At 50.5% G+C, this 67,391-nt stretch overlaps 1 protein-coding gene across 1 annotated transcript; it reads left to right on the top strand.

Moving 5' to 3' along the window:
* The first annotated feature begins 7,466 nt into the window (after window positions 1-7,466).
* On the top strand, window positions 7,467-49,898 carry DAB2IP (DAB2 interacting protein). Its single transcript, XM_010570754.1, has 13 exons — window positions 7,467-7,620; window positions 14,616-14,714; window positions 16,938-17,492; window positions 27,928-28,072; window positions 30,416-30,560; window positions 34,574-34,810; window positions 36,435-36,636; window positions 37,294-37,472; window positions 39,115-39,988; window positions 42,887-43,039; window positions 46,786-46,979; window positions 48,007-48,094; window positions 49,731-49,898. Exons 1-13 carry the CDS (start codon window positions 7,477-7,479, stop codon window positions 49,896-49,898), a joined length of 3,183 nt encoding a protein of 1,060 aa, XP_010569056.1. The 5' UTR covers window positions 7,467-7,476.
* Window positions 49,899-67,391: the final 17,493 nt, after the last annotated feature.

Genomic DNA, 67,391 nt, shown 5'->3' with positions numbered 1-67,391 from the left:
GGGGTCGCGCAAAGGAACCCACTGCGGCTGTTGGCCGCCCCCCCCCCCGGCGCGGGGTGATGGCAGCCTGCCGCTCGGTTTCAGCCCGGTCCTCGGTTATAGGGTCGTTTATTTTTAGCAGCGTTCCGGCCGTGATCCTGGGCGTGAAGGATTTGTTTTCGGCGTTATTCGTTAAAACGTCGTCGCTGACCGAGGCAGGCGCCCGGGGCCGGGCTCAGGAGCCGGGGTGCGGGAGATGGGGCTTGCGAGTTGGCTTTTCTTGTGGTTAATCCAGGAGGAGAGATCCTGCCTTGCTTTTTCTTTCTTGTCCGGGTTCTGCCTCCGGGCTTAGGTGAAGCAAAATTTCAATGATAACAATCAAAACCTTCATCCCCACCCTCCCACCCTGGAAGCTTGTGAGTCCCAGACGCAGGTGGGCAGCTCCCCGTGGTTCTGTGGTGGGTGGTGGCAGGGAGCGGGGGGGGGCTCTGGGTCAGCCCTCGCAGCAGCCCTACCTCCTGGGTTTGCCTGTGCCTCCTTGGAGGTTCCCCAGGTGGTTTTGGGGGGCTCTACAATCCCTCCTCCCTCCAGAAACTGGTGCTGGGGGAACGACTAGTTCTCAGGGCTGCGCTGGGGTTGGAACTCCAAGTCGGAGGGGTGGATCTGTGGCTGCCGTTTGCATCAGATGTCCACAGATAGGGCGCTATTTATTTACGCCAGTTTAGGCTGATGTGATGAGAAAAGGTAATTTTTTTTCTATAAAGTGTCAATTTCTGTTGAAATTGAGATGGCGGTGCCATTCTGCTCTTGAGAAAGAGGGAGAGGTTACTTCCTTACAACATTTTTGATTATTGAAACTCAGGTATATTTCTGATCACCTCTTGCTTCTTGCTCTTGACACATTTTGCTTGCTTGTGCAGTTTCTCTCATCTTGCACGTTACAAATGCAGTCGGCGTCCTTGCTGGTTATACTGTGCTGGACTTTCAGGTTGTCACTGACAAACTTCGCAGTGGCACGTTGTTAAACGAACAAACACCCATGCTCAGGTGAATGTCGTGTTAAAATTCAGGTTTGTTCTGGCAAAAACAACATTTGGAATCTGGTATGAGCTGACAGAGTCCTTCTGAATGTAATTAATTCTGCTGCCAGTTAAAACTGAGAACAGTCTGAAAACAAGGGCAGGCATTAATAAGTTTAATTACATGTCCTTTGTGTTGCTCGGCGAAGGTGTTGCGTTAGTGCGGGTAACATGTGACACCAGCTTCCCATCGTGAGCGCGCTGAGGGGTTTTTCCCAGCACCTGCCGCCCAGAGAGCCCCAAATGCTGCAGAGCATCCACCTCCGCTTCAGCCTGCTGCGGCACTGCCGGGGCAGAGGTCCGCAGCTGGCGTGCAGAAAACAGTGGGAGAAAGTTCAGGTTAGCAGAACGTGGAGAAGGATATGCTGCATGCTGGGACTTCATCCAGGCGTCCTGTCCTACAGGAAAAAAATCATTCTCTCATCTTCTGGAAGCGTGCAAGTTCTCTTGTGCTGTTGTTCTTGGTTATTCCCATAACATCACTCTCATATTTATGTGTTAAATTGAAGCAGGATGAGGCATTGGGGAGGAACGGATGAGAACTCCCAGCAGTGGTCAGGGGGTTAGCGGGAAGTCAGCACCAGGCGGGGGGGTCACACAGACACTGCTAATGAGGCAAGGAGAGGGCTTGGGGGAGAGCTGCTGTGTAGGAGACCCTGGTTTACATCTACTGTGGGAAGAAACGCAGCCATCGGACCAGTCTGGGCTCTGCAGAGAGCGTAGTCCCAGTTTGTAACCAGCAGCAGCGAGGCTCCGAGCCTCAGGTGGGACAGCCTGCGTACAGCAGAGCTGCCCAGCGCCTGATTTTGCTGCCCCTGGTGAAGCTGGCAGAGGATGGTGTGTGATTTACTCCCCTCCGCGACTGCTAAAATCCTTCTCCCATCTGATGTGGCAAATCAATTTGGTGGAGTTGTCCACTTTGTTCTCAGTCATAACAAAACCTAATCCCCAGGCTGGAGACAGATTTAAATTCTGTCTATGCTGCACGTGAATCTCACGGTCTGTTCCGCTGCATTTGTGCATGTAGGACCTCCTGCAGCTGACGTGTGCTGGTAAGAGGGTAAGGACTGCCCTAAAGACCCTCTGCCCAGCTGGTCAGAGAAAAAAAACTGCCAGCCCTTGAAAAGCTGTATGCAGGGAATGTTTCCTGACCAGGAGACGTGTCACAGAGTCAAACGTGTAATTTAGGAGATCAGATCTCTCTGACAGTGGGGAGGCATTCACATTGCAAAGGCCGACTCTACAGCTGGTATTAATGGGACATCTTCAGCTCAGTGCCTGGACTTCTTTCAAAATTCCCCTATCTGCTTGTGTTCTCTGAGTGGAACAGCAGGAGATTTAAGAAAGGCTCTTTATTTTTTTCCCTGTGCTTCAGTGTTACATTTTGTGTCTGCTCCATCCCTCTGCAGCTACCCAGCCAGGTTCCCTGTTTGTTTCTGTCTCTCAAAAATATCAGGAAAATTTTCATCATAAAACCACAGAAGCAGCAGCTGGGTGGTTTCAGGCAGGTGAGTTTCTGAAATGAAAACCGATGGGGTTGCCCCTTTGAGGGCTTGTCTTCACAAGAAGGCGGTTCTGGAAAAAGAGTGTATGAGTTTAAACACACAAGGCCTATTCCAGAATAATTCTGTGTAGACAGGCCCTACATTTTTTCTTTCCTTGCACCCTCGGCAGAGTATCTTTGTTCTTGAAAGAACATCGAGCCTGGACTCCTGGGCAGTCCCTCCAGCCATTCTGCGGAGGTGCTGCCTGCGTGGTGCCGCTGCTGCCCACAGATGGTTGCTGCCTCCTTTGCTCAAAATCCAGCCCTGAAGTTTGATGAGGAGGGAATGGATTGTCCCTCCATGCTTGTTTCCCTTTGTCCACAAAGTCTTCGCTGCAGTCCACAAGGTCCTGGTTAGACGAGGTGTGCTGTCACAGCCTGGTAATACTTGACGTCCCTAATTCTGGCTGCCTGTGAAGGAAGCAGGCAGAGGGGGATGGCATCCCTTCGCATGGTAATGTTTTATGACTTTTATTATTTAGAACAACAACCCTCTGTGATTGCTCTTGGGCAGTAAACCTCTTTCTTTAATAACCAGAGACTGGCTGCCTCTCTGTAGGACTCTCCAGGTCAGTGCCAGTAGCAGTAATGTTATTTCTCTTTAGAACTAATGTGGTCTTTTATGAGATTTTTCACCCCCTTCATTTCAACTGAACTTTAGGCGAGTAGAAAGGGATTAAGATAAGGCCTATGGCAGAAAGAACTGAATGTGCTGTTTGGAAAGAGGGTTTCCTGCTGTGAGATATCTCTGGGCAGCTGGCGGTTCCCACCATATTAAAACAAAGGTGTAGGAACTGAATTTGATCAGCTCATGTAAGCCGGGACGGGACCTGAAATATACAGTGAGTTATTACAGCAAGAGATTGGATGGCCCCACAGGCAGTGTTTTGAAAAGTGATGGTAGAGAGATGAATTTGAACAAAGTGCCTCTGTCATCTTGGAAGCGTATGTATACAGTAAGCAAATGACGTTCCAGGTGAGTTTGCCCGTTAGGATGTTGGATGGCTAAGGAAGAGCACGAGTTTACAGGGACTCTGCTACCTCTGTCGCTGTGGATGCTGCTTGCTGCCCGCGCTGGGTGGAAGCAGGTGGAGCTGAGGAGTGCCCATCCATCTCCTGCTTCTGTCGCTGCTTCTGCCCCAGGGGCAGTGATGGACCGTTACGCTCTTTGGGGACATCAGGTTGTTGGGGTCTCCTGGTAGAAACGTGCCTGCCTTCTCGGGAGGAAATTCTGGCAGCGGGTGGTGAGTCTCGGGGCAGAGCTGGAGGGAACCGAGACGAGTCTTCCCCAGCAGCTGGGGCACACCAGCACGGCCGCACCGGTGCCCCATTTCAGGCTGAGTCCAGCCGTCGCATTGTGTGCTTAATACCGCCGCGCTTCTTCATCAGCGAGTGGATTTGTTGGGGTTTTTTTTAGCACTTGCCAGCCCTTGCCCTGTAAATTGTCTTTGGATGAAGTCCTCCGGGTCTGTTGTGGCCTGATGCAGTACAAGGCAGAGACGTCATCGCTCCGAAGGCTTCACTGTAAAACGCACGCTATGCCCAAACGGGGGGAACGCTGAGTGGTCCTTCCAGTAAGAAGAACGCCCTCACCCTCTGCGTCAGGGAAGAAGCTTTCGGCCTTAGCAGGACCTTTTTCTTACCGTTAATACAAAGGGAAGTCTGTGGGAGCTGTGACAGGGACTTGCAAACATCTTCCAGTAAATGGACTCCTGCTGCAAATGTCATGTTACTTACCAAAGGACATGAGAAACGCTCTCTCCTCTGGAACAGGGTATTAAAATGAAAGGACCATGTGTCCTTTGAAGACTGGCGGTGTAGAGCCCTTCTTGCACTCCGGGGCATTTGCAGGCCCCCCCGAACCGTGCCAGGCTGCCGCGGGTTAAGTGCCGCAGCATCAGGACCAGCTCTGGGGTGCTGGGGAGGGGATGGGGGCAGTTGCCCTGGGAGGAGGCTCTGCACAGGCAGCACTCATCCTGCTCTGCCAGGGCTGCCTCTGGCGGAAAGATCTCTCGTCCCTTCTGCCGAGGTTTCAGACGAAGTCTCTAATTAATGACATCTCCCCACTTGATACGCAGGCAGATGCTGAGCCTTTTAGGGCTGATTTGCAACCCGCAGCGCTGCCTCCGTACAGTGCAGCATCTGGTGAAAAATGTTTCTGTTACTGACCTGGGTTGGATGTGGTCAGCCGTTCAGGAGTAAAAGACATCATGGGAGTGGGTCCTGCCGAGGCAAGAACCTGGCAAATAACCTCCTGCCTAAGAAAAGTCATGTTAATTTTAGGATTCCCAGGAGCATACAGCAGAGTTTGGAGGGATATAAATACACATTTGCTGAATCTGGTGAGAACATAATATGTCCTGAGAAGCTCCCCCTTGGTAATTCTTCGTATTGCACATCTGCACTCCCACCCATGGCCTTGCAGCTGCAGTAGTTTTAAATGAAAAATAGACTTGTTTTGTTTTAATTTTAACAAAAATTCTTAGGCCAGCATGAAGCAGTCCAGCTCAGTGATGTACATGTGTGTGTTACAGTGTGTAGCTGCTGAGTTGTGGGTTTAGATTATCAATTTTTCTGTTTGTCCACACAAGAATGCAAGTCTCAGCTTGGTTACGTACCTTTTCTAATTTCATCTGTAAAATATGGAAGTAAGATTTGCCATAAATGCTTTGATTCTGGGCTTATCAGGGCTTGGTGAGCAGTCTGTATTGTCAGTTCTTGAGCTGCTGGATATTAGTTCTGCACTCAGCGTCCAGAGGTAACTCGATCTGTCTGCCTGTATTAAAGTTAATTTACAGTATCATTCAGAGGAAAAGGATATGGACCCTTTTCTGTGAAAATAGTGTAAAATTGCCACAAAGTACTGGGAAATGACTGTGCTCAGTTCCTAAAGATCAATTTATTCACCATAGAGATGTGGGGAGAGTGGGCAGTTTAGAGAATCGCTAATGGGATAGAGAGCCTTTTGCTTCAAAGCCACGGCTTCTGATCCAGCACAGGGCTGTGCTAAGCCAGGGCTTTTAACATTTGAGGGCTGGTGGTTGTCCTTTAAGAAAAGATTGTGGTGTCGTAGTCTGTTTTTCTGCAGATGCCTTAACAGGTACCACCACAGCCGGTCCTGGCTGTCAGCCTCAGTAGGTGCAGGGAAGTGTCTGGGGACGGTGCTGTTGCGGAACCCTTGGGCAGTGTGTCCCCAGGCTCGTTATCCCGCCGTGCTGCTGGGGAGAAAGGGTGGCCTGCAGCTTTCAGACTCTCCATTTAGCATGCTCAGCTGGAGAACCCAGCTGTGGGCTGATCCATTATCACCTGCGGGTTCATCCATGGCATGAATCTTAATGACAAATCTAGAGAAGCACCTGTTTATCTTCCGCTGCTGTTTATCCTAGAATCTCCTTTGGCTGTTTTCTAGCTTCAGCTTGGCATGTGATTCACTGGAAGCTGTGACTTTTGCGTGCACTGTTGACATTTCTCTGTGTTTCGGGTGGTCAGCTTTACCAGAGTTTCTAGAGAATGACAAAACTCAACATATGCAGACAAAGCAGTCTGAGAGTATACTGGGAGCATTGTTGTTTTGCTCATAAAAGACCGTCCTGAGAATATCTCAAACTCCCCCTATTTCTGTCCTTCCGTGCCTTTGAAGAAGGCGGCATACTGTCTTTGTAGGCAGAGGGATATGTGGTCTCTTTGGAAGACCCTAAAGTGCTTGCCAGAAGTTTTAAAGGTCAGAGTTACCTGGATCAGTGCTTTTGTGAGCTGGCTGGCGTAGGAACATTTTAAATGGTGCAGGCTATAGAGAAGGTAACTGCTCCCCTTGCTCTCAAGTTATTTTTTTCCCTTGCCACTTTATGGTTTTGTTGTGTTTTCCCTGGGACTACCTAGCTAGCTATCTTCCCCCCACCCCCCCCTTGAGCTCTCTGGTTTTGCTTTAAGAGTTACAGCACCATTGATTGTATTGGCTGTCTCAAAAATGGTGTGCTGCTTGCTGTCTGTGGGCTCCCTGCTGCTAAATGCTGCCAGTGGGACTCCAGAGCATTTAGATCAATCGATAGGGCTATCATGGCCTTATTTTCCACACTGTCCCCATCCCGGGGATGTGTGTAACAATTGGAGAGAGCACACGAGCCCTCGGGTTATTGGTTACGGAGTACGGATCCCAGACACCGGCTGCATCCGTGATATAGATGTGTGCATTTGGATGGGGAGAAGGGTACCTGGCAGTGCCAGCGGCTCCCAGGCACGCTCTGCGTGCAGTGAGCGAACGCAGCTGGGGTTTTAGAAGGATCTGCCATTAATTCCTCCCCATTCGCAGGTAACTTCCTTCTGTCAGTCGGGACTGGGTGCTGCGAAATAGCATGAAATGAAGTAGGATGCTAATGGAATGTCCCACACGCATGCAAACCCAGTCCTGGGCCGGCAGTTGGTGCTCGGTGCCGCCGGAGCTCAGCACCGGGTGCTGCGGACCCAGCTGCGGTACTGACGAGCGCAGTAGTTCGTGCTGGGGCCGGCCGGCCCTGATCCACTCGTACTGCAGCACACCTGGAAAGTCTCACGCAGCAGGTGCGATGGCCACTTAAAGACATACTTGGCCATGCAGAGACCTGCAGTCTACAAACCTCTAATAATGTAGTCCTGACTGCATCGGAGTTTGGAAAAAACGTTTTTACTGAACATACAGCCTGTAATAGAGCCTGTAATGCTCACCAAATTATAAATGGGACAACGTAGCAGTCCCTGCTATTCTGGGGCCTCAGTTATCTCATGAAAAAAAATTCCCAGGAATATTCTGCAGTTGTTGCTAACAGATGGACTAAATAATTTCTCTGGGAAGGAAAGCATCTACTGATATGGTTACGTTTTTCCTCTAGATCCCATCTAATGCCGAGGCTGAAAGAATCGCGCTCCCACGAGTCTTTGCTCAGTCCCAGTAGTGCTGTTGAGGCTCTGGATCTCAGTATGGAGGAAGAAGTGGTCATCAAGCCAGTCCACAGTAGCATCCTGGGACAAGACTATTGCTTTGAGGTAAGGAGCCTTTCTGTCCGTCCCGGGGGCCGTTCGTGCCATGTGCTGGGGCTGACTGGGGAGCCAGGTGCGGGCTTGCATGTTGGGCTTTCGCTGTTACAAAACATTTCTGCTCTGAATTGCTACGCAGAGACTATTTCCTAGGCAGAAAATTATTCCCATCTTTCCAAGGAGGATCATACCCACAAAATCAGAGCAATGAGCTCTTTGACTTGTAACTGTTGTCGCAGCAGAGCTTGCTGCTGGCACAGGTGCTGAACTACTTAAGGCCGTGTATTAGCAGAGCATAAATTTGTAGTTTATGTTCATACAGATAGTGGAAAGTGCTAATCCCTACTCAGTCTTCACAAAGACGTTATATGTGGTCACAAAGATAGCCTACTGCTGTCAGTGGGAGTGTTGAGGACTTTGTCTAGAAAACTGAAGCTTCACTTGTTTGGGTAAATAGAAAATCTGTGAGTATTTCAGGGTTTTTTAACATCTGTTATGGCATGTGGTTAGGTCTGTACTAGCAGGAGGTAGTAGGACACGTACAAACCAGTCTGTAGTTGGGTAATTCAATGCAGTATGTCTTGGGAATCATTTCACCTGCATCATGGATGGCAAAGTATTATTGCTTATGGCAGTGGCTGGATATAGAACTGGGAAATGGTTTTCTTACGGTAATAAGGTAGTCGATACTCGTGTTTCTGTGAAGAGGAGGTAACCTGTTTGTACTTGGATGTAGAAGAGCGGATAAACGGTATATCCATGGTTGGATTGTACTGTAGGGGGTGATGGGACTGCAGGCTTTCCTTCGACGGGCAGTGCTAGGTGAAAACAGCCTTGTCAGTGTCCAAGAGGAGTCAGATTGGAGAGATGAAGATTTTTTCTCTTTACTGAAATTAGCACACTTTGAAAGAAACGAGTTAAAAGATCCATTTCTTAAAATATAAGCAGGTAACACAAAAACAGTCTTACACAAAATGGCCCCAAACATAAACTCTGAAGTGGGCTGAGGTATAAATTTTCCAGTGCTGTTCATTCTCTGTAGAATTGAGCAAGTGCGGCAGGTCAGGAGGAGAACAGTTTTGTAAATTATATGGCCTCTATTACATTCCACTCAAGAAAGATAAAATGAAGCTAGATGGAAAATAGATGTGACATCCATAATATAAGAGTTGTTTACCAATTCTGTTCAGCACACAAGAGCAGAGGAAGGGATATGAACAGTGCTTGTAGAAAGTTGACTGAGAGGGAAATTACACAAGTCATGCACTTGTAAGGTGGAAGAAAATTTTATTTTTAAGTGAGTTGGATAAAGAAGAGTCATACAGAAAAAAGGAACATGTTAATTGCTGTTCTGCAAATCCTGCAGAGGAAAGGAAGAATGCCAGAAAACAGGAGGGACATTGATTTGTAACTGACGGTTACTCATCAGCAAGCTCCAGCGGGAAGGACTGAGGTGAGAGCTAAATGGCATATTGTGTTAATGTGTTGGTCTTGTATCTCCAGAGAGTCTCTTTCAAATTCAGAGTGAGGTCAGCACTGAAATGAGTTTGCAGATCTCCCAGGATCCCTGGCGGATAGCGCGCGGTGACCACAATCCGCTGCGCGCTTCGGTACAGCTGATGGACGCAAAGGGTTAGTGTTGCCTTGGGGCCGCGCAGGGCTGGAGGGACGAGCCCGGGCCGTGCCTCGTGCCCGGGCAGAGGAGCAGCGTGTGCTGGGACGGGCTGGGCGGCCCCTCCGGACCCCCACCTGCATTGGCACAGGCAGCTTTATCCCATGGTTCTCCACGTTAGGCAGTAGTGAAAGCTGAAGGACAAAACCGCACGGGCGTCTTCTGCTCCTCAGTGCTTGACTGTTGCCTTCAGTTATCATTATGTCCTGAGGGTCCCGTCTACGGCCTGTGATCCCGAGTCCTTCAGCATTGCTTCGTCTGAAAGTTTGGGCAAGACTTGGCAAAGACTGCTGCCGCCCTTTAGTGGAAGCTCAGCAAAGAGCAGTAAAACCCATGCTGGTTCCTGTGGCCTGGAACTGGGAAAGCTCTGCCTGAAGTCTGCACGGGGCTGAAAGGAAAACTGAAGCTGATGGCCAAGAGCCATCACACTGCTGTGTCTGGGAACACTGAGGAGCGAGAAGCTCAGCTGATGTCCTGGACAAGGAGCCCTGACCAAGAAATGTCAAGTGAGAAGTTACTGCCAGAGTCACGGAGACAAGGGGGACCAAGACGTTTTCTGCACAGTGGATCGCGAAGGTGCTGTGGGTTGGTAAAGGTACCTTGTCCCTGCGCTTTGAGGCTATCGTGGATCTGTTCTCTGGGGAGATCTGTCAGGAACGGCCAAGTTTGCTGTCCCAAATTGAGAAGCCAAGCATTGCTGTTGTTGGGCAGTGCCAGCCTTAGACGGTTCTTAACTACCTTCTCCTTGCGGTGGGGTGGTCGGGCAGTGGACGGTGCCTAGGGAGCTGCTTCCATCACCGGCTGGCTGGTGTCTGTTAGTTCTCAGTCATGCGAGGTATGGCGTGCCACAGGTCCTCCTCCACCGGGCTGCAGCAGCAGCCTCGTGGCTCGGAGGACAAGATGGCAGGATTCGACACGGCTGCGGATGGAGTCGCGCTGAAGAGGGCAGGTTCAGAGAGGGAACTGGCAGCGCACCCGAATGGAGACAAAAGCGAGAGGTGCCAAAGCCATCTGCAGTGGAAAAAAACCAAGTGGCTCGTTTGGAGGCAGCTGACTGTATGAAGGTACAGTGCAATTGTTTCTCTCCTTTAGCTTGACTGACCTGCATTGAGACGTGCTGAAGCTGACTGCTCAGCTCTGCTCCCCCTCCGCTGGGTTCTGCCGGGGGTAAGGAGAGTCAGCAGTAATGCAGGGCATTTTCAAATGCTGCATTTGGCTTTTTCTGCTTATTTAGTTCTATGAAACTTGCTTTTTTTTGACTTGCTGAGTACTTGGCAGTTGGTATTTACTTGTTTTCTTCATTGATTTTTTTTAAAAAAGTTACTCAACATCATCTTCTTTCTCCTTGTAAGACTTCTCAGTCAGCATAATTGTCTAGTGCCACTGCATATGCTGCGTGTGCTAAATATACAGTGGGCATCTTAGTCCAGTAAAGGAGACTCGGAGTCCAGACTCCCAGAGCCTATTCCTGGCTCTGCTATTTGTGGGGTCCTGGTGACTCGGGCTGGGCAGGGGAGTTAGGACTGAAGGGCTCTGTTACTGTCCTGGCAGACCAAAATCTTGTCCTGTTGCACAGCTCGTGTCTGGGCTGTCGCAGGACATAGCTGGGGGATACGGAGCAGGAGAAATTAAAACTGTAGTTGCTCCAATACAACTGAAACCGTGTCGCCTCATCCTGGCCTTGCCTGAGCAAGGGAGAATTTTAACGGAGCTAAATTTAACTTCACTAAATTTAGTCCAGCTGTGCAAATGTTCGCCGTTGCTCGCGCGGCCCTTCAGACAGCCTGAGCTGCCGTCACGGGTCTGCGGGGCTGGCCCAGGCAGCGCTGGTTTGCCCTTCTGCACTTGGTTGTGGTGGTATTTACCAGCTGGAGCCTTAACTTTTCCTCGTAAAATCTTTCGAACACGTTGAGTGAAGCAGCTTCAGTAACTCAGTTATCATCTTCTGTTGTTACTCTGGTGAGGTTCCTTCAAGTGTACTTTGAGGAACCCATGCTGTACCTGAGACATTCTTAAAATGACAAGTTTTTATCTGACTTAAGAGATCACCCATCCGAGGACTGTGGGTAATGAATGTGAATAAGTAACATTTTAGAAATTAATGAGTTTTATTAATTGAGTTTATCCTGTACATTAATAGTATTCTAGCAGATCCAAAATCTTGATGAGACCAGAATACTCTCTTTGTCATGATAATTAATACCTCATGAAGAGCATTAATACCATATGATGTTTAGGTCAGAGCTCAAAGCTGGGATATTATTGCAGATCTGGGGAAAATTACATTTTTGGTCACACATGGTAGATATGACCTTCAACTCCCATCAGCATCAGATCAAGAGGGCTTCATGTCTGACACATGAGGATTTTTCCCTTCTCTCACTTAAGTATGACAGTTACAGTTTTTCTAGTTTTTGAGTGATTAGTTAATTGGCAATTGTTTTGGAATTGAATCATAAATTTTACCATGATAACTCAATGGTAATATGTTGACTTAAGTGTGGCAAGAAAATATATTAGATATTCAACCTAACCGATAGCTGGTAAAAAGCTGACATTTAATTAACAGATTCAATAGAAGGACAGCTAAATTGAATGATACTTATTTGGGTATGAATCCTCTAGGCAGCTGTGGGATCCATGTGTGTCACCAAGGAGAACTTCTCTTTAAGAGGGCATCTTTCAACAGCAAAGAAGTCTTAATTCTCTTTTATGGAAGAGCTTCCAAGTTTCCTACCAAGTTCTCTAGATCTGAGAACATTGTTTTCAAATGCATTTGTACGTGAAACTCCCATCAAAACAAGAGAGCCAAACAAAAAGCTAGGTGAGCAATGGCCTTTGAGGCAATGGACTAATGGTATAGTTTACTGAAAGGTGTATTTGACCTATTCCACCTTTATTAACTGATTTCTAAGCGATCGGTGGGGACTCAATTTTGTGGACCTTAGTCAGAATGTCAGTGAGTGGCTTTTTCCCTCTGTGTGGTACAGAAACCCAGCCATAACAGCTGCCGGGCAGTGGGGCTGTACCAGGAGTGTCAGGACTTTGATGTTTTGGACTTGGACATGAATGATTTTGAGTCTTTTGCAGCTGAATTAGATGGGCCAGATAAGACAGAGCTCAAGTTCTGAATTGTTAGGTTCTTGTCTGAGGAACGGTTTTGAAGCCTTAGAAATTTACATTGATCGAGGAACTGGGGAGCTATCTGAAGCAATGCTCATTTGCTGTGCATCTTCCGTGTTACTTCACTGTAAGTTCTGTTCTTAAAAACTGTTGCTAAGTGGTACTTCTGGGATCTTTGTATTTGTACTTCTGTGTTAAGACGGTACAGCACCATGCCAACAGTAATGCAGCCATGCGTGGCTTCTCTTTAGCTGTCGTTACCAGTCAGGTGTATGGCTGTGCTTGGCTTGAATGCTGTTGCAGGAACTCTTACTGAGAAAAGGATCAAGATTCAATGCCCTCTGACAGAGCAAGGTGTAGGGACCACACGCTGTGGACACAGTCTTGTATCTCTTGTGCCACCAGAAGTCCGTTTATGAAGGTTCAGGGATGGAGGTTCGCACGAGTGTCTGCAGCAGCAAACAGGAGATGAAGCAGGCCAGGTTTGTAGTGGGAAACTTTGAAGAAGCTTGAAATACACTGAATTGTGAAAGGATGCTGAAAATATCATACTACTGTGCCTACTAATATGGAGTCTTCTTTTCTTGGAAATAGAAGGTAACTTGTGCTCAGGAGAATATATAGTTTTACAGGACAGAGGATAAAAGCATATAAGGACAGGGAAGAGTGTCTGTGTGAAGGAGACATCTTCCGAGATATCAAAGGTTGGAAGATTTCTTGCATTTGCTGTGTAAAGACAGGATAGGTCTCTTCTCATTTTGTCCTGGTTAGAAGACGTCTGTGTTCAAAGGAAGGGATGCATTCAACTCACCACTGAGGTTAGCTAATGACACATCTTAGCAAGTGCCAGCTCTGCTGTAAGAACAGCCTAGGCTTCTGGGAGATACATGAAATTAAAGGAGATTGTGTCTCCCAGAAGCAGATAACCCAGTGTGCAGTGTGTAAACACGAACGCTGTGAGATGATAAAGTACTCAGAAATCATTCTGCAGCTTGAGACTGGTGGAAATGAAGCTCAGAGGGGAGTTATTTAGTAGTAGCCAGGTCCGTTTGGCCTGCAGGCAGAGATGTACATAAAGAATATTACTGGACATCACCAAAAGCTGTGAATGCAAAGAAGGGCAGAGCAGCTGGCGGAGGGCTTTATGGGCAGTGCAGAGTTCTGGTTCCGTGGTCGTGGGCTGTCAGCTTGCCAGCGGGGCCCGGAGGAGATGGCGGCTTGAAGAATATGTGTATGTGAGAAGATGCAGAGAACCATTGGCCTTTTAGACCTTGGCTCAATAGTGGATGCCAGGGAAGCTTGGTGTGGTGAATAGGAAGAAACGTTTGGTGCCTGTTATCCTGGGGCTGCTGGGCAGGAGTTGCTTTGGTGGGCTCTCAACAGGGTTGAGTTTTTTTGTGGTAGCCGGGATGTGATAAGGAATGAGGGGCATCTGCACCACTGGAAGTGTCGCTGCTGTGAGCGTCCTTCTTCAAAACCTGGCTGTGAAATCCCGATGGCCAGAGAAAGTCACACAGATACTGCAGAAAGATCCCCTGGAGTGATACTGGAAGCGTGAGAGGAGAGACGAGGGCTCAGCAGCACTTCACTGGCCATCTCCAGGTCCAGGAGCCCCAGCCTGGTTCTCCCCAGCTGGGGACTGGGTGCTGTGAGCACAGGAGTGCCTCTGGCCGGGCTGTGAGCTCGAACTGACGTCAGGAGTGGGGTATACATACTTGTCCCCATGTTCTTCACAGCATGGTCTTCAGAAGCAACAGGACACAAAGGGGGAAGGTAGGAAACCAGCCGTACCGGGTCTGATGTTCTGCTGAAATCAAGGAGTGGGTTGTTACTATCACAAGCTTTGGGCTGAGTCTGGAGGAATGCCAAGTGGTTGCAATTTATCTTTAGTTCGTCTAAGGATTTGCACTCTCTCAATTGTGGAACTTGGTGGTTTAAAGTGTCACATGCATGGGGCCCATTATCTGGTGTTTTCTGGTGTGGAAGAAGAGAAGTAATTGGAATTTGCTTCCATGATTATTTCTGTGACATAGAGAGTTGCCCTGTTTTTCCGCTAGCCTTAGGGGCTGTTGCTTCATGCTTGGGTAAAGCTGTTTACTTAAAAAAAAAAGAAAAAAATCCACTAGCATCTTTCCTAACTCCCCCTCTCCCCCCAAATCACAGTCTGCAGTGTGCTGGTCAAGACATAATCCTGTTCCTTTCCCTGTAGGTGACGACTTCATCAGGAAGTAAGTGCTTCTCGTGTCGTTCTGCAGCAGAGCGAGATAAATGGATGGAAAACCTGCGGCGTGCCGTGCACCCAAATAAGGTAGTGGCTTTGAGGAATTGCCTCTGTTATAGTTCAGTTCCTCGTTATTACATTTTATAGCCCACTGCATAGTAGCAGCAGGGGACGTATTGTCATTTTAGTGAGTAAGTGTAACTGTGGGTCAGGCTTTTTCCATATTGCTTTCTTCCACAATTATATTTACAGGCAAGTGCCAATTATTTCTTCCCCTCTTTTCTCAGCACATGCTGCTTCAGCTGTTGCTAAGAATTGATCAGACTTGAAGAATCTTCAGTCTTGCTCTGTTACTGATGATACTTGCTACTTACGTAGGACTTCCCACCTCCCAAAAGCTCTGGGACAGATGTCGGGTAGCTGCCAGCGAAGCTATAAGACTGAGTAGTCTAAAGAGTTCACATATCACACTTCCTGACTCTGGTAGTACTTGCAGTGTCTGCTTTAGTGATGGAGAAACTCAGGTGCCCATCACAGTGAGTTCTCTGAGGCGATAGTGGAACGTAGCTTTCCCTTCTCCAGTCATTTGAGGTGGGAAAGTCATCCCTTCTGGGATCTACAGAAACAAATCCTTCTCTTCACTAGAACACAGGGACACCCGATACGCGGTTTTATGGCCCACTGAGACTAAGTACATCCTAAAATAAAATCTACAGCTGCTTCTCCCCTCTGCACTGGAGTTAGCTAACAAAGATTGATCAGGACTAATCAGCTGCAGGATTTCACAACTGATGAGCTCAATCAACAAGTCTTTTTCTGCTGATCAGAGAAGACACAAATGATGGGATCCTGTGACTTCATTCCTGGCATCAGAGCCACATAACCGTGCATACAAGTTAGGTCCAGGCCTGGCGGGTTGCTAAAGGAGCCCTCTGTGTCGGAGTTTATTGTTCCCAGTGCAGTGCCAAATGTCAGTATAAAAGATTTCCTTCAATATCAGAACAGGAGCAGCGGAGGGGAGAGGTGGACTTCTGCCTCTAGCACCGTGTTCCAGTATGTGGAGTTCAGTGACGCCGGTGCTTTCTGAGTGCAGCAGCCTGGTAGTAATGATCTGAAAGAGCTGTGTAAGGTTTGCGTGGTCACACTCACCATGAGAAAAGTCCTGGGAATGTGAATTGGGGCTGGGGACGTCACTATGGGTTTGAGCTGCAGCATTCAGTGGAAATTCATTTGGAAGTGTGCCCTCATCTCAAAACATGCCATTAACTGATGGCTAACTTTCCATCTTTGTTTGAGTTCACAGACTAACCTCTCAGTATCTGACTTGATATTTCTGTCAGGAATTCAGTGTTCTTTTATAGTTCCTGTGTGTACTTCCTGAACCTACAGTACCCCATTGTGGACTTCCAGCAGAAATGTTCCTGCCCAGACTCCTAGGCTGAGCAGAATAAGCCGTGGTTGATGTTTCAGTGAGAGGTTTCCAAGCAAAACAGGTTAATGCAGAATCCCTAGCAGCCGTTCAGTTGCGAGTGCTTTACTTTTCAAGTCACTCCTGCAACAAATGCCCCTGGATGTTCTTCCAGGATGAGGTCAGCATCACTGGAGAGCTCTTAAAGATCCACAGAATCCTTTGCTCTGTTATTGTTTAAAAGAAATCCAAGCCAAATTTCTATTTCTGAATTGTAGTCATTCTCCCGTGGAACTCAGTCTGTCTCCCATAATTCCTCTCGATGTTGTAGTTGGGTGCTCTGGACTTCTGCCCTAAAATATCGTGAGATTTTGTAAATGCTTCTTTCCCTGCCAGAGGTGGTTGCATTCCAGCCATGGATGAGGTGATTGCTGGGTGTGCGTTCACATCCCTTTGTTGTTGCTCTGTTACAGTAAAGAAAATACACTCCAGTGCTGCTGTAAAGCAGCTGTACTAAAAAAGGAGGTGGTTGTGAGATACCTGGAACATAGCTTCTGTTATGCAAAAGCCATTAATGATCAGTGAGGTTCTTTTGGTTTCTTCTGAGGCCCTCTTGGCAGTGAATGGGAAATGGCACATTTATGATTTGGAGGGGTTTTATCTTCCTTGTTCCGTATATTAATTGGCACCAACAGACATGGAGAGCACGGTGATATTTGGAAAATTAACATAAGTAGTGTTATTATGCAAATTCCTGAGAGCCAGTATTTCCTTAAAATAAAATGTAATTAAGCCTCTGCTCATTTAGCACATCCGAAATAATTAACTCATATCTACAGTTTTGTTGTGCTTGGCTTTGTGGTTTTTTTATTGACCTTTTTTTCTTTGCATCTTTTTTTCAGGACAACAGCAGAAGGGTAGAGAATATGTTAAAGTTATGGATTATTGAAGCCAAGGACCTGCCAGCTAAGAAAAAGTACTTGTGTGAATTATGCCTAGATGACGTTCTTTATGCACGAACTACCTGTAAATTGAAAACTGATAATGTATTTTGGGGGGAGCACTTTGAATTTAATAACCTCCCATCGCTCAAAAACATTACGGTGCACTTATACAAAGAGACTGACAAGAAGAAAAAGAAGGACAAGACCAATTTCATTGGGCAAGTGAACATCCCCGTCAGCTCTGTCACAGGCCGGCAGTTTGTAGAGAAATGGTACCCGGTGGTCAGCCCCAACCCCGGTAAGGGCAAATCCCCGGGGCCCATGATCCGCATCAAGTCACGCTACCAGAGTATGAGCATTCTTCCCATGGAGATGTACAAAGAGTTTGCCGAGTACATCACTAACAATTACATGGTGCTGTGCTCGGTGCTGGAGCCCTCGCTGAGCGTGAAGAACAAAGAGGAGATGGCATCTGCGCTGGTGCACATCCTGCAGAGTACAGGCAAGGCCAAGGTAAGACCCTTCATCATCCATCCCATCAGAGACCATCAGGAGCAGACTTCCCTGCTGGGTTTTGGAAATCACCACATCAGTTGGGCTTCAGGCCTAGCCATCATTAATACATTCTAATTTTGCTTTTAATTACAAACAAGTTGCTAGCATGTGCAGTGTGAATTGCTTAATTAGCAAAGAGGTTGGTAGGACCACAAGATACCGAGTCATTTTTCTCTCCTTCTGGAGGCTCAGGGGCCAGGCTCTTACTTTATAAACAGGCACAAATGTGAAAGTAAGCAAGAAGGCAGTTTTCGGGGATGAAATGTTAGCAACGCTGGCTTAAGCTAAGCAGGCTGTGTGTGCCGGGTATTCCTGTGGGAACCCAGCAAGCTCCTCGCTCCATTCCCTCCCTGTCACCGTGCTGCTGCTCTGAGCACCCAGCACGACGGGATCCGAACGGGAGCGAACAGCCTCTTGAGAATTTCAGAGCAAAGTCCGCCTGCGGGCACGCGTGTCTCTGAATCAGCTCTCAGTCTTCAGGGTCTGTTCCGATGCTTTTGGAAGGGAGGTGTGGGGGTGGGCAGCAGCGTGGGAAAGCCCAGGGGTCCTGGAGTGCTCCCGGGGCAGTGCTTGTCGGGGAGCTGATGAGTGGTGGAAGTTCAGGTTTTGTGGACCGCTTTGTCTGAACATCCTTCATGGTTGGGAATCCCTCGCCAGGTCTGGGGAAGAAGCAGGCCAGGAGGAGGCAGATGGTGGGATTTTCTCCTGGTTGTGATCTGTGAGGGTACAGGGTGAGCAGAGCTGGAAAAAAACCCCTTACTGGAGAGCACCGGCAAGCACTGAGGTCCCCAGGTGGCACGGCAGAGCCATGGAGGGCAGTGCCACTGTCAGGACTGCAGGAGTTAAAGCATCAGCGTTTTTCTCTGTTAACATCTCCCTGAACTCTGCAGGGGGGAGCTGGGGAAGAGCAAGATTTCCAAAGCTTTTGCAGTGCTGAGGAGACATGAGCCGCTCACCTGAGCGGGAATCGCAAGGCTCTGCTTCCTCTGCAGCTGCCGCTGCTGCCGGGACCGTGGCAGGGTTTGTGGATTAGATTTAGTTACCATCTGTCGAACAGAGAAGTGGCTTGGCTTCCTGATCTAGATCAAGGCAGGCAAAGCTCACTGAGAGGATTGCGAGGCTGTGGGCCTGCTATTGCAGAGGCAGAGAAAATAGCTAAATAGTTAAAGCTTTCCTGATCCCAGGCAGCAGTGTCAGACCCCAGGAGCGCAGGGAAGGACCACAGTCCTGGTCCCCTTGGCTTTGTTGCCCTCGGCGGTGACAGAAGTGGCTTGTGATTCACGGGGTGTGAAGTAACGCTCTGAGGTTACAGAAGGAGAGCATCGTAGGTGTCCCACTCCTCGCGCCTTCTGCTGGTACTGCTCCTCCCTGCAGACTGGGGGCTGCGCTGCCCTTCGCTGTGTCTGTGATGGTGCTAGTGCCAGGGCTCCTGTTAGAATGACATTGCCATGAAGGACCCTGTCTGTGGCTTACACGGTTCTGGTGCAAAAGGCTTCAAGTGTCGCCCCAATCTCGGTCACCACGGATCGTGTGCGGGCATGGCCGAGAGCTGTCGTCACTGCTCCTGCCTTTTTCCTCTTCTCATTGGTACTTGAGAGGCTCTGGAGAGAGCAAGTGTGTTTCTAGACATGTGTCTGCATCAGTGCTTGAGATCCCAGAGGCTCTGCATGGGGGACACAGTAAACAGACTTGATGAATTTCCCCCTAAAATGGAGCTTCTGCTTTCCCTGCTTGTCATCTGCCATCAGCATTAGCACAGGGTTTAGGGAGCTGTCAGAGCAACAGGAGTTATTGGAGCATGGGAACCGGGTGGTGCATCCTTTCTAGAGGAGTTGGATAAGCAGAGAAAGGGAAAAGCAGGAGTAAGGTAAAAAACCAAGGAATGGGAAAGGAAAACATCCCCTCACCCTTGCTTCTGTGACATGGGTACACCCCACCACTGCTCAGGAAAGCTCCCCTGCAGCTAAACACCGCGACCCAGCAAGGGGACACAACCGCAGGAGACCGGCAGGCTGGTTCCTGCTCTGCACAGAGAGGCTGTGCTGGTGTTGCGGTCCCTGCCCTCCGCTGGGCAGCCCCTCTTGACCTGCTCCAGGGAGAAGGACCGGACAGGATGAGTCCAAGTGCTTAAAGAATTCTGATCACCGTGCTGCTTGCTTTCCCTCTCCCTGGGCATCACCTGGCTGGCCCCTCGGCAGGGCTCTGAGCACCTCCCTGGAGTTTCAACGCAGAAACGACAGCCTCTTACTTTGTCTTCCCAGCTAGTCTGCAGGAGAAACAGCTTGTTTTCATTTTTCTTTTGTTGTAGGTAAAGTGGCTCTGTATGTGTTTGTGTATGTTGGGGAAGGCACGTGCCTGCAGGCAGGTCTGGCTCTGAACTGCATTTGGTTTTGATGCTGAGGACGTAGTTCCCTCAGCCCAGACTCACCCACCACCTAAATACCTGCTCATTCAGAGGCGACACTGAACAGGAAGGTAAAACACCCACGGCCCGAAGTAGGGCACGGAGGGTTTTGAAATGGGGTTTAGAGCCCGGGAGGAGGAGAACAGATCCCCGTGGGCCAGGAGCCCAGCGGGTGGGGATGGTGCGAGGGGAGCCGGCGTGCTGCGGGATGAGGCTTGAGGCTGTAGAAAATGGGGCCGGGTCCCAGCTTCTGCTGAGTGAGGACCTCAGCCCGGTCCGGCAGCGGTGAGCACCCTGCTCCCTGGCACTGGTGTGCAGGGCAGGGGGGCAGCGGCCCCCACCTCCACGTCTCTGTCCTCCCGTGACCCTCTGAAGCTCGCCTGGGCTGGAGGTGGGTTCCCCGTCCTTGTGCCTTGCCAAGAGCCTTTCCAAGGACCTCTTCAGAGCTCTCCCCTGCCCTGAAGAGTGCAGTCGTGGCAATCAGCAACCACTAATTTATTTTGCTGATAAAGGGGGTTTTGTGGATCTTGGCTGCTATAGCTGACACTAAAGCAGCAATTACAGTTGGACTGAGAAACAAGTGTCCGGTAGATTATCTATGAAGACTCGTTAGCAGCTAATTGCTCTTGTGCTGTTTCGGGCCGTGTTTTCCTGTAGCGATTTGCTGTAAATATGGTGTAATCCCTTAATGAGGCACGGCCGATTGGGTACGTGCGTCCACCCAGAGCCACGCTGCAGGAGTTCCGTGCAGGAGAGGTGCGATGTGGTGCTGCGCGGATGGTGCTGTGTGTGCCAGCCACAGCCAGGCCCCTGCCCACCAGTGTCCCTGTGCAGCCCCGCAGACGGCAGGAGGGCGATCCTTACCCACAGACACCCCACTTTGCTCCTTTGCAATATTGAGCTGACCCCCCCCAGCCAGGTGTCGTTACCTGAAGCTGCTAAAACCCAGAGGCACTGCAGCTGAATTTTCTCCCTAAATATCTGCTTCTTCCTGGGCTTCATAGCTGTATCACAATAGGTAAAAGGTGGAGAACGAAAACAGAGTCCTCTCTGGAGTCAAAGTCCATGCTTCCTTTGATCTCCATTTGGGAAAGGGAAAAGCTTCATCCCTGCAGCGCTGCGCAAGGGTTTGGTGTGCATCAGGGCACGCCTGGAAACCCCTGACCAGCCGCCAAGGCAAATAGGTGGAGAGGAGGGGAAAAGCATTTTGATAAAGCTAAAAGTGCAGACAGTGTGGCTGAGGGAGCTGCCCCAGCCCACTGGAAAGTCCGACAAACATCCAGCCCTAAATCAGCTTGCTCAGGGCAAGCGGTTGTTCACTGTCTTTTTATGGCAAGTAGGGGCTGGAAGAGGCATCGCTGTGCTGTAAGAGGGACATAGTTTTGTGGCTAAACACAGAGACGCGGGCTCTCAGCATCTGTCCTTGACTTGTCATGTGCTTCATCTTCCCAGTGCAAGCACTGATAAAATGTTACCTGTAAGGGTGTGGAGAGATGTCTTAAGTATTTTCATGTGTTTTGCAACGCATAGACAAAAGACACGAACTCATAATTAGAAGTATTTCTGTTGCCATCCTTGGTGTTACTGGGAGTGCTCACCCTTGCCATTAGCATGACTTGATGTGGCCTTTGTGATGTGGTTATGGATAGGCAGGCTGCATCCTCCTCAAAGCGAGACCAATTGTGACTTTGGATGCTTCCAGAATATTTCCCATGCTTAGATTTATTTCAGGGCTGTCTTACAGCTTTTGAAGCTCAGTTCATGACCATAAATGTATATTAAAAAAACCCTCTCTTGTCCAAATGGTTGGTAGATCAAACCCAACATTAGACAAAGCTCTAAGTAACCAGCTGCTCACTTGAAATAAATATTTACTGTGTTGTGAATGGAGTGAAGAATAAACATGTGTCCCTGTTTGTTTATGCTGCAAGGATTTGCTTCAGCTAAGCAGATGTATTTACTCCCCCCGTGCGAGCCTTCTGGAAACTCCCCACGTTCCCCTCCTCGGCAGCGCGGGGTGTTCGGTCAGAGCTCCGCTGGCAGCAGCAGTTTAAGTGCAGGACCTGCAAATACCACGTAGGGCTGCCTAAAAGTGACTACTCAGGTCAGGGAGGGGACCTGGAAATGAGTGGCATGGCCCGGGAAGCTGCTGGGCTTGGAGGCTGGTGGAACCAGGGCTCGGTCAGTTGCTTTGGGGAGCGCCACTCCCTTATCTGCACGGGAAAGGCTGCAGACACAGGGAAGGAAGGATGCTGCACACGTTCAGCCGTAGACGAGACTGGCAGCAGCCATATCATTTCCCCCACAAAGAGTTTATCTCCCTGATAATACTTTATAGCAGCCATAGTTGAGCTAATAAGGCTTTTAATCAGTTTTATGAGCACCCCCACCGTTTTTCCCCTTCTCCCTGAACACAACAGTCAGGTTGGCTGAAAGGATGGAGAAAGCTGGTGAGTGGCAGCTGCAGGGATCAGTGTTCTGGCTGTCGGGGTGGCGTGCGGTTTCTCAGCCTCCTGGATGGGATCCGGTCCCTCTGCCCTCGCAGGGAGGTGGTGGTCCATCAGTGTGTTAGTGTTATATCCCTCAGGTTTCCTTAGCAAGGTGATGGACACATATGCCTGCGCATTAACCCTCGCATTGCCATTTCACCTCCTTCTCCCAAGGAGAATTAGAAAATGCTAGAAGTGTCGAGGATGAGCTCCAATGCTCAAAGGAGGGAACATCACTGCATTTCCCAGCAGAGAAGCGTCCAGCGCAGACCCTCAGAGGAGCTGTGTGGTGGTGAAGAGTCGAGGACTGGTGGTTGGGGTCCTTGGTCTCACACTGTCTGCCCAGGACCCAGACCCTGCCCCTCTGCCGCTCTCCTTGCACAGCTCAGCACCGTCGAGTGCCGCATTTCTCTGCCACTGCAGCGCTGACACGTAGGTGTGTCCTGACGCTCGTCCACCTGTAACCGACAGCCCTCCCAGCCCCTGGTGTTTTTCACCTTTGCGTAAAAGCCCAGCTGGACTCTGGGCTAGTCTTTGAAATACGCCGTAATCTTATTACCTTTATCAATTCAATCCTCTTAAGGTTAAGTCAATCCTATTAATCAGGCTTGTGATGTGGAGAACCTTATTATTTCAAAGTCAATCTGCCCATCAGTCAGTTATGATATTGGGAACAATCAGCGCCAGCCCAGAGGGGTGCGTGACCCAAGCGGCGTGTGCAGGGCCGTGGGGTCCATCAGCTCTGTGACACTCCACGTGCTCCAGCTGTGGACGCATCCCTGCGAGGCTGGGGCTGGAGGACCTTCCCCAGGATAGTGAGGTGCAAAATCCTTCCTGGGTATGGACAGGATACGTCCTGCAAGACTCGTGTTGCTTGTTGGCTCCCTTTGCCTAGGAAACACTCCTGCTCTCGCCGCAGCCCTGCCAGGCTCCCGGCTGGCTCCATCTTTCTGCCTCCTTGGGCTCAGGAGCTGGAGGGGGAAGGCGTTGCCCAGTGACACCCCCCGGGCACAGGGACCGGCACCTTTGAACCCCTTCGGGACTGGGATACTTGATGTAGACAGACCCCTTGCCAGGGTGGGGTGGGCAAGTGCAAGCGTTGCAAGTTTCAAGCAGTGCGGGGTGCTCGGTCCTGCCGGCGCGGCGGGGAGTGCAGGCCTGGGGGGTGCTGGTGCTCTGGGCAGGCAGGGCTGTCAGCTATTAATCAGATTTTTGACTGAATTAGCTGTCTGCTCCAGCTTTGTCCCCCGTGAAGAAGCTTTTTCTTCCCATTTTTTGTGTTTGAGCAATGCAATTAGTCTGCTTCCGTGGCCCTATTGACATGAGCAATGAAGGATTGGTTTTTTGAGCAGGTGTTGGTTTTTCTCTTGGTGGGCTTCACTTTTCAATGAGCCTTTTCCAACTCAGGCCACCCCCAGGGCAGCTGGGCCCTGGGCCGGCGCTGATGTGGATGCTGGCTGACACGAGGCAGCAGCTTCAGCGGGCCACCTGCGGGGACCTCACGCGGAGCGGCGCAGGGCTGCAGCACGCTCGTTTCCAGGGCATCACCCCTATTTCCATATTCTCCTTCCAGCTTCCCCAGGCAAAGGTTTGGGGGATCCGCCATGGCAGTGTGAAGCAGCCCTGCTGCAAGGTGACTGATTTAGTCAGACGTCCGGAATTGGTGCATGCGTGAGGGACGAGGCAGGGGTTAGGAGACGTTGCCTCACCCACAAGAAGATGCTGTTTGGTTGTGGTTTGAGGCGGGAGGATGAATTCACCCAGGTGGGGCAGGGGAAGCAGCATCTGAAGCTCACCGGATGAAGACCGAGGGGAAATGGAAATGTTTTTAGGCTACGCTACAGGTAAATCGGGATGGAGACACTTGAGGGACAGAGCGATGCGCAGGGAGCAAATCCAGGCTCAGGCCAGCGTTGCTGGCTGCCCTGTGCAGGCAGAGCAGGCGCTGGGGGGGCCCGTGAGCCCTGCGGTGGTGCTGAGGACTCTGCCTGCTGCGGGGACCAGCCTGCCACGCCGGCAGTGAAGCTCCTGCGTGTGTTTCTAGAGGACTGGAGGAGCTGCCTTAGAAGAGCACAGCCTGCTGTGGGCTCATGCTTGGTTTATTTGAAAAGTACTGGAAACCAGTGCAGCCTTGTGTTGTCATGCTCTGAATTTATTTATGAATTGCTCTTTATCCGCATATGTGCAGTGACTGAAGTTGCACAGGTTCAGCTGTGTCCAGTCTGAAGCAAATGTCCTTAAAATAAACACAGGAGCAAGCCTGAAGAACGTTGCCACAGCCCTTAATTTTTACTGTAGACCTTTTCCTTCCCCTCTCGACTCCGATGTAATGAAATAAAGCATCTTATTTTCTTCCATTGCCAGGGGCCCTAAGTGAAAACAACCCCCTGCTGATCTCTGCTGCTCAGAAACAGGGAGTTTTATTGGCTTTAGTTATTGCATTTTATTCAGAACCTTGTATGTGGGTGAGTGAGGCCCCCGGAGGGATTTGACAAGTATTTGCATTCCATTTGTGTCTTCCGAGTGCTGGCTGCTGGCGTACTTAAGGCAGAGATACCAGACGTGTGATCAGAGCTGATGTGGCTTTTTTGTGCGGAGGGAAGGCAAGATCTGGAAGATGGCCCTGGGACAGAAATTGCAGATGTCATGGGAACTGACCCACGGACGTGGTTCCTTTCCCGCAGCTAGCAGAGCCCCGCTGGGCTGTCGAGAGCGATCTCTGCGGAGGAAGTCGCTCGGGGACGCTGGCTGTGGGTCTTTTGATCCCTGACATATCTTAGGCCTGGTCCATACAGCCCGGCGAGATGCCTCCTGCAGCCTAGGGAGGCTGGACCTGCTGGGGACCGTGAGAAGCCCTGGTCTGGGGGATGCTGTTGGGTATCCTGGCTCTCGCCTCCATCCGCTGATCAGTTACAAGGCCAGATTCTGCCACATCACGCCCCAGCTTTGGTGCTGCACCGTAATGGAGCTCTTTGGGATTTCAGCAGCTTTCCTTTCCACTTCGGAGTCAAGGGGTCGTTTTCTCAGCTGTTGAGCTGCAGGTGCTCTGTAGGGGATAACAACCGCAGCAGAGGTTTCAGGGGGCTCTTTTCCGGCTTTGTGTTGAGTCCCACAGTGGAATTTTGCCTCATTTTAAATTCTAGTGAATTTTGTAGATTGGCTAAAATCAACAAAATTCACATTATCGCTGGCTAAAACTTGGCCCCTGGGTTTCCAGCGCTCGGCAGCCCTGGCTTGCAGTTGGGTTGTGCGTTGCACCTTGGCCCCGCATCCAGCAGCAGCCAGTACTCAGCCGACGAGGGGGGATAAAGCAAACACTTGGCTAAGAGAAGCTGTAAAACTCAGTGTTCCTGAGATAATTAGTATGTTGGGAAAGTGACAGGAAAGAGAATCAAGCAAAGCCAAGGTCAGCGGCTGCTAATTAAGAATCGGCACCTTGTGTCAGCCTGAGCTGTGGCTTGGAATTGAAACGTACCCTGGGAGAGACCCAGGAAGATAAAGGTGATAGAGTTACCCAGATAGCAGCTAACAGGATTTGAGCAGGGGTTTAAAGTTTCATTCCAGCTTGGCTGATAAAAGGGGCGAAATGAGAGAAAATAGCGGGGGGAGGCACGTGCTTTGCTTCCAGGAGGGATTTTTGCCTGTGCAGCTGCTAGAGCATTGCAGATGTAGCAGGATCTGAGGAAGGGGATCTTCTGGCTAAAGAAATAATGGAAGTGACTTTTTTGTTTTCCAAAGCTCCTCCTCTGGCTTTTCTAGAGGCGCTTTTGGGAAGGTCACGGCAGCGTGTTGGTCCCAGTCACAGTCCTGTGGGAAGGTGGGAGAGATCGGGCCGTTGGGTGCTGCAGAGATGCCAGCCTTCCTCCCCTCCTTCCCTGTTCTCAGATGGGAGACATACCTGCCTGCTGCCTGGATTTTCCTTTGTCTGGGACAGAAGCACAGTAATGAAGGGCCTGTAGATTAAATGATTTGGGTCCGTTGGGTTCAGGTGGAGCTGTTTGTTGAACCTTGATTAAACTTTCAGTGCAGAGATGTCCCTGTGAAAAATGAAATGGAGCTAAGTGCCTCTTTTGCAAATCTCCTGGGCAGCCGCTGGCAGGGAATGGGACCTGAGTGTCCCCTTCCCTAAGTCTGGGTTGGAGCAGGCTGGGTTGTGGCCACAGTGTTTCGGGGGGGCTCTGGGAGCTGTGCTTTGCTTGCAGACGGCAAGGACAGGACCTCGGTCTCTGCACGGCAGCTCTGGGGTGCTCCTGCTGCCCCTGCCAGGAACGGGTTACATCTGGTACAGTCATGACAAATGAAGGAGAATTTCTTAGTGAGAGGTTATTACTGAGCAGATTATTTTGTTTTAGAGGAAGGCAGTTTAAAAAAGGTGCCCTTGGTTGTAGAAGTGAATTTGTATGTCAACATTTCTCTGTCTCCTGCATGGGGAAACCATAAGAGGTTTAATGCATGTGATTTACACGGTGCCAGCAGCCAGTTTCCCTTTGTCATCCAGGGTCCAGGTGAGGGGTGCTGGGTGGGAGGAGGTCAACCCTTTCAGCACCCAGCGCGGCGAGGAGCTGGGCAGGGGCCCAGAACTGCTTTTCCCTTTAGCAGTGCAGAGAACAGAAGCTGAATATTTATTAGCATTAAAAACTGCATGGCATTTCTCCTGCATTAACGCTAGCTACAGCACACTAAATATTACACCACGTAGTGGATTTTCAGCAGAATGCATGGGGAGCTACGTGACCCTCTCTGATCAGTTAACGCTGTTGCTGAAGCAGACATGGAGCTCGGTCTGAAGCGCTGTTTTTTCCTTTTAGAATTTGCAATTCAGTAGCCTGGGCTGATGCACGGTGCAGCTGTCAGCATGCGGTCTGTTCCTGCTCACCCCATCCATTGCTCTGAAGCACAGAGGATTATAAAATTGCATGGTATTTGGTCGTGTGCACATCAGACCAAAAATGTGCCCAAAATGTGTGCTGTAGCAGTGCTATTTATTTCTGTGAATACTAAGGAAAGGAAATAGGACATTTAAGCATCTTGATGCGTATTACAGGCTTGATTCTCAGCCATTAAGTGTGGGGCACAGCTCATGACATCTAAGTATGCCCCTGTTTTGCAGCCAGTGCAGTTAGACACTAAATGCAGCCACATTTAGCAGTGAAGAACATGTTTCACCCACAAAATGTGAGGCTGATATGAGACGCAGCCAAAAACCAGCACTGATGGAGAGGCAAATGTGGTGCAGGTCTGGAATGAATCATTTTTTTGGGGTGCAAAAGTTGTGACTCTCCAGAGATTTATTTCTCCTCTTGTCTCTGTGAGGTTGGAGAAACAGGAGGGAAGTCGGGCTGGTAGTAACGCAGCGTGCACACACAGGATCACCTGCAGCACCTCCACTCCCTCTTGTGTCTTACGAAGGTGAGACCTCTCTGGAGAAGGGGAGGCTGCTGCTCTGCTCAACAAAGTGTATGTCAGTGCGTGGTGACCCACCATGGGCTTTGCTTTCCAGGATTTCTTGACTGACCTGATGATGTCTGAAGTTGATCGCTGTGGTGAGAATGAGCATCTCATTTTCAGGGAGAATACACTGGCCACCAAAGCAATCGAAGAGTACCTGAAGCTGGTGGGGCAGAAATACTTGCAAGATGCCTTAGGTATGTACAGAGCGTTGGCGAGTGTCGCCCAGAGAGGTCCTCCTCTAAGCTGCAGGGTGCTCTGCGTGGTGGAAACCATCAGCTCAGCCCTGATGGTTGTCAGAGGCACCAGCATTTACCTGCTGGAGGGTTTCTCTGGCAGTGGGGTCCGAGTCCGGGGCACAGCTGTGGCCGCAGCGGGCGGCTCTCTGCTCCCAGGTGAAGGTCACTGCTGAGTTAGCGCTTTAATCTGCTTTCAGAGGAGATAACAAATTGATATTTGAAGGCATTATGCTGCCTGCCAAGTCTTCTGTCTCAGCACTGGCAGTGTCACAGCGGCTGATTGAATCCTTTGCCTGATTGCACGCCCCCACCAGAGACGCTCCCCCAGTTCCTCGCAGCGCTAGTGAGTCAGATGAAATCTCCCAACTTACAGTGATGAGAGTTGCCTCCCAGATCACGCTGGGAACCCTCCTGGTGGTTTTTTTAAGTGCTGGCTATGTTTATGGCTCCAAAAATATTTCTCTTGATGCAAATGAAAATAATTAGAGCTTCTGCTTCTGGGCAGGTCAGGAAGGAATTTCTGTGTTGCTGTGTGCAGCCAGCACAGCACGAGGATGGGGAGAGGCTGCCTTTGAAGCACTATGTCTGATCCTCAGCTGAAGGCAGCTAGATTGGATCCACATCCTAGCAGTAGGATGAGCAGAGTTTTATTGAGGTGTTAATTTTTCAGTATGTTGGGTTCCTACTAGTGGATTTGTGTAATTTTAGCAAGGTGCAAAGAAGCGTAAATACTTTATTAAGATAATAGTAATAATGACAATGTCGAGGAAGGAGAGATCGTTGAGCAAATTCAGTCAAACCAACAGATAGCCCACAAGAATGGGAAAAGGAATATGATTTATTTCTGCCTTGTAATGCCTTCTGGTTGAAGGCAAGTCTGTAAGTAGATTACCTCATAAAATTTCTAAAAAGCCAGGAGATTAATGAGGGCAGAGAATTTTGAAATATTCCCCTTTCAGGGCTCAGTGCAAATGCTGCCAAGCCAGCTCCATCTAGTACGGGAGGAGCCTGCAGTTCTTGCTCGCTGTTCGGGGCGCTGATTTTGTGTAGACCTTTTATCAGTGAAATGATTCATCTGTATGTCACAAGGTAACACAATACAGCATAGCGCTTTCCTTTAAACCATGAAGCACAAGCAAGTAATAGGGCCAGATAATAACAGCAGGCATCACCTGCAGGCGAGCAGAGAGGCTCCAGAACTCCCTGGCAGAGCCGAAAATACATTGGAGAGGCTCTCCAGTACGTAATTAAAATCTGTTTTGGCAATAGGGGAGGAATGCAGACTAGAGTGGGCAAAAACCAGGAGGATGGGAAAACCCAAGAAGGTCAGGAATTAGGAGATGAGCAAACCAACAGGAATTAGAAGAAAACCAAAGCAAACCTTTCTCCCAGAACGTCACCCCGCCCTGCAGGTCCTTAGCTAAACACTACCTCTTAATCCCTGTTATCCTGTCCCCTGCTCTCCCCAGCCACTGCTGTGTGCTAACTGGGATGGACACCGCCATCCCCCGGAGCTGGGCACCTGCCGAAGCGGTGGGAAGCACCCTCAGCCAGGGTGGCAGGGGTCTGTGCCCGGGTACCCCAGCGTGAAAGGTGACATGAGAGAGAGTTGCTGGCAAAGGAGACCCACAGTGTGAGTCTCCGCAAGGGTGAGGAGCAGCCAGGCAGCAAACAGGAGTGCAGGGAAATGCAGAGAAATATTTTAATTTAATTTTGTGTGATGTTTAGCTCAAAATAAACCAAGTAAATTGTTTCTTTCCTTTAATTACCTATTTCTCCTGTGAATCAGACTGGCTTGTCAGCGCCAGGGCACAGTCTGCAGTAGCAGGCCATCCTGCAAATAATTACAGAACTTGCCAGCATACTTCCTACTGGATTAGCCTGAGGGAGCGTCTCTGGAACTGGTGTAATGGGAGGTCGGGGCAGGCTGAGGAAGCGGGTGTTTTGGCAGCAGAGTTCTGATGCAATAGCCCATAGCCACAGAGGCAGACCTGCCAACTGGGGAAGAGGGATGAAACGTGCTCATCAGGAGTCCGGGTGCCTTTCTGCAGGGTGTGCTGTATTGTTTTGTGAGCTCCCAAGGCATTGCCGGCTGCTCCTGGGTCCCCTCGGAGATCTTGAGAGCTGGCTGGGGTACAGCCTGCCCCGGGAGCCACCGCTGCCTGCTCTGATCCGGCTTCTGTTCAGCCAGTGTGATGGGGCATAGGGTAACTGCTCAGGCACTGGGGCTTATGAACAGTATTTCTTGAAGGCTGCGTCTCTCATGTCTCCAAAACCCATCACCGACTGTCTGTTTTACAGGGGAATTTATCAAGGCACTGTACGAATCAGATGAAAATTGTGAGGTGGATCCCAGTAAGTGTTCGTCTTCAGACCTTCCTGAACATCAGAGCAACCTGAAAATGTGCTGCGAGCTGGCCTTCTGCAAAATCATCAACTCCTACTGGTCAGTATCCCGCGAGTGTCTCTCCCCTCCGCATGCCCTCAGCTAGCGCAGAGGTGGTACAGCTGCAGGGGACAAGGGTGGCCGCAGTCCATCTTCAGGCTGTTGGTACCTGTCCCTTAGCTGGGCTGACGGGCAGCTTGTCGGAGAGCTTTGGAGGGAGAGAGCTGCGGGGCCCTGCCTACGTCCTGCAGCGCATAAGGGAGTCCTGGCAGTCCAGGAGCAAGGATGAGGATGGCCAGGGAGTGAGACAGCAGCTCCTGCTCACCCAGAGTTTGAAGCATCTGCTCTAGGGCTGAGACAGCCTCACTGGATTCTCTGTCACACTTGTTTTCAGTGGGTGCTGAAGGGTTACTGGCGCAGACACGGGGACAGGGCAGTGGAGACGAGGAATGTGAAATGCCTTTGCCAGTGTGACCAATTCAGAGAGGGACTTGATGCCAACTGTATATGAAAGTCTGGAATAAAGGGCAGAAATGCATGTCCTGGGTCTCCTACCCATGTAACAATTCAGTCTGGATCAGACTGACGGACTCTGCCTGCCTCCCCAGAGCATCAGGTGAAGTTTTGAAATCCTCTCTGCAGTAGGCAGGGTCTGTGGCACTCCTCCTGCCTGCAAGGAAGCTGCACCAGCACAGGGAGCTTTTGTTTAGGCAGATGTTCTCTTGTTGCAGAGTGCTGGAGCAGGGGAGGATGCTGCTGGTACTCCTGGGTTGCTGTTTGGCTCAGCATCCTGCGTTCCTCTGGGTTAACCCTTCTCTCTCCCAGCCCCAGGGTGCTTGTTGAGGTGGAGATGGGGAGCCCATTGCCTCCTTGGCCCAAGGCCTGGTATGCAGTTTGAGGCATTTCCTAGCTGTTTGTTCTCAGGGTAAAGGTTCTTGCAACTAGTTGGGACAGGCCCAAATATGCAAAATTGGTTGGAGTAGTCGTATCTTGTTGTGGAAGTGGCTGTCGAGCATGGCTGTGCTCATGGTGTTACCTCCTGCTCAGCCCTGGGGACTGGGAGCCAGGAGTCCGTGGGTCTGTTACAGATGCCTGCAAAGATGACTGAAAGAGGAAAAAAATGGGCTTGTGACTCTCTTTACTTGGAGAAATAAAAATATTTTCTCTCTGATTCTTGCTAACATACCCAGACACTCTTGTCCTGATCACATGAGAGAATGATCATTTTTGTCTTACTGCTGGATTTGCAGTCTTCCTGCTTAAAAGTCTGGGCTTAGTTTTTATTAATGTATTTCATAGCAACACTGTTGTTGCAAAACACCAACTAAGGATAACATTGGAGGAAGAAAGTCTTTGATAGTACGGATTTCTCATTTTCTCTCCTATCCCAGCTGTTGTGTTGAGGTCTAAAAACTCATTATACTTAATATCCCAGGACACTGGGTGTGCCCTCCTGCAAGCCCAGGAAGGGAATTGCTCTTCCTGATACTGCTCAGGGAGGGAACAAGCAGCAAGAGGCTCACTCAGACTTCCTTTATCTATCACAAATAAGCAAAGGGCAGATTTCTTTACAGGCATTCTATACCTTATCCTGGGCCACTTAATAACTCTCTGACTCAGGAATGGTGTTTACCTGCTCTCACAGGAGGGATTCACTGCTTTTAGTCACCAGAGGATTATAATTGTTTGAATTGAATTAATGTATTCCTAAAACCACCAAAAGCAGCACTAAAAGGTCGCTCTAAAAATAGGCTTGAAAAGTGACCTAAGGAAAGTCAGGAATGCATGGGAAGTTTGTTCCTCCAGTCCTGCCTTTCCGAGGAAGGCTGGAGCAGCTGAGCTGCTGCTCTGAGTGGTTCCCCCAGTCCTTTGTGCTCAGCGGTTCTTGGGAATTAATTGGGCTGATGAGTGTTTGGGATTGGCCAAGGTATCCTGACAGCTAACGATCTTGCTTTAAATAGAGTGCCAGAGTGTGCATGTTCATCTGCCGGATAGAGTCAGAGAGAGGAAAAAGGTTTACAATAACTGAAAATTGTTATAATTATGACATAATTTGGACATCTGGAAAGTTTCAGTGTAAGCAGAAATTCAGCATGTGGAAGCTCGTTACTGGAAAGTTGGGTAATGAATTATGGGCCCGTTTGTCACATAAAGCTGGCTAACTGAATTCCATCCGCTGTTACACAATTAAACTTTTATGGTCTCCCAGCCTGTGATAGTGAACAGTACTGACGGGCTGTATGCAGCCGGTGCATACATTTTCAAGGGTTTACTTTCCAGTAACTGTACAACCTGTCCTGATCATTCAAGCCTTAAATTGCTTAAAGGATTCTCCTGTTTCTGGGCAAATACCATGAAGTAAAAGGGCTTTGTCCAATTGTATGGATCAAGCCAAAGACAGAGGAGAATTTATCCAGCCAAAGACGTCGGTAACGTTATTTATAAAGCACAGGGTAAAAACTCACAAGTGTGAAAGCCTGAAGCCAACACGGAGCTGAACACGATGGCAGCATTTGCCAAGCACTTCCACAGAGTGTCACCGCCCATGTCCGAAGGTCGGAGAGAAACCTGAAAACCTGGAGCGCAGCTACGTGGGCCTCCGTGTGCAGCAGTGCTGTGCTGAGCAGGCTGCCTGGGGTGGGAAGCGTGCGGCCGGGCAGCGCGGTCTGCGGCTGGCAGATTAACGAGATGAGGGGCGAGGGCTCTGCCTGCTGAGCGTGCACGCCGCCGGCTCAGAAGATGGCCGCAGAGCTAGAGGCTGTGGCTGTTGGGCTGCAGGGTACGCGCCGCTCTCAATGGACCGCAAACCCCGTAGGTCCTCAGCTCTGCAGTGGGGCTCCTCTGGGTGCTCCTCCGTTTCGGAGCCTCCCACCCAATTCTTGCTGCCGCTGGACAGTGGATGGGGTCTCTGGCCATGCAAGTCCCATGGTTTTCTCTTCTTCCAAACTCGGGTGAGGTTCAACCACAGGGCAGTCAGTCCCAGAGAGGGGGGCAGGCCGGTGAGAAGCCAACTGACGTTGCTTTGCTTCTCCCAGACAGTGCCCGCAGCAAAACTGGGAAACCGTCCTCTGAAATGGCTGGTTTTTAAGGAGATTTATGGCCTAAAATGGAGTCCAACCCCTCTTCAGTCTGCTTTTGTACCATCCAGCTCTGGTTTTGAAACAAAGACGGTGGTTGCTGGCCAGGACAGCCTCCAGGGCGGGTGGGGAGCTCTGTACCAGGGACCCAGGGGACCAACAGCAGCGCCGTGGGACCCATTGCCTGCCTGCTCCCGTGGGTGGGAGTATCCAGCTGAATAAATAACCCATGCTGGGAACAGGATAAGGTGGGAGCCCAGAGCTGGGGAGGGCCGAGCAGAAAACAGGCAGCAAGTTCTCTGTTGATAAGGGCTGTTGCAGCAAGCGTCTGCTGGACCCAGGGGAATTCTGGTATCCAGGAAAGCCAGGCTGAGGTCTGTGCAGTTACAAGGCGGGAGTAACTCCGGTGGGGCTCTGCGTTTGTACTAGTCACACTGGGATTTGATCCAGGTGCTTGAACATGAGTATTACAATTTGCACAGCACTCCCTCCAAGCACCGGCTGTGTCGGTGACCCCAGTACTGCTGGCGATTCTGCCGAGAGGGTCCCATGATGCTGCGTTTCTTCAGGAGACACTCTCCACCTTGGTGCCTGAGCTTCCCCCCAGTTGGAAGTGCCCTGTGCACAGCCAACTGACTTGCGATGAGCTGCTTTGCAGAGTTTGTTTCATATCTCTGTCTTCCCAGTTGTCTGGGGTTTTGGCACCCAGGACAACCAGGAACATTAGTCTGATGAAAGCTGCTTCTCCTGCAACTTTACGGAGCAGCTTTGCTTTTTCCTGTGTGGTTTGAGTCTCCTAAAAGGGCAAGAGCCTGTGACTGGTGTAGATAGCAGTGCTGCTGTGGATCAACAGGGTGAGAAGGCTCTACTGTTGTACAGGTCTGGGTGTCGCACCCCACAGCTGATACGCACCATGTTTAGCTACTGCTGTGTGGCTGTTTGAACACCCTGGCCTTGAACTTGCCATCATCCCTGCATGTCCTTCCGTCGTTCCAGTGTCTTCCCAAGGGAGCTCAAAGAAGTTTTTGCCTCCTGGAGACAAGAATGCAGCAACCGAGGCCGCCCAGACATCAGTGAGCGACTGATCAGTGCCTCCCTATTCCTCCGGTTCCTCTGTCCGGCCATCATGTCCCCGTCCCTCTTCAGTCTCCTGCAGGAGTACCCGGATGACCGCACTGCACGCACTTTGACCCTCATTGCCAAGGTCACCCAGAACCTCGCTAACTTTGCCAAGTAAGCCAGGGTGCAGGGGCCAGAGGGGGCAGGTCTGGAGAGGGGGAAGGAAACTCCGGGTGCGTAGGCAGAGCCACAGCTCCGGCATCAGGAGTGCCACACTGGTCGCTGCTTTCCTCAATGGAAAGGGTCTGTTTCCCGTTGGCTTTTTCCCCTGCGTCTCTCTGGGACCCATTCCCTCACTGTCGGGTCAGGGAGATCATTTAAGTTTCCAAAACAGGACGTGTTTTATGAGCAGCAAATGGGCTGTTTTGACCACAGGGACGAGCCGGCAGGGTGGCAGCAGGAATGCCCCGGCACAGTCAGGCACTTTGTCCCGTGACGGCTGTGCGGGGCATGGCTGGCGGCAGTGCACTGCCTGCCTCCCGTCAGAGGCACCAGTGGGACCAGAACCCAAACAGCAGCAATGGTGTGCATAGCTCAGGAGCTGGTCTTTCCTTCCTCTGAGCTCTGGGACCTTCCCTGCTATTAAAATGCAGATGTCTGAACTGGGAAGGTATGAAAAGAGAATGGGGACACTATCAATTTCTAACTAAGCCCATTGGTTTGATGGAAACAAAGCAAGAGATTTCTGAAAATCTTTCAACTAGCTGCAGCTCTGAGCTACTTATCCTGAGCTCTGATAACAAAATGATGAGCTTTCTGAAACATGAATGGACAGTTTCTGTCTAAAGCTTCTTAGATTTGGAAACTAGCTTAGTACACACACTCACAGTCAGGGATGCGCGTACATGCAAGCAGACACAGACGGAAGACATACAAGTGTGTTACACTAGATGACAGAAATTCTCTGTATTCCTGACCAATCCCTAACTAAAGGGTTTTCAGATTTCCAGCACTGTGCAGGAAAGACTCTTTAACTAAGCTGACATTAGTCAAGCCAAAGTGATCAAGCTGAGCTGTCCTGCAGATGGCGTACAGCCAAGCCTCTCCTCACAGAATCACCGGCGCTGGCACAGCACCAACTGCTGCTGGTGCAGTTGAACCATAAGACCCTCCCTATTGTGCTCTAAATAAGACATCTGACTGAAAGCGAAGTCTGGGTGGAGTGCTTGGAGGGCAGAAGGAGGTTGCAAGAAGCCCAAGGGGACAAATGGGCTAGCCCAGCTGCAGGTGTAGCTCTCCTGGTTGATCCCCAGAGCGGTTGTGCCGGGGCAGCAGCCGGCACGGCTGGAGTTAGCTTCAGTGCCCATGGAAGAGCAGGGAGAGCGCAGGATTCCTACCACCATCATTCACTGGGCTTCAGTCAGTTGATGGTGCTTGGTGTTGCAATTTCTTTATTTGCAGTGACAGGTCCTATTTCTGGAGGCTGTGCCCTGACCCAGCAGTAAGATAAACTCCATTACCAAGAACAGCTTTGTTTCTCTAGCTTTCACCTTCATTTCTACTGCGGAGATCCCATGCTGACAAGGACTTAGCTGGTTTAGGCTGGAGTAAATTTTGGTTCCGTGATCAGTGAGGTGTACCAGGTGCCTGCTAGCAACCTGGGGATCCCAAAGACTTTGAAGGGTTCAGATGCCAGAGAAAGGCTCTGGCATTCTTACCTGCGTATGTACCTACCCATTCTGTTGACTGCACTTCTGTTTAGAGGATTTAGTTGAAATTTGTACTGCTGTCTTCATAGGTTTGGCAGCAAAGAGGAATACATGTCCTTTATGAATCAGTTCCTGGAACATGAATGGACTAACATGCAGAGATTTCTGCTGGAGATTTCCAATCCCGAAACCATCTCAAACACAGCTGGCTTTGAAGGCTACATTGACCTGGGCCGGGAACTGTCCACTTTGCACTCGCTACTCTGGGAAGTCATTTCTCAACTAGAGCAGGTATCCGGGGGGATTGCAGGGGCAGGCTTTGGGGGAAGCGCAGTTGGCCAGTGCTGGGCATCTGTACCACACCACACACCTCCCCATGTCCAGCAGGTATCAATCCATTAGCTATATCTGTGCACAGCACAGCTGTTACTAACCCGTAGCACTTCCCCAGCCTTTGCACATGCTGCAGAAGTAGCTCATTCTTTATGTCCTTCTTTGAGGCAGGTGAGTATAGCTCTTTCCCTCCTCTGCTGTTTATCACTGGGGGGTGAGGATGGAGAGGCAGGTGGGAAGAGAAGGCACAGCTGCTGAACACCAGGATTTTGTCTGTCCCAGCAGATTCAAAAGGTTTCTTTTAAATTAAAAGGACTTTTGTCAAGAGGCCTGGACCAGGTTTGACTATAGCTGTCATCTTCTGTATCTGAGCTTTGTTAATCATGCTTCTTCCTCTGCTCCACAGCAGCAAATGGCTTCTAAAGCCACATGTTCTGGGACATCCTGTAGCCTCAGCGGTGGGGGTAAATGATGGAGAAAATGAATGTTGTTAATGTGATTCACTGAAGAGACTGTCCAGCAACTGGCAAAGCCCACAGTTCTCTAGCAAAAATACAAGATATTGGTAGTAAAATACAAGATGTTGGTAGTAATTCTGCTCTCTTTTCTGCCCAGGGCACTGCAACAAAACTGGGGCCTCTGCCTCGGATCCTGAGGGATGTCAACTCGGCACTCAGTAACCCGACCTGTGTGCAGGTCTCGGTCACAGCCGATCACACCGCATCCACGCCTAACGCTGGCAACAGCATCTCTGCGGGGCTACAGAAAATGGTGATAGAGAATGACTTATCTGGGTAAGAGCATAAAAGGTGGCCTGGCCACAGACCAGGGAAATACTGACTATTCATCTACTGCCAAAACATGAGCACCTGCGGGGACAGACAGGACGGGGTGTAGTGTGGAGTTGCCTGATCCATTGACTAGGCTTTCCGATCGCAGAACTGATATTGGATGTAGTTCAGCTCTGAATCTAGACAAAGCAGTGGGCGGTAGTGCAAGCGTGTGGCTCCATGCCGGGTCGCTTAAGAGCCAAAATTGGGGATGTGGTTTTGGGAAATGGAGAACTTGGTGGTTCTGGTCCCAGCTGTTGAGATATGGCTGCAGAAGTAAAATGTTCATCCTTTGAGGACTTGAGGGCTTGTTTGTGCTAACCTCAAAGTGATGGGTATTGCCATTAAGTTCATTAGGTCTCTGAGTATGCAAGATTTATGGGATTGGCCTTATCCGTCTTTGTAAGACATAGGGTATATATGTGCTGAATTCACTGAGATCCAAATCTGGACATTTCTCTAATAGTTGCCAAACTGTAGAAGGCCTAACAATGAATTCCAGTCTGCTCTGACCAATTTTCATAATACCGCGTGTTTTTAGTGATGAGCAGCGATTCACAGACACTGTCACCTAACTTACTTTTTGGCCTAATTATGTAAGGAGTTTCATTCATGGGGAAGATGACTCTGTTGCAGACCTATAATGTTTCTGTTTGTGGAAAATGAAATGGAGCCCACACAAATGGAAAGACTGTGCTAGTAAAATAGTTAGTAAGTGGAAACTACGTAATATTTAACAGTTTAATTAGGAATGAAAGGCAGCAATGGTGCTGGACTTGAGCTAATCAGAGCTTTCGTCTGTAATGCTTCCCAGCGTGAGGTACAATTATTTAAATGTAATGGTATGGAGGATCTCTGACAACATGCTTTCACCCAAATGCTTGCTTACAACGCACCATCTTTGATCAGCAGTATATTCACATTAAGCTACTGCAAAGCTCTTTCTTCATATCCCCAAGAAATCAATATTGCATGAATGTCTGTTACAGCAGGAGGAATGGGTGGATAACCTTCAGTTGCTAGGCTTTAGCTCTGCTGTTAGAGCTCTCTGTCTGACCCTTGGAGGCCTAGTGTGGATCAGGCCCCCCATGGTGTTCCATCCTGTACAAATATTGGCCGGTGTGCCCTCAGGAGCTTACTGCCCAGGTACAGAGCAGGGGACGTGAGAGTGGCGTGGATACAGCCGCTTGGAAGCAGAAAGGGTGACGCGTGCTGTCAGCGCGATGAGCAGATCCAGCCGGGGAGGCAGAGCCCCCCCAGAGCGCGTCTGCGATGCCTCCCGCACGGCACAGCGCTCTCACCGCGCGTCCGCACGCCCCTCGCTCGCCTGCCTACGCCCGCCCGCTCCTGCAGGGCTGGCCCAGGGCTCCTCTGCACCCCTCCGTCCTCCCCGCTCCCCTCGCACCGTCCCTCCCCGCAGGCAGACCTGGCCGGGCCAGCCCTGCCTCTGCGCCCGCAGGGGCTGGGTTACGTCCCTGTCCTGCACAGCTGCGCCACGCTGATTTCTTCTGAGTGATTTCGTTTTTCTGCTCCGGTGCAGCATTCACAACTCTTCTTTTTTGTTTTGTTTTCCTCTCCTCTTCCTTATGCACTGACTTCCCCGCAGTCTGATAGATTTCACACGGTTACCATCTCCAACCCCTGAAAACAAGGACTTGTTTTTTGTCACAAGGTCTGCTGGGGCCCAGCCCTCACCTGCCCGAAGCTCCAGTTACTCAGAGGCCAATGAGCCCGACGTGCAGATGTCTAATGGCAGCAAGAGTTTGTCCATGGTGGACTTGCAGGACAATCGGCTCTTGGACAGTGGGGCCAACGCGCCTGGCACGGCTGACTCCCTCAATGACAGTCAGTCGTCCCTCGGGCAGTTGCAGGGCGTATGGACCGCACGGACTCAGCAGAACAGCGTGACGGCCATGGCCACCGTGCGCCGGGTGGGCCAGACCCCCACCACGCCGAGCGGCGAGAGCGCGCCCGGCCGGCCCCAGCTCCTGGCACCCCTCTCCTTCCAGAACCCCGTCTACCAGATGGCCGCCGGGCTGCCGCTCTCCCCCCGCGGCCTGGGCGACTCCGGCTCCGAGTGCCACAGCTCGCTCAGCTCCCACAGCAACAGCGAGGAGCTGACGGCCAACAAGCACGGCTTCGCCGCCCCCGCCGCCAGCGAGGACTTCACCCGCCGGACAGGGGAGCTGGCCCGCCGGCAGCTCTCGCTGACGGAGAAGGGCGGCCAGCCCACCGTGCCACGGCAAAACAGCGCGGGACCGCAGAGGCGGATAGACCAGCCGCCCCCGCCGCCCCCGCCTGTCACCCGGGGCCGGACGCCGCCCTCCTTGCTGAACACTGTTCAGTACCAGCGACCCTCCAGCGGCAGCATGATGTCCTCCTCGCCAGACTGGCCTGGCAGCGGGGCCCGGCTCCGGCAGCAGTCCTCCTCCTCCAAGGGCGACAGCCCCGAGATGAAGCAGCGCACCATGCACAAACAGGTGAGTTTGGGGGCCGTACCAGCTCTGGGCGTTGAAGGGGCCGGGCAGGGCTCAGCCCGCGGACTTGGAGAAGAAACCGGCCAGTGGGCATTGCTGCAATGGGAGGGGACGTCACTGTGGCTCCTGAGTTACCGCATCGGTGCCGACCCCGTTGGCGGCATCGCATGTGGGGATGCGCCTCGGCTCTTGCGCCTGGCTTGGCCTGAGAGGGAGGCCCTCCGGGGAAGGGGACGCAGACCAGCGTTCATTCTCTGTGTTCCTCCGTTGCGTGGCACGTTGGCGTGTGACTGCCGCAGGGCGGCAGGTGGCAGAGACACGAGGGCGATGGCAGCCATGCCTCTGTCCTGCGGTACCATCTTGTCACTGCTTTGCCTCTCCATGCCCAGGCATTCATCCCATGCCATAGTCAACCCCGCGCCATCTCCCAGACTTGGACCGGGCCCTAATCTTCTCTTGTGACTAAGAGCCTCCCTGCTGCAGCTCCTGTCCCAGCAGAGCCACGGCACTCCTGGACGCTCCCATTTTTTGCTCTGCGAGACCCTCCTGTAAGTGCTTCAGGGGAGGTGAGAGCAGTAGGGAAGGAGTGTGCTCCCCGTCGAGAGTGAAGTTCCTGCTGTGCAGAGCTCTGCAGTGATTCAGGTCCCAGACCGCATGCTGGTCTGCACAGAAATACGTTTTGCTATTTGTGGTGCTAAAATTGAAAGCAGTAGGTCACAGACCCAGGGCCGTGTGGTTTTCCTGGCATGGATGAATTGTTTTTCTAGCGCTCATTTATTCATTCTACATTTCAGAGCTAACCCTATAGAAAATTAACACAGTAGGGCCTCTCAGTGCCTAAAGGAAGAGTTTTAAAAGTAATGCAAACCCAGAGGATGTGGACAACTGGCAAGAGCTCGCTGCATCTCAGCCCAGACACAGTATTAAGGCACCTTTTCAGCAGTACGGTGTTGAAAGAGCAACCGAGTTGGTGTAACTACCTTTCCTTTACAAGGCAGCTGTGGAGGCCTTTGTCAGTGCTGCCCATTGAAGGCTGTTTTATCAGCCGCATCTGGAGCTGTTCTGTGCATACGGTATTGATTCATAAGCGCTGACATTAGCAAGCATGCCATGTAGCAGCATTTGTATATTGTGGATCAATACTCATTAGGTACAGAGGGCACAGAGCTCTGCAAGCAGCAGCAGCCTGTTCGGTAGCAGTTTCCTCCAGAAAGACAACAGTGAACTCTGGGTGACCTTCGGAAAGCCCTGGCCAAGTTGTCTTTGCAGATCTTTCCTCCACCCACCCCTGTTGTCCTCTCAAAGTTTCTCTCAAGACCTGAAGTCCTCAGAATGTCTTTCCTACCCTTAATCTGCGCATTTTACTTACATGTTAGCAGCATCTGTAGACCATAATGAAGCTGCTTGCTCATGGTTGGTGGTACTAAATGCTGTTTGAGAACAAAGAAATCCCATTTGGTGGCCATTTTAGTAGAAGTCCATGAACCTCGTTCCTGCCAGCCAGAAGCACTTCCTCTACTTCTGTAAGTTCATCTGCTGAACTGACTTCCAAACTGTCCCAGGCCAGACGAGACGTCCTTTTTTACTTCTTCAGAGAAGGAAGAAAGAGGCAGAAGGACTCATGCACAGTGGGCTGAGCTCTGTTCGCTGACATCCTTTACCAGTGGCCTTTACGCTGCTGAAATGAACCCGGGTGGCCACTGCTCTTTGGAGCCAGAAATTCTGAGCAGCCAACACAGGTGCCATGCCCGAGCTGGAGATGCAAGAAGAAGCAGAAAGCCACAAGCCAGGGGAGGATTTATAGCAAGTGATGTTCATGACTTGAGTCTGAAACTTCTGATTTAAAATTCTGGAAGTAGAAGACCAGGCTGGAAGATGGCATGAGAAAGCCCCCAACCCCAGTGAGGTGACTAAACCAGTCCCCACTCCTTCTGCGTACAGAACCTCCTGTTCTGCTTCTTGCTGGTGACTGGGTTTCTTTACTGTCCAGAGGTTTGAATGAAGGAGAAAATCCCCGACATTTCTGACTTGTTATCTTGAATTCCCTTGACCAGGTCATCCAGATCCCTTGTGTTCATCCAAGAAACTGCTTACTGCAGTTTATAATGAGCCAGGATGGAGGGGAAATAGCTGGAGATTCACTTCCTCAACCTTGTAATGTGGTTGGAAAATATTTAGGCAATGCCATTTGCAGTCCCTGCCCAGGCTAGGACTGAAAAGCAGCAGCTGTGTCTCTAGCTGTCTGACTGTGGAACAGCTCTGCTCCTTGAGCTCCCATAGCTACGTGAACAAACCTAGAGATGAACTACTAAGATACCGAGCGTTTAGACCTCTCCAGCATCCTAAGTGTAGTCTCGGCCAAAAAGAAACTTTTCTTTTCCAAGAAGGCACCTGCATGACCAAAAGTAGCATTTCCGTTTGCAGAGCTGGTTTTATCTGTACGACATCTCCCCAGCGAGCAAAAGGACGGCTCAGTAAAAGGTGCTGAAGAGTTGAGTGAAATCTCTACTTGCGGAGTGAATATACCACGTCAAGCCACTCTGCCTGCAGCTCGCTGCCTTCTCAGGTCATGTCCTTCTGAGGTGACAGGACCTGCTCAGAAACCTGGGCCCGTTACTTTCAGCAGGACCCCACTGCAGTGTGCCGTTGTACGTCTGTTCTGTGGGGGTGGCACAGGGAAGACTTTGGCCTGTCAAAGGCTGTTTGACCTAAAATCACGTGCAGATGCAGAATAGGAGTTGTTCTTACCCCCAAGCCCTGACCGCTCTGGTAGCTCAGACTTGTTCGTTGCTGTTTGAGCAGCAGGGGAGAGGGCTTGCTTGGAAGGAAATTCTCTCACCAGCTTCATGACCATTTCTGTTACAGGTTTTTCTTTTGTTATGGTTGTATGTTTCATTGTAGGCCCCTTCTCCTGTGAACCCCAATGCCCTGGACCGCACTGCTGCTTGGCTTTTGAATATGAACATGCAGTTTTTAGAAGATGAAAGCATTGACCCAGATTCCAAGCACAGGGATAAGCTCAGGAATAAGGACGAGCTCAGCCAAGCAGAAAAGGTAAAACCTGATTGGATTGAAACAAGTTTCTAAATAGAGAGAGGATTTCCTTGAATGTCGTTCATCTGAGCACCCTGGGGACAAGGTGGGCTGTGTGGCAGTCCCTGCCCAGGAGAGAGGGGTGTCAGGTTGCTCTTTGCCCTGCTCAGCCTCACAGGGTGATTCTGGGGAAGGTTTGGGAGGTTTTCACACACTCAGTGACTGGAATTACCCTCTGATGAAGGCAAGTAAGAAAAACAGAAGCCAGGAGTCAAGTGCCGGTGCTGCTCTGCAACAAACTCTGACACCAGCCAGTGCCTGTTACTTCCCCCATTCCTACTCCATCTGGCTGCAGGGGAAGAGAGCTTAAAAAGTGAATTAAGCACACCCATAAAAGTGATGAGAGTAAGGTACAGGCAGCCTCATGCCTCACAACAGGGACATCTAGCAAGAAGCAACTTCCATATCAAAAGGCTGTAAACAGACCTAAACATTAAGTCCAGATTCTGGTCTCAGAGACACCACCGGGGCCTGGGGTGACTTCAGTGGTGCAGTGACATCGCCCTGAGCTTATGGCTGTGTCACACAGACTGGGGCCTGACCAATCTGGGGCTCTGTCAGGAAGTCAGTTCCAGAGTATTCAGTCTGAGCCCACTGTCCCGGAGAGGCCCTGTGCTGCTCGCGAAGCAGAGGGTAATGCTCGTGTCTCCTCCTTCCCAGATGAGCCTGCGGTGGGACAAGCAGGGAAGAGACAGAGTAGGCCTGGCCAGGGGTGACAAAGTAGGGTTAGAAGTAAGGATCCAGCAGTCAAGAGCTGAGAAGATCCCATATTTGCTGATTGCTGCTTCTGCAAGGTGCTTTCTCGGCAGTCTGGCTCTGCCAGGACCGCTGCAGTTGGGCACAGTTAGCATTTGGGACGTTTCCTCAATGTGCTTCTCCTCTGTCACACCAGCCTTGTGTTACCACCCAGTCCCACGGAACTGCAGACATCACCCTCCCTGAGCCTCTTTCCTGTTTTTCCAGCACAGACATGTTTCTGTTTTTGTTACGATAGCCTTCCTGTTCTCATTTTGCTGTGCTGTATCATTTTGGGACTGTCACCTGTTAAATTCAAGTGAAATGCCAAAGGCAGGTATCATAGGGACTGGGAGGTACAAGGCAACCCAGGAAGAGCGTAGCAGAGTTTTGTGAGAGTTCAGCCCATTTCTTACTGGCTTTCTGCTCCTTGGGTATTCCTGAAAGTACACAGACATGTACTGATCAGAGAGCAGCTGACAGAAAAATGTACATGTTTAGCAGACTTTGTGTGCAGAGGTATAGAAATCTTGCCTACCACCTAAGCAGAGACACCAGTAGGCAGCAAATCAAAGAGAAGGCGTTGTCAGACTGGTGCATCGTGCACTGGGTTATTGCTGCATTTAGTCACTGAAGGGCTTCTAAAAGGGTTCAGTGCTCATTCGAGGCTGCAACGGAGAACAAGAGTGGCAAGCTTTCGTGTTGCAGTGGAAGTGGAGTGAGGTGAAATGCCGAAGGACCACACACTAAGAAATGTGTGCTGGCCTTGTCCAGCTCACACCTGCCAGCTCCCGCAGGCAGGCAGATGGCCCTCCGGTATGGACACGGTGCATGCCAGGCATTGTCACTAATCCCCTTCCTGGCACCTTCTCCTGTGAAACGGGCTCAGCTTTTACCAGGTGGGCACTCACAGGGACTGCTCTATTTCTGTGCCAGCCCAAGAGGCCGCTGCCCCCCGGGACGTGCCAGGCTCACCCCATCCTGCGCAGGGAGGGGCTCGCCAGCACAGGTCCTGCTCAAGGTAGAGAACGGTAGGATTACAAACTCTGACAGTATTGCAGCAAACTAGTCCCTGTCCCAAGTTCAGAGGGAGCTGCCACCTCCCAGGAGCCTGCTGTCTCATTCCCATGCAGCATCTTTTGTTACTTTGCTGTCACATCAGTCACTGACATTAAAGATCACCATTAGCATAATCTCTCTCCCCATTACTGTAAGACATGAATGGTAACCGAGAATGAGACAAATGTTCTAGAGACAGGAGCGACTCCTTCCGTCTCTGAGGCCTCTCCTGCTATCATTTGAGCTCACTTATGCTGCTCCTATTTTAAGGTTAGGGTAGGTATTTAATCTTTCCTGTTCAAGCAACTCCCTTCTGTCTGACTTTAGTGCTTCTGTGCAACTGTATGGGTGTTTGTGTTCCCTCATCGCTCCAGGTTATGTGTGCAAACTGTGTCGTTTCAGTGCCGCAGTAAAAGCTTTGCTAAAGGAAAAATAGAGGGATCTGTTGTGTCTGTCCCTGCCCGGGCAGAAGGAGCTCAGAGGTCCTGCCCATCTGCCAGCCATGGCTCGAATACTTTGGCAATTCAGGAAGGCCATCAGCATCAGAAATTTTCAGTCCTTGGGCGTCACAGTTAATTTTGCTGTCAGCCGGTCAGTTAGTGGAGTGATACTAGGAAAGCAACGTGGATTTACATGGGCGGGGGGGTCCAGCTGACCGGTACACGGGCAGCAGCCTGGCTGTGTTCCCCTCTCATGAGCTGATCTGCTGGTGAAACTCCCCAAAAGTGGGACACAACCAAGTAAGTAAGTAAGTAAGTCCATCGTTTGAGTGCTTACACACGTGGCAATGGCCAGAGGGGAAGGCCGCATTTTCAGCTAGCCGAGTCAAGACACAATTAAGTGCATTTCTGTCAATTCATGAATAACACTTGTAGCTTTGTAACAGACTTCATGACTCACATTGAAGTCTTTTTCCCGTATCTGACTCTTTAAAAGCAGCTTGTCAAATTATCAGCTGCATGTTAATTCTAAGGTTATTCCAGTTGAGGGTTTTTTTTTTTAAAGAAAATTTCCAAAGGTAATTTTTTTGAAGTTAAAGTTGGGGTTTTTTGTACAGCTACACACTAGCTTTTCCTTTAGCAAAGCAAGTTGTACTGAGTTCTGTGCTTCTGCAATAGCTGAACCCAGTTTTACTGAGTTAGAAAGCTCTTACTTTTTTTAATTGCTTTATGTGATTATTCTGCTGCTGATTTTTAGCTTCATCTGAATGAACAGTACAACTGTGGGGTCTTGGCTTCATGCAGCAGCTCTTCTCGGATGGAACCCTGGTTTGACACCTGATCGTGTTTAAAATCCTGCGCCCCAAAAGGCAGTAGTGCTCACTGCCCCTGCTCACGCCAGCGAGTTGCCCTCGCCTCGATGGAGGGTGACCACTTTGTGCCGAGACAGCAGTGCCTACGTCTGTCACTGCTGCAGAGCCTGCTGCCTGGCAGGAGGCAGGCAGCACTAACAGCTTGTGCTTGGCTTCCAGCATGTCCAAAGCGCCCACCTTTATCGTTGTAGACTGAAGAGCTTGCGTAAACCCAAAATCCCACCAGTGCAGCTTCTCCTGCCTGCGTTTAGCCCTGCGCTGTTAGTGTGAGGAAGATGCCAGATGCGTTTGCCATTCACTCACTCTAACCTGCATTCCCCATGTGAAATGCCAGACTCTGCTAACAACCCATTCTCTGAACCTGCCAGTGACCTGCCTGCCCAGTGGAACGCAGCATCGCTCCTAGCGCAGTGTGGAGAAGACTGAAGAGGAGGTGTCGGCAAGCGGGGTTATCTGATACGGGTTTGCAGCTAGTCTAATGCAAGGAGAGGGGCATAACTGGGTTACGGGGAAACCCTGGCAAGGGCAAAGCCCTACTAGGTAACATGCCACATGTGTTTTCTCCTCCTGTGTCTGTCCTTGCGTGCTGTAGTACCAGCAGGACCTAGTGGTGCTGCAGGACAAGCTTCGCATCTCCAACAAGAAGCTGGAGGAATATGAGACTCGCTTCAAATGCCAGGAGGAAACAACGCAGAAGCTGATGCTGGAGTACCAGGCCAGGCTGGAGGAGAGTGAGGAGCGGCTCCGCAGACAGCAGGAGGATAAGGAGATCCAGATGAAGGGCATCATCAGCAGGTACAGGGGAGATGGGAGTGCTGGAGATGACAGGCACGCAGCCTGGCTGGCATTTAGAGCTGATTCCCCACTCTGGAGAATCACGTTTCTTTGGAGCTGCAGGCAGGTTTCCCGTGTGGGTTTTCCAGCATTTATTCACTCCTGCGCTTCTGGGTTACAGCCCCTGCAGGGGATTTCAAGCACTGACTCTTTGGGTCCCCCCATCAGTGTTACCTGGGACAAGGAAAAACCCTGACATTTCCAGACAAAGGCAAAACTTCAGGAGGGGAGAGCTGGCAGCCTGCCCCAGTTCTTGGAGGCTCTGGTAGGCTTGCTCGTCTGTTCATATGAGCGATAGATGTAAAGATCCAAATGTTCTTTTCCTGATGTTTCGCTGAAGATCTCATCACCATCCCATTACTCCTAACTATAAATCCCCTTCTCCCACCCAGTGGGATGTGGTGTTTATGTTTGTCTAGCACATACACTGTTCCAGTGCAGCTAGCTTCACCTTTACCTGAGCCAAGCCAACTTAATGCTTTTAATTAGCCCACATAAATGGGTCAGCCTTCACTGTTCTGTATCACTTAAGCTTTGGGACAGTCTGCTATAGACAGCTCTAGAGAAGAGTAAGAGCCAGAAAAAAGACTGATTCTAAACTATTGGTCTTGTGTAAGAAGAGGTAGCTCCAAAGACTCTTGTGTCCTTTGTGCTCGAAAGCACAACTGCGGGTCCTGGGAGGATCTCTGTGTGTGCCTCAGCATTGCAATTTCAGATAAGACGGTTTGACCTGGTATGGATGATGGGGGCTGCTATGTGAGGCCAGTTCCATCTGTAGACTAGCTTCTCTGGTATTGCACATCTCTTCCTATGTATGTGCTTCAGAGATGTACATCACCTCTTTGCTTCCTTGGTGTCAAGGACTAAATGAGGACATGATCTGTATTGTTCACTCTGGGTGGCTGATTTAGACGTGTATGAGACTAGTATCTGGGCTTAGCAGAGGCCAACAAATCTAATATTTTTTTCTTGTCCATTTGGCTACCAGACTGATGTCAGTTGAGGAGGAGTTAAAGAAGGACCATGCAGAAATGCAGGCTGCCGTGGATTCCAAGCAGAAGATTATTGATGCACAGGTGAGTCCCCAGTACCAGGGTGAGTCTGCCAGCGTGCAGCCTCCCTGCCATGCAGCAGTGCCAGCTCAAGCACAGCGAGACTGTGCACATGGGTGAGTCAGCAGCAAGCTGCAGTCAGTGACAGAGCCATTCAGACTTCAGCAGGATGCGATTTATTGTCACAGCATTTGCATTCGTACGGCTGTTTCCAGCCTTGGAGCTTGGCAGGTGACACAGAGGATGGCGGGGGGAGGTTTGTGGAAGGATCATGCCCACATTTCAGTCAGTTTGTGGAAGGATCATACCCTTGTTGGCTCAGTCTGAGGTCCCCAGAGCTTTGCTTGGTGCTTCATGTTCCAGTTGTGCTTGCAGGACCTGGATACAAGGAACAAACACAAAGCCTAGCCAGAGCAAAGCCAACGTGTTTTTTCAGCCTTTGGGTTGTGGCTTGCAGGATTGGGAAGCGCAGTTATTACTTTGGATTACAATGGCAGAGGAGCATCAGATGATGGGTGCAAAACACTATGCTTGGAAAAGAGAATCTGAAAATATGGTCCATCATCTAATTTGTTTAGGCAGAGATCAGCATCTTCTCAGCAGCTAGGCCTTCCTACAGGTTGTGGCTAGGTGATAGTATATTCTAGGCTTACTCTTAATAACCCTATTAATCACTTGTGAGTCACTACTCATGACTAATTTACTGTATAGCTAATTAAAAAGGAGATGAGACAGTAGTAACTTTGTAAAAAGAATCACTGTTTTTCTGTAGAGTAATTTGTTCAAAGCTAGTAAATCACCATACTCCCTTCTGCACTCAGCAAAGCCTAGCAGATACAGGGGTGTCCGTAAGGTGCTACCGGCACAGACTGCAGCCTGCCAGCAGCTCTCGACAGGCTGTCCTGTCTCCTGCCATTTTCTGTGTTACATGTGAGGCTTTTACCATGAGGCAGTCTAAACTGTTCTCTTTTTGTCATCTCAGGCTGTACAATAGCGTTAGACTTGTCCATACATGGACCTTCAAAGTTACACACAAGCAAACTACTGTGCTCCTCTGAGTTGGTTCTGTTCCTTCGTGCCAATGGCAGACAGAGAGGGATGATGACTTGTTCAGTGTCAAAGAGCAGGAGTGGCAGAATCAGGCTGCAACATGGAAGATCTTGCTCCCGTCCTTACGATACTGTAATTGGTGAGAGTTGCCATCAAAGCCACCCTGGGAGGCCACAAGTCATTTGAACTATTAATTTACGCTAACAAAAATCAACTAAACACTGACAGGAATAACTATCTTGGGAGAGCTTGGTTTTAGAAAAGGAATCTTGTAATCTTTGTAACAGCTGCAGTTAGAGCAAACAGTACAATGAATTTCTGTATAACTGAAGAATTAGAGAAACCACGTTACCTCCATTTTCTTCAGGATGCTAAAATGAATTTAGCTCATTGCACAGGCAAAGTACATTTGTGGCCCTGCTAATAGTGGATTTGAAAAAATGCTGCCCTTCTTTTAGCACTTAAAAACCCCACACCTAAGAATGCCAAAGAGAAAGGTCCTGGTCCAAGAGGCCTCTGGGTCACTGTGTCAGGACAAGCCCTGGCATCACGGAGGGACAGGTCTCCATGCCTTTCCACTGACTGTTCCCCTCTGCCTGTTTGTTTGCAGGAGAAACGCATTGCTTCATTGGATGCTGCCAACGCACGGTTAATGAGTGCCCTTACTCAGCTGAAAGAGAGGTACAGCATGCAGACACGTAATGGGATCTCCCCCACAAACCCAACTAAATTGCAGATTACAGAGAATGGAGAATTCAGAAACAGCAGTAATTGTTAACCCGTGGAGGGCGCTGCCGCAGGAGAGGAGGCCTGGCCAGACAGACCGTGCAGCAGCAGGTGTGAGCCGCGGCTTCAAAGAACGGCTGCTCTCTCCCCCCAGAGAAACCAGCTCCTTACTGCGGACGGCGCGCTTGACTGAGCCTTTGTGGGAGATGCTAATGCCAGCACATTGAGGGGACGGAAAGATCGAGTGTGAGATGAGTGGCATAAGGAAATAACATATATTTGAGAATCGCTGTCACTGTTGGATTTAAATCAGTGTTTAATGTTTAAACAAAAGTAACCTTTTCCTTCTAAACTGCCCAAAGGATATGCCTCACCCCTCCCAGCAAGGAATAACGTCCTTGGCATTGCAGTAAGCGAAATAAAGGGAGCTGGGCAGAGCCTGCAGCAGGCAATGGCCCAGTAAGTCCAGTTAAAGTGTGCTGCTGGATGTAGCCGTACGAGGGATGGCAGCAAAGCTTGGCCCGCTCCTCCTGTGACTCCCCCTGGAGCACAGCCCTCTCCCAAAGCAAACCCTGAGCTGAGCCCAGCCGTCTTTCCTTACGTGGCTTTTGTGAGGCCACTGACTTTTATAGCGGGTGACTGTCCACAGGGCATTTACGCAGCTAATTAGTGTTTAATTAACTCCGCCCACATAGGGAGCACAGTCCAGATGAAAGGTCAGGGCGCACTCTGTGCGATGTGGTAGCCAAAGGGGTGCTGCGTGGGGAACCACGGTGGCAGGGCAGTGGAGCAGGGCATGACTGGTACTGCTGGGGCTGCTGGGGGTCCCTGGGCAGCCCAGGGGAGCAGAGCAAGTCCAAGGCTCTGGCACGCAAGTGGAGGGAGGAGCTGGCACCCGGAGAATGGCGACTTGATTCCTCTCTACAGCTTCTGCTCTCTCACAAATAATGGGGAAGAGTCATTGTAAGCAATAGCCCCAGGGCACTGTCCCCACGCGCATACTTCTAGCCACAGAATAAAGTAAATGTTGCCTGAGCTTGGTCCCCGAGCTGTGAATGAGGTACAGGGGCTGGATTTCCTGGTGCCCGTTGTGGTAGAGGGGGAGTGAGGGGCTACGTGAAAAGGCCAGCTTCTTGCTTGACAAAGGGTTCGTTGTGGGGATGTAATGCTCTGTGCAGAGATTTTTACTATTTCTGGGGAGAAAAACAGACAAAGAAACAAGAAAAAGCCCTGAAGAACCATGAAGATCGGTAATTGTATTTCTTTTCTTTCACAGTATGCATTAGAAAAAAAAAGATCCCATTTTCTGGAATACTGTCCTCTTTAAATTGGGAATGAGCACTGCATGGAAATTAACCGGCTCGAAGAATGTAAAACATGGTCATAAGGGAGTAACCAACAAGAACAGCAGCCACCACCGAAAGCCCCCTTGTCAGGAGCACTGTGCAGGCATAAGCCAGGATTAGACTTTCCTAACTGCTGAAACACGCAGATTCGGCACATTCAGACACGTTGTGCTCAGCGGAGGGGTCACCTCCTTAACGGGGGATTGTGCCGCTGACCTGCCGCCACGGTGTGTTTGTTGGTTTGTGTTTTTTTAAGTTAGTACTTCATGACTCCCACTCTCAGAGCAGGTCACTCATACCAAGAGCCAGAGAGATTTCTCTGAGATACGGATGACAGTGTACAGTGTACAGGACATCTGCCTATTTCTCCCACTAAAGTTTAATACACTGCTCAACGCCTGTCCTAGCTCCTCCTGCCATGTGTAAATGTACAGTCAAAGGGACTAGGATGTTCACTGAGCTCTGCACAGCTTAGGTACCGTCTCCAGCCTCACACTACCTAGGCTGCCTGAGCAGGACACTGTTTGCCAGTAAGCTCCGCATTGCCATGCTGCCCCACAGCCATAAGGCTCATTAACAGCATTCTTCCACATGCAGTTGTTTTCAAAATTAAAGATGCTTTTTTTCCTAAACGTTTTTCTGTTCCCTGGAAGCCCTGGGCCAAGCCCGGTGCGGCTTGGTCCTTGGAGGAGCGAACGTGTTGCACTGAGGTCTCCACAGCCCGCCAACGCCTGCAGAGTGGTGCAGTCACACAGCAGACCCCAAACGGAGCTCCTCAGAGAAAAGTAATAACTAAGTATTTATGACAAGTACAGTCACCTTTGAATTTTGGAGACTAGCACAGATGGCTTTGAAGAACCTCACAAAACTGACAAGGTTACAACTGGAGAAAGACCCAGACAGGTTAGGAATATACAGGGTACTGTGAACTGTTGGGTACGTACACTTAACATCTGCCATTGTCTCAGAGTCAAACACATTATAAGAACCCTGCAAAAAGACTATTTTAAACTGCTGTTGCCCTGACACGTATGTTTAGAGCTGATTGTTTTTGAGTTCCAAAATATTTGTGTTGCGAGAGACGGAAGTTTTTCAAGAGAGAAGTAACATAGAGGAATGGAAACGCTAACAGGGCACGGGGGCAGGCGCCCCACCAGCAACATGTTTCCATTCATACATGGAAGTAATTTTGGGATGCAGTCAGTGCTGTCCGTAAGAGCTGGAAAAAAGAAACACCCACAAAACAATTGTTTAGTACTGAAGCTAAGCACAGTACATCTTAATCTTCTCCTCAACCACAAGCCAAGGCACTGCTCCCCCCCGCCCTGATCTGTCAGAAACTCCTGGTTAACCTCAAACTTGCAAATTACTGAACACACATTGTTCTGCTGAAATAGCAGGAATGCTTAAATCCTTCCACAGCGAGTTACTAAAATCTTAAAAGTTCCAGTGCCAATACCTTCTGGAGTTGTTGCTTAGTTTCCTGAGCCAGTATGAAAAGAAATGCAGGACAAAGTCTCGTTACAGTAGATCCCCCACCCCGCCTCTTTCCCTGTCTCCTTCCCCCGCAACTGTCAACAACTGGACCTAAACGTGACCCTCCCCTAAAAAGGTTTGGGGGTAGGTTTTAAGATCCAGGCTCAGTTCAGTTCTGTTACTTCAGTTTGTGTTTCTGTTATTTATAAACTGTACATTTATCTATGTGTGTGTGAGTGTGTGCGCGCGCACACGTATGCGTGAGTGAGCGCGAGGGAGCCAGCGAGAGCGTGTGAGCACGCGCGAGCCCCGCGTGGCCAGGTTACCCGACGTGGCCTCGGACCTGGTATCTGGCGTAGCAATACCAGAGGCAATCCCAAGAGGTGCTTGCAGCACCAGAGCAAAGCAACCACTGTCCGTAATGTTTCGTGATCGGCTCCATTTTCTTTTTAGTTCTTGCGCTTTCTACAGTAAGAGGCTGTTCTAGTGCAAACTCGTCAAAGTGTAAACAAAACAAACAGATTTTTATCTTAATACAAGTCTTAATATTTTTTTTGTAAATGTTTTCAGTGTTTACTGTAACGTATCTATCTCACTAACAGTTGTATATAGTAACTTACTTCTGGTGCTGCTTATTCGGTCAGGATTTGGTTGTATCTCACTGCTGTTTTGGAGAGGTGGACTCAAGCTAGCAAATCTGGATCCAGACGCAGGTTATGATTTCAGCCTCTTCGCTTTGGGGATCTGAGGGAAGAGAGAAGACAGGGATCCAGATTTGAGGGTTGGTCCATCTCAAGGATTCTGTTTTAAGAGTTTTGATTTGGGGTTTTGTTAAACTGTAGTGAACACTTCTGAAAAATGAGCAGAGTTTTGTGTGAAGGGGGATGAAATGGACTGAACAGTAGCCCAAGGTCTCTGCAGACTGTAAGTATATCATTTTGGGCAGGGATTATGGCTTCAGTGCCAAAAGATTGGAGGGACCCAAGTCCTTCCCCATGCCAACTAATACTACAGTGTAGTCACCAGCCCCTCACCACTTTAAGCAAATCCTGCCGCCATCCAAAGAGTCCTGTGTCCCTCTGCATTGTCATTTGAGTCTGGTTGGTTTTGTTTTCTGCTTCTGCAGTTGTAAAGCACTGATTGCACTGTGAGAACATGCTGAATCCTCTGGCCTGGCAGCCAGCCCCGTAGGTTACTGCAGGGTGCAGGACACAGGTTCTGCTACTACAAATATTCCTAAAGGGAGAAGGGACTTGGTGGACCTGAGAGAGGCATCACAGGCTCTCCTAGGAAAGCAATCAGCAACTAATCAATCATTTCCAAAGTTAGAGCACTCATAGGCTTTTCCCTGTTACTAATGTCCATACCCAGATGCAGTAGAAAACATACTGAGGTCTGTTCTGTGATGAACAAGGAGAGGATTTTTAGTCACAGGAGACAGAAGATGCTCTGATGCATTCGGCCAGGACAGCCACAAGGTGTGGCTCACGGATTTGATCTGCAAGGGGCTCATTTCCCCCAGCGATCCCAGGGCAGGGGTAGCAGCCCCTGGGAGATGCCTTTCTGAAAGCAGCGCCTATGACCAGCGGTGCCCAGCAGCTCCACCAAGGTCACTGCCCTGTCCGTAACCCGTAGCTTTGCCTGGAGAGCGTGAAGCAGAAAGTCCAAAGTGAACAGCTGTGACACTGTCCCTGGGGCGGGCGGGAGGGCTCCCGTTGCAGCACTCCGTCCTTCCCGCCCGCAGTCACTGTAGGGGTCAACCTCCTTCCCAAAGGTTTGCGTTCAAAGCAATCCAGGCCTCCAGCCTGGCCACTGGGACCTGACGTGGGTCAGAGCGCACGGCCTTGTGGCCAGCAGGAGATCCTTCAGCTGGCCACAGAAGGGACGCTGCCCATCTCCAAGTAGGTCTCTGACTCTTCAGGGCAATTCCAGAGGAGACTGCTCGGTCACAAGGCTTGGACATGTGGCACCTGCCCTGCTGGTGAGAACTGCCAGGCCCTGCTCTAACCCTGCACAGATAACTGTTGCCTTTTTTCTTTTCCCTTGGGGAAAATTACACATGGGGGGGTGGGAGAGGGAGGATGGCAGCAGCATGCTAATATGCAGCTGATGGGCTTTACAAACCAAATCCAATCTCGAGGGTGTTGCACAACATTCAGAAACAACCACGCTTTGAAAAAGGGTGTCACGTTCAAGCATTGACTTTCACAGATCACCTGAGCTGTGACATTGCTGTAAATGCCATGTGGTTCTGCATCAGCTACCGGTACCCCAGAGTGCAGTCTCCATGTTCACATATTCCTTTATCATACATCACTGTGTCTTAAGATATACCTCTCTCTGTATATCTGCTTAGGCTGATACTTGTTCCTGATAAGCAGTCGCTATGTTTTATATCCTCTTATAAAGAAAAAATCTTTTTTTGTAAGTATGTTTAAAAACAAAAAAGCAAAGTGGAAGTGTTTGCTGAATCTCCTTCAGCTCCTTTTAAACTATGTAATAATGTACAGAGAAAGTTGTTGGTGTTCAAAGAAATGATGTGGCCGTGCAATTTATGTACATTTGCAATTAGAAATATTAAAGATTTATTTAGATATTTTACATAAGTGCTCCAGAACCTCTACTCAGTCATTTCCATTTTTTAGAGCATCCTGGCACATGCTGGCCACCTGCACACAGGAATATTTGTCTTATCTGTCTCCCGAGACAAATCATCTGAGATGCTACTGCCAGTAGCATTTCAGCCATGGCCTGGCTGACCACCACCTTCCCGTCTTAGCACCCATCACGCAGTTTTGGGGGAGGGCTGGGCATTAGGGGGGTCCAAGGGCCCGCAGCTCTCCCAGGACTTGGCCAGGAGCCACAGCTCTGATCTGGGCATTTGCAGCCACAGTAGAGGCCAGAAGGAGAAGACGCTGTGGGAGGTAGCAGCAAATGCTCACAGCTAGTCCTCCATCTCTGACAGCAGCCAGTGTACTGAGGGTCAGAGCCCAGATTTGACTGGGACCAGAGATGTGGAACAGGCTGGACACATGCTCCCGTGGACCGAGGCAGCTCCGGAGGGAGGGCAGACGCAGCAGACGACTGTGGTCAGGCTCACTCAGCGCAGGGAAAAATACCGCCCCTGTCCCTCTGCTGACAAGGAGGGCAAGCTGTCTGAATTCTGGCACCAAACCATCCCTGCCATCCCAGAAAAACCCTTCGCCAGCCCCTGCCTGGCCATGCTGACCTGCTGAGCTGCCTGGACAGCAGTGCTGGGGCTGCACGAGGCTGTTACTGCCCGGCCAACCTGGACAGGCAGACCTTGTGCTGCCCACAGCCTGCCCGTGCGCGCCCACTGCCCACCTCTCCTTCCAAACCGCCCTTCTCCGTCACTCCAGTAAAAGTAGCAGAAAACTTAGAGGAGAGTCATTAAAACTCTGGGCAGCATCAGCACCTCTGCCTCATTAACATCACCGTAATTAGCTCCTCTGGGAGAGAGGGAAAGACAGGCTGGCTGCATCAAAATGACTCGGGATGTGGAGACCGCCTGTGGCCATTCCTGTGCTCAGACAGCAGCTCCGCCGCGGCGGCACTGGACCCAGGCTGGTCACGGGGGTCTGCTGGCTTCCAGCAGCGTGAGCGAGCCAGATGGGAGAACCCTCTGCTGCTGCTTCTGCCTGGAACCAGCAGCTGCCCAAGAAGGGAAGGCAAAAGCCACCCAGGCTAAAATCCTCCCTCCTGGCCCTGCCTTCCCCCTCAGACCCTTCCTGGCCGCCCTGCAGCGCTCTACGCAACCACCTGCATTTAACTGCATCAGTCCTTTTGAGCAGGACCCCCATGGCCCTGCACAAGACTGCACAAAAGGCAGCATTTCCATTACGAGGGTGCAAACACAGCCTGTCCAGCTCTCAAACTCCTCCCTGCACCGCCTCAAGGTGAAGGTCCCTGGGCAGCTGCTCTTCCAGCACTTCCCCAGTGTCCAGGTAGCAGCAACTGCTCCTGCTGCCCTTCCCACCATGGCTACAAAAGCCCTGAGCATCTTCCACACACCACAGCGCTAATACCTGACCCCTCCTCGTGACACAGCCAGGCACTGAAACTGTGCTTTGGGGGAGGTTTGAACCTTTGGTCCTCACTGCAGATCACCAGAGCCTCAGCCGCCTGCCTGCTGCTGGGCACCGCAGCGAGACCATCGCCTGAACCGCGCTCTGCGCCCGCGCCCTGGGCCCTGCAGCACAGCCCGCTCGGGAAGGTCCTGCCTGCTCCATCAACCCACGTCTCTGCTCCTTGGTGTTACCAGACTGGGCTGGGGAGCTCTCGTGCCTCCAAGTTTAACCTTGCTGATTGTGAAGGTTAAGAGAGAGAGGGAGAGAAAGAAAAACCAGCCCAGGAAACACAGGACATCTCAGAAGCTGCTGCAAGGAGGGATTAGTCGAGAACACCTTGATTTGAATAAAACCTCTTTAGCGGGCTGTTATGGCTTCATTAGAGCAGAGCTAAATTCTCAGCTGAAAATACCCAGAACATCTCTGTGCACTTGACAGCTTTCAGCATCTGAGACTCCAGAGCCCGGCTGCAGCCGCTCCCAGCAGGTTCAAGCAGAGGCACCGCTCCGCAGAAGGGCAAGGCTGGGAGAAGAGAGGCTCTGAATTGCAGAACAGCAGCCAGAACAACAACGGGAATATGGGACTGGGAGGCTGGGGATCGCGGATGTGTGTGTTTGAGGGTTTTTTTAATCTGAAGAGCCATTTTAGCCTGACACTCATCAGCAATAATGATGTTGTAGTAATTGCACCCTTACAGGGTTTGTATTGGGTTTAGTAAGTGAGAGTCACTAGACTGTGGGCTGCTCATGGTGCCAGTCAGCATCTCCTCCATCACAACCCAGTAAGCAGCAGAGCCTTTGCCCAGACAAGGCTGAGGTGGTGCAGCCATGGTCCCACTCCATCGCGCCGGCAAAACTGACTGCCACAGCAGCAACTGGCAGCTGCGAGATGTCAGAACTGGACACGCGAGGCTGAGCCCGCTCCACCAGCGTGCAGGCTGGCCACCCTTTACAAACACTGGGGCACCTGAGCAAGACCATCCTAGGAAAAACTCACTGGCCAAAGAAAGAGTAAAACTCTATGGAGTGTGTGCATGGAGTAAGGGATGAATCCAGCAGCTCTCCTGATCCTGTGGTGGGAGTCCCAGCCCTTGCAGGTGCAGGGCAAAATTTGGCAGTGACACCCTGAAACCTTAACAAGCAGAAGGCAAACTTAAAAACAACCATCCAAAATAATTAAGCATCATGATTTTTAAGCCAGCCTTACAGATAGATTCCTGGTTATTAAACACTTGGTACTTGTGACGTTATGGACCAAAGTGAGCTCAAAGCCTCATTTGCAGGGCACATAGAAGTGGGACATCACACAGAGCAGAGCATCACTGCAAAGTGATTTGGTGCATAGGCTAAAGCCGGTTTGAAAGACCTTCAGTTAAGAAACAAGTTAAAAAAATACTCCAGGATTCTGTGATTGTATGTGTGTTAACCTCCCCGCCCCATCAGAGCACAGCCTTCCAGAGACTTGCTCTTCTCACCATCATTACTAGAAGCTTAAATTCAACGCAGAAACAAAGTGGGGTCCCTCATTCCTGGCCAGCAGAGCTGCAGCCCCAGATGCGTTATTGCTGCCACAGGGACGGGTGCTCCCTGCATACGAATGTGCAGCTGGTCCTGGGGGAGAGTGTGTTCTTGGGGTTAAGACGAAAAAAAAAACAAAACTAACTTGATCTCAGATCTCCTCACCAGCGCAGGTTCAGAGCCCCTGCCAAGAAGTTACTGAAACACAAACAGCCATGGAAAAAGCTAATTCCATTTTCTACTTCAGCAAGTTGAGCTAATATTGATACACCAAGCTGCTGCAAGCCACGGGTGAGCATGGGCATCCCTGGGACTGTTATCCCAATGCAGCACCCCAGCACTGGCTTTCTCCAGAGCCAGCCACTCGGAACAAGCTCTTCAAGAGTTTCCACTTCATCTCCAACACAGTATGTTTGCCCTGAGGCTGTAATACAGCTTTTCATTGCCAAATCTCACTCATCAGGGTCCCAGCACTGCTGAGGGACAGGGCAGCAACTCTCCCACCTTCCCTCTGCTCCCCCTGCTCTCTTGTCCGGGCGAGTCTCATCCATGCAGGCTGTGGCTCTGGCCATACCTCGCACATCCCGGGGAATGAGCAGCCGCAGCTCCCCTGGGCACCTGCCAGGGATCAGATCCCCTCAGCCACCGCCTGCCAGGCACCTCAAACCAGGGAAGCTGCAGGATTCCAGCACCTTTAAACGGGTAAATGCAAGGGTCCTGCCCACCGCACAGCTGAGGACAAAGCAGCAGCCAGCATGGTGGCCACCGACAACTGAGGAAGCAACAGCATTAAGTCAATACTTGTCAAGCTGGGGCCTTAATGGCACGAAAGAGCCTTTCTGTTTCAGTGGGAGAGAGGCAGGGAGGTGCAGAGATAAGGCTTATAGCCAGGCAGGGCATGGACAGAAACAGCTTGATTTCTGCTCCTCCAATAATAATCTCTAATCTTTGCTCCTGTCAAGCATCTTTCACTCACAGCTTTCCAAGCCCTTCACAAGCAGTCAGCTCCCACCCTCCGCTGCAGTGGGTCAACATCAGCATCCTTATTTTTACAACTGGGGACATGCAGTAGGAGCACAACTTTCCCAAGGCCTCTAGCAAGCTACAAAAGCCAAACAGCTGAATTTCCTCCCTCCCCCTTCTGCATGCAGCCATCCCACGCACATCAGCCCAAGCTCCAGAGCAAACATCCTCTGGAGAAGTAATTCAAAGCCAGCCAGTAAACAAACCTCCAAAGCCTTGGCCCTAGAGACAGGGGGAGCATAGCTGCTCCCTGCCAGAGAAGTCAATAATGACAGGTGAGCTGAAAGGAAGGGGCTGGAAGAACAAGAGTCATTAGTGGAAACTTGTTGTTTGTGCTAATTAGATCATTATCTAGAAACTGCTATTGATGTTACTATTTCAGCTCCTGCTGCTGTTCACAACTTTATTTTATCCACATCTATCGACTGCCCACACTCTTCCATGTCCCACAGAAAGGACCAGCGATGCTGGCCCGCAGCCAAGCCGGGATGGAGATGGTCAGATGCTCTGACCTGAGCCCACTGCAGAAAGCACCAGCCCAGCACCGTGTGGACACCGGCAGCGAGAAAAGGCGAACACACGCATGTGCCGGGGAGGAACACAACCAGCCACCCCAGGGAGGCCGACTGCAGCGCTCAGGGGACGAAGGCTGCAGTCCTTCCCAGCGACAAATTCCCCTTGCTTTTAACCTCCCAGCGCTCGCTCGCACAGCCTAAGGACTCGCACAAGGTTTCTGCAGGGGGCATGCATCCTCTTTGGTTCAGTGTATGTGATAAGCTCAACCCAGACATGCCAAGACTCTCCTCGTCCCGCACCCTCCTCCAGCACGGCTGCCTGCCATGAAGCTGGAGCTCTCCTCCTTTCGGAGGTGGCTGCACGGTGCTGCTGGGTGAGGGATGCTTGAGGTGACTTCCTTGGCCCTTTGGGTACCTGGGGAAGGGACAGGAGAGGGCACAGAACAGACAGGTGAGCAGTTTGTAGTGAGTGTAACGAACATTTCTTTGCAAAGAAGTGTGAAATGTTACGTGTAACATTCCCTAATCCGCCTCCTCTCCCACACACTGGCAGACAGCAGTCTGGCACTGGGCAGATAAATATCGCAGAGTCTGTGTTTGACGCTGCCAGCTTCCCGCAGCTGCTTCGAGCGCTGTCTCCGCACCGTGCCACGTGGTACTCCCTCTGCTTTTGCTGTCGCTGCCGAAATCTCCACCGAAGGAGCCCACTTCTCAGCCAGTGGCAACCAACCACACGTGCCGACACGAGGACCAGGGAACAGCTACAGCCGGCGCAAAGGTGCAGCCGCTGCTAAGGCACCGCATGCACGTGCCGCATGGCACAGCATGCTGAGCGGTTGAAGACAAGAAGCGTTAATGAACGCCACCCCCAGCACGGATGAAACGTAGAGAGGCTCTGACCCGCGCTATAACACACAGATAACTAGTGCTGAGCACCCAAGCAGCTGAGACCCTCCCCGTGCTGGATGTCGGGGCTACGCTTAACCAGTCCCGACCCAAAGAGACGGCCGGCAGCACAGCCCCCACGCCGGGCAGCGCGTCCTTCCCCACCGTCACCTCGGCAGCTGCAGAACCTCTCGCACAGCCCGGTTCACCTCGCCTCGCACTTCAAGGAGTTGGAGCACCCTGAGCACCGGGGGAGACGACACATATCTTCAAACTTAACAATTCTGCCCAAGGGCCGGGAGGTAAAGGCTGCAGGCTCCAGGCCAGCACTGCATGCCTGCATCCCGCACAGAGGGCAACACCCCCAGCTCTGTGTAGCACACGGAGGAGCACACAGGCTGCTGAGCGGGAGCCAGCTCCCAAACACTACCCCGAAATACCAATTAAGAATAACGTTAACAGAGAAAGAGCAGATTAAAGGTACTGGGCTAGCAAGGTGGGTGCAGTGGGAGGGCAGCGGGAGCAGGCTGCACGCTGCTTTCATTTACCGTGCTGTGCCGCTTCGGTCTGGCTGTATTAGGATCAGAGCTGCTCACAGGCTCTGTTTTGAGACATGCTCCGTTCACTCGGGGGAAAACATTTTCCGTTTTGTCATTATGTGCCCTGCACTATTATTGATCTTAGAAAGACATGAAATTAGGTTATTCAGTTATTAAAAAAGGAGGTGAGGGGAAGAGAGAGAAAGACTTGGACACCTGTAGGATTTCTGCTGCTTCCCACCTGACAGCAAGCACAGCTCCTCTTCACATAAATAATATTGATGCCGCCCTGTTACATTATCAGATTTCCCCATTGCTGGTATGAGCAATAATTGAATAACCTCGACCATTTGATTTTTGTGCCACGTCTTCAAGGAATGAAACCTGAATAACAGAGGTCCCAAGCTGATTGACTTTGATTTATTACAATCACTATTCTTCCGCCTAGAAGCCATGGTCCTCCCTCACCCACAAGTGAGGAGAGCAGTGTGCTGGGGGCACCTGGACTGGTGAGAACACAAATGTGAGACTCAAGACTTGGTCTGCAAACTACAAATCAGGGAGCTGGGTTTGTGTCTGTAACTCGCATTCCCACTTTCTCCTGGGGTCCCTGTGAGTCCTCAGCCCCGCAGGCAGGCAGATGACACCCAACTCCAGCACATCCCCCTGCCACACTGCTGTTGGCTTTGGGGAGCTGGAGGAGCACAAAGATTAATATCCCCCCCATCCCACAGCGCAGCAAGTGATGGGCAGCATATTTGGACACATATGCAGTGCAGCTAGCGGCTTAGCTGCTGCCAGACTGACCTTGTCCGGATCAAACAGTTCAACAAGGGGTCGATGGGTTGATTTTTAACAGAAACCTCTCTGAGCTGACAAGAAATCAGCCTGGAGGTTTACAGAGCCACAGCCCCCATTCCTTCCTTCACAGGACGGGCAACACCTGGCCCCACGCTTTGTCCTCGGACTATTTGCAGGGTGGCCCGCAGCAGCCAGCGCACACACACCCGGCTGGGTGTCACGGGCACGCCGGAGGGGCTTCTGCTGCACGGTGGAAACCATCCAGTTATCGAAAGCCCCAGCTACTGTTCCTGAACTGCTGCTGTACTTCTCAGTAGTTCAGATCCCTGTGGCTGGTGTCCCCAGTACAGCTGCTCACACCCCAGACCCTGATTACATCCAGACCCGGCTTGCTGCTTGTTCGTTAGTGCATCGGACCCTGACCTACAGAAGGGCTTTTATACTTCCACTGATGAGGAGGAGGAAGAGGAAGGAAAACTGCATCACATCATCATAATAGGCTTTTGATTTTGTCCTTTACAGCAATTTCATACCAGTTCTACCCTACACCTGCAGTAAATTGTCAAAAATCAGCAATGTCACAAGTGAACTTGCTTCTGCCATCAGAACCCCCAAAAAAAAAAAAAAAATCATGTCCCATAGAGCAAGTTAAGGCAGATAGCAGGGGATGGTGTGCGGGGGCAGTCCGTGGCACATTGCCTCCTACCTGTGAAATTCCTGAACACACAGGTGTACTCCACGCTCCCTGGCACCCAAAGGATGGTGACAACAGGCAGACAGGCACACAGAGCGCTGTGCCCTCCTGGATCTCTTGCTATGCGCAGCCAGAAGCAGCCACTCCCAGTCACTAACGCCTGCTTGCTTTGTCTGTGCCAGTGGTGAGGAACGGGAATACTGGGAAAAGTCAGCACCCGGCACTCCCTCACGGGGGAGGTGTGAAGCCAGCCTACCTTCAGCTTCTCTGACCTTCCTGCAGAGCCCATCGGCATTCCCTCGCTGAGCTCTGCTTAAAACACCAACGCACGACCCCTGCTGCACTACGAAATAGAAGCGCATTCAAATAAATCACCTCAAACTTAAAAGATGCCATTAGCTATTAGCAAACACTCCAGGCCTATGGGTGAAGGTAATTCAATATGATATGCTTGGGCATGCAAGGTAATAGGTTTCAGCTGAATACCATGTGATACAATCTCTTCAATGGGAGGTTAAATGAGGCTGAGACAGAGACCAGATGGATTTATCTGGGTAGTGCTGCTGATTTTTTTTTTTGGTGTGCTTAAGGTGAAGTGAAGGTAAGTAAGGCAGAAATAATCTGAGAGAAAAGCACGAGCTTGGCTGTATGAGGCTGGGGCCTGTTAGCAGGAGGCTCAGGACCTCATCCTGCTGGAATAAACCAAGTGAGTAGGAGGATGCTCACATGGCAGTACTGATGGAAACACTCAGACAAAAAGAAATACTTTATAAATTTCACCTTACAGAGGAACAACCAGAGGGCAGAGCGAGACAAGTCAAGGCTAGCTGGGCAGATGGAGGCACCTAACTTCTGAGATTTCAGCAGGACTGAGGAGCCCAAATGCCATTTCTCACACACCCAGGACCTCTGCAGCACACGAAGGAACTGAATCGGTCCCGTGTCCAGGCACAGAGATGCTCTCCCCCTCTGTGGAGAAAGCTTCATAACCCTCACCAAGGCAGATATGGTTTTCCCCACTGCCTTCTAAACTGCACAAGAGTTGCTGAAATGTGACCCCCTGAAACTATGTGTCCTCCACAGCTGGCCAGCTCCTCCAGGAGCTGTGGGGCAAGTCCCGGCGCAGCGCTGCCTATATAATCCATATGGCCTGGGGAAAAGCATCCCAGCGCACAGCCCGTACAGAGGAGTCAGTCCTCTAGCAGCTGGCGAGACGGGTCTACAGCCACCGCATCTGGCCAGCCTGTGCCCTTGGATGGTCTTTACTGCCCAGAGTGCCCTGGCCATGCAGGCACTGCTGCATATGGACTACTGCACTTGCCTCGAGCTCTCTGAGAGGGTATCTGTTAGGAGGTTAAAACAAAGTGTCTTAGGAAGAAAAGGGGGTTTAGAACACCTAACAAAATCCCAAACACTTTGCCCCCAGATTTCAGTTTCCCAGAGTTTCAGCATTTCAGCTGGTCATGTGAACATTGAGTCAAAACACACTTTTTGCTCAATTTGCTAAAATTTTGTCTTAGAGATGCTGAAAAACAGATTATCAGTGCTTAGATTTGTGGGTCTTTGGTTGAAAACCCCAAACATTGTCATCATAAAACAGAAATTTCCCACAGGAGGGTTTTTTTCCTTGCAATGCAGCTATTCACAGCTCTTTGTTGTTAAAGCCAAAAACCAAGCTTGTCTTAAAGCTCTCAGACATCAGTCAGAAGCTCAGTGTAGAAAGGGAACCAGCTCTAAAGGTTATTAAATAAGTTCTCAGTAGCAGTCCGTGTTATTCATTTGGACTAAGACCAGGGTCATTTTGTTGCAGCCCCCTACGATCCAGGGATTAACCGTGTACCCCGCAGAGCGCACAGCCCCAGCAGTGAAGAACACGACTATCTCCATCGCACAGCAGCTGAACTGAGAGGGGGCAGGCTATGGACGGGACAGATGAGCTGGTTTTAAGCAGAATGACAGTGCGTCATAATGCCCCTTTTAATGCCAATTTTCACATTTTTGTAAACAAGGGAAATGATAGCATAAAGTTAAATACAACAGTTGACCGTATTTAACAGACAGGACATTTCCTGGCGCTGGGAGGCTGCAGGGCCCCAGCAGAGCAAGGACGGTGTGAAGACGGGCACCGAGCCTCCCCCGTCCGGGGGCTGCACAGGAGGGAATATTGCTCTGGCACTCATGGCAAACCTGCTTTCCAGCATTTTCTCTCACAGGCTTCCAAAACCAGAAACTCCTCAATTCAGAGCTGAGCGTTCAAGTAAATGAGCTCGTTCTTGAAAACAAAAGCAATTCTCTATGAAGAGAGAGGTAGCACATGGCTGACACGTTGTAGATCACCAAATGACAGCATGTTCATCAAAGAATTCTAATTGTCAAAGCTGATCATAGTTCTTTCTCCCTTATAATTCAAGAGCAGATGCAAGATTGGACAAGGGCTGTTATGGAAAAAAGTAGATGGCAATAAATAAAGTTTAAATTAAACTCCTTGAAACATAGTGGCACTGGGCAAGCACCAGCACAGGATTTATGGGGCCACATCTGGCCAAGAGGCATTAATAGCTCCTGTGCAGCACCTGCATTCTTGGGAGCCCAATGTGCCTGCTGCTGGTGTGCAGACAGGAGGACAAGTAGTCTGTGTGCCTGTGGCACAGAATTAACACCACCGCTCCAGCAGGGACTGACAGAAAAATGAGGCTCCCAATGGGAGAGGAACTTAACAACAACAAGAAATCTCAGTGGTGGGCTGAAGATGGAGATACAGTCCGCTCAGAGCTGGGCAAACCTAATGCTGCACGTTCCTGTGAGTGGGATCAGTACACACATCCCCCAGTAACATGAAAGCCAGAAACTGTCTGAGGCTCTGAATGAGCTCATTTCTCCTTTGCAAACAGCTAGGATTCACAGCGTCTCATACGCATGCTAGCCTTGGGATGCTATTTTCCCTGGGGAATCCTGATGCAGCAAGATGGCTGATGCCATCCCCCTTGCCTCTCACATGCCAACACATACCCTTGCTTTCAAGAAGACATGAGCAGGGAGCATATATGAAGCCAGCTGCAGCAGCTGATGATAACAGTATGCAAAGATCAAACTGTGCTGCTGCTGTCCAGGCACGTCCATCTCAGTGCCAGGTGTGCATAACCAGCTCTCACCCCTGCCAGCAGCAGTCCGATTTCCCCAGTACCATGCTTCATGAGGTAGCACAGCAGGGGTGGGAAAGCGCTGCCTTCTCCTGCACACTGGTCTGGCCTCCAGCATACTCGTACCTTGAGACAAAAGGCCAACAAACCTGCGCCATAGAGCAGAAATCAGACTCCCTCCCAGAGTCAAGAAGAGGAGCTGGGAGCTCAGGTTCCCAACCTTGCTGTCACCAGAAATGATTAAGCAGCTCCTCCAACGTTCGACCAGCACCATCTAGAACACAGCACAGGACACAGACACAGCATGCAGGCCAGACCTGGAGATCACGTCTTTTCTTCCTATAATCATCTCCTTACGGGCAACTCTTACTGTCGTCCAGATGGATCTGAACAGCCCACTGACAGGAAAGGGTATCAGCAAAAGAAGCCTCCGAGACTGACAGCTCCCTCTCCAAGCACTGCAGATGTACCTGAGCTTCTAGATTACTATAGTCACCTCAGGGAGAAAAGATGGGTACAGAAAAGAGCTCTAGCCAAAACCACAGCAAACCAGGGCTAAGTGTCTCAGCTGTGCTCTTCTATCTACCTGGCTAATGCTGGGGTATCGTACATCTCTGCACACTCACAGTCTGCTGCTGCTACTGGAAGCCTCTGCTGGTAAGTCAACTGACTCGGAAGAGAAGGGTGCTCTCATTCCTCCTCCCAAAACTGTGCACCAGAAGAGAAGAGGAATAAATATCTCTCCCACACAAAAGCAAGTTTGAAAGCAGAGACAGGTAACAACCAGTAATTGAGCAGCAGAACTGCTAGACACAGACACAAAGACAGGTGGTGACAGCACTCACATTTTTTTGGACAGGTTTCTAATTACTGAACACACTTGAGCGCTTGCTACAGAACCTGTGTGTGCTTGCAGGCAGAGGCGCATTAGCAGTCATGCCAGTCAGCATCTCCAAAAGGAGGCGACAGCTATATAAACAGAGTCATTACCTAAGAAAAACGAGTGCTCAGCTCATGCTTGGAGCAGTTCGTTCTTGCTCAAGTGGGCAGCAAGGAGCGCACTGCAGCATCTTTGGGAGGAACAGCCAGGGGCCTGCGAAGGGAACGGCACCTCTGCTAAAGCTGCTGCAGCTTGGCCCTGCACAAAGCTGGGACTAGTTTACCACTGTGCAGAAAGCTATCTAGGATTTTACAATAGTTGAATCAGAAAGTGAAGAGCATGACAGCAAAGCATGACAGAGCATCAGGCTAAGCAGCTGGGACCAGTGCAGTCAATGTGTAGACATACACTTTCTTTTTGTCAGGGACGGGGAGGAGTCGAGTCCTTGCCCTGCAACGCAGGTGGGAGACATCATCTGGAGCACTGCACAGTTAACAGTCCTGGTCCATATAAAGGGACATCTCGGTCCCACCAGATCCAAGACAGAACCACTAATACCAAAAGAGGATAAAGCTGATGCCCATGAGCTGAGCTGCACAGGACAGAGCACCTCTGGAGTCTCCTGGCCTGGGCAGCTCGCC

Source organism: Haliaeetus leucocephalus, unplaced genomic scaffold (genome assembly GCF_000737465.1).
Source record: "Haliaeetus leucocephalus isolate CR32 unplaced genomic scaffold, Haliaeetus_leucocephalus-4.0 Scaffold306, whole genome shotgun sequence".
Classification (NCBI taxonomy): domain Eukaryota; kingdom Metazoa; phylum Chordata; class Aves; order Accipitriformes; family Accipitridae; genus Haliaeetus; species Haliaeetus leucocephalus.
Note: the sequence above shows the minus strand (reverse complement) of the source record. Positions and strands in the feature narration are given on the sequence as shown.

Coding starts and splice junctions, on each gene's coding strand:
- DAB2IP (XM_010570754.1), top strand. CDS start 7,477: ATGCCGAGGCTGAAAGAATCGCGCTCCCACGAGTCTTTGCTCAGTCCC. Junction 7,621..14,615: donor GACAAGACTATTGCTTTGAG/GTAAGGAGCCTT, acceptor CTTTCCCTGTAG/GTGACGACTTCATCAGGAAG. Junction 48,095..49,730: donor AGAAGATTATTGATGCACAG/GTGAGTCCCCAG, acceptor GTTTGTTTGCAG/GAGAAACGCATTGCTTCATT.